Below are 72,089 nucleotides of genomic sequence, written 5' to 3'. Positions count from 1 at the left end.
AGGATAGAATGACAGGAAGAAAAAAAATGTGAACGCTATTGATGAGTATATATGGATTCATAGTCAACTCCAAATGTGAGGATTAAGTACTAACTTTGGTTTGGTAATTATCTCATAATAAAAAAAAATTAAAAAAAAGAAGAAGAAGAAGAAGAGAGATCTTGTATCGTTTCTGACTGACCTTGATTAGTGAGTTGTTAAAATAAATACACCAACACTAGGCCCAAATCCATAGCTAACCTCAAATTGTTTTTCTGTAGGGAGGTCTTTATGTGAGGGCTAGGAGCGTTAATGCTTTTACTTGCTCCACTAGTGCACCAGTCTCGTGTTCTACTTACAAATTTTAAGATGCATTTTGGTATTGTTTGTCTCATTGTTAGCCAAGAATCATCTCTTAAGAGAAATTAGCCTATGCCTTAAAGACGGATACTATATGCACAACACCAAGCAATCTATCGGATCCATGTATTGTTCAGCACATAAAAGGAAGTAATTTGTTGATGCATGTCTTCCGATCATGCATAAATGTTTCTATTAACAATAGATTTTATTGGCTATAGATACAGAACAGAGCTAGTCAATAAGGAGCTAGTTGTGGTAAGCTAGACAAGTTTCTCTTCGAATTTGAATACACAGATCGTTACTCTTCTAACGTGAACAGGTGGGTTCGCTTCACAACAACCCACAAAGTCGAAAACCTCTATTTAGAATTTTATGGCACAGAGGCCAATACGTCTTGTCCTAGTTATTTGTTGCCTCGACTTCTATGCACTAATTCGACGTTAAAGTTGCTGTCTCTAAGGTTTTGCGACTTTGCAACAAAACCCACTATTTGTTGGACTTCGCTTGCAGTACTATGGATTAGTTGTGCAAGTTTGACCCATGATATGATGCAGAATATTTTGTTGGCTAGTCCTGCTCTTCAGAGTTGAGATTGTATAACTTTGTACTTCAAGGTGAGAACGACTTTGCGTTTCAAGGTCAGAACGTGGTCATAAATTCTATAAGCCTGAAAAAACTAGAGCTAGGTGGAGATAAAGATCGTGCCAAAAATTATGATTATGCTACAGTAGAGATTTCAGCTCCTAATCTTCTGTCGCTAAGCATTTCCGGATTTATGTATAAAAGGAAATTCCAGTTGACGAATGTATTGTCTTTGGTCGAAGCTAAACTTAGTTTTGAATGTAAAAGTGATGATTATGGAAGAAAGTCCAGTTATTTAATCTATCAAAATGATTCAAGGGAACTTCTTTTGAAGCTTCTTCATGTTCCTAAACTTACCCTATCAACTTGGTGTCTTCAGGTAAGGTTTCTTTCAAGGCAAAAACTTAGGTACAATGCACAAAAATTGACTGTATCTTAGATTCCTCAATTAAATTTAATAATGTGGTTATATTGACTAATGAACAATTTGATTGATTTTAATTGTTATTATAAAAGATAACATTGTTTGGTTGCATCAGTTAATACAACTAAGTTTTGCCATTCTTTTAATATATTTGAAGAAAAGAGAGTCGATGAAGAGCTCCTTATTCTTTGCACATTCTACTTTTATAGTTGTTCCCTTATTCTATGTATTTAGGCATGTTACTAATTAGTGAGATAGGAATTGTAACTCAGCTGTAATGTAGAAAGGAAAACGGTCATGTTGACAGTGACATTGACCGTATGATTCTTGAACTTGGAAAACATATAAAACTATGCTTTAAATTCTTCTGACTGCCTAGCTTGGTGTCCATAGCATTTTTGTTTCCCTTTGGTTGTTTAATTTGGAGAATCTTAGTCATGACTTCTTCCTTTTAGAGGTTGAGCTTTGATACATGACAAGTGTCTTCTACAAAAAATGACAGATTGTAGGTTAAAGTTCGGAAATTATCTTCTCCTATAAATTGGTGATAAAACTGCTACTATGATATCTTTTAATCCTTGTGCAAAAGTGGGAACTTATTTTGGCGTCTAAATTTTTTTCAAAGGTGTGCATCACTTTTTGACAATCCCATCAAGTTGGGTTATTTAATATAAGAGTTGAAAACCAAGTTATGTCACCATGGGAATTTGGGGAAGGTTTAGGCTTGTAAACCCTTCCAAATTTGGTAGCTAGGGAGTATTATATGGATCAATGTGCAAGCTAACTATAAATGGTTCTATTCGTTGATAAGTTGGAAATTTTTTGTAATATACTTACCTTAGTAGTTGAGTCAAACTCCTGTCATAAAAGAAACTAAACTGTGTCAGTCCCACGGTTTAATTAGAAGAAAAAAAAATCATACCATTCTTGTGCAACTAATAATGCCATTGGGTCTTTTCTACTTTCCTTTTGTAAAACTTCATTCTATCAACTAGTAATGAAGTCCATTAGGCCATTATCCCCTCTTTGCTAGGAATGATCAATATTCTCTATACATGATATGAAAACATACTTTCTAAAGTCATTTGAACTTATCAATTCTAAACTGTATTGTTCTCTTGTTTCTCTCTTAACAATATTGGAAGTGAAAACTTGGCTATCTCCATGGGCAAATCCCAAATCTTTGGTTTTGGACACGGAGCTTGACAAATGAGACCTTTCTTGGAGTAAGGATAAAGTTTAGCTACAAAATTAGTTGTAGTCTAAGACTATAACTTTACTCAATAAGATAAATATTATTACATATTTTGAAAATTTAACCGTTGAATTGCATGTTCTTTATATTCTTAATACACATGTCAAATTTTGTGTTAATTGGATATTTTTTACTATATGTTCTATAAGTTTATATTTTATACATAATTTTAAACTACAAAAACTTACAATTTAAATAATTTATTGATGACATGGCTATTATTCTTTAATTCTTTAGAAATTTTGTAAGTATGGAGGATATAAAAAAAAGGTAATTCAATGATAGATTTATCAAAATTTACCTTCTATAAAAAGATAATAAATAAAATTGTAGTTTAAGATTACAACCAATTTTATAACTAAATTAAATCCTTTAGAATACTTTATAAATATCAATTGAACTTTCAGTTTGAATGGCTTGTTGAACGGGTCAAAAAAATAAAATGACTTCAAATCTCACTCTCTTGTCAAATGCTACTGTTGGGTCCAGCTCACTCTCTTGTCAAATCTCATTAATGAGCTTGTCTCTTATGGTCTGTTTGGAAGTTTAGAGAGGGAGGAGAGTAGAGGAGAGGAGAGTAGTGGAGAGGGGAGTAGAGGGGAATAGTTATTTTTCACCTTGTTTGGATGTTTTTAAAATTAGTAAGGAGGAATGGAGTAATTAGTCCTTCCACTTATTTGAATGTTTTAAAAATTAGGATAGACAGGAGAAGAAATTATTTAAATAGACAAATTTACCCCTATTTGAAAATGCTTAATTTAATTCCCAATTTCCGATGATTTTAATCTTCAATACTTATTTTGCTCAAATAAAAAAAATAAAAAAATAAAACTTATTTTGCTATGTGTTGACTCTTCTCGCTTATGTGGCAGCTACTGACAGGATAGCCTTAAAACAACAATATGAAATATAAAATGAAAAACCTGCAACACAGAATAGGATTATGTGAGAGTTACAGAAAGAAATGAGGAATTGCAATGGAAAATCAAATCAACAATGAGCAAAATCAAAAGAATTACTCAACCTATTGTGAAAATATAAGCTACGCGCACATAAATTTTAGCTAACGTAAAGTAAATTTAAGTTAGAAATTCATTTCTGAGGCATAAAGGCACCATGTTTGGTTACCTAGAAAATGACAAAAAGTAGAGAAAAACCAAACACAAATTAGTCTAGGTAGCAAACATGTTTTCAGTAATCATTACATTAGCGTTAGCAACCAGATGGGCCAAAATTGTGGTTGTTCCTTGAGATAAAGAATATGTTTCTTCAAGTACAAGGATTTTTAAATATGTTTTTCCATTTCTACTTTGTTTGCTTGTTAAATTTGGGTTTTGATAGAGAAATGTGAGTCTGATGTGAATTTATTTTATATAATAGGTTTGTAATTTTGTTAATTTAGAAAGGGTAAATTGGAGAATTCATTTGGTCAATAATTTATCTGTTCTACTCTCCCTTCAAATCTCTCCAATTTTGAGGAATTAAAAATGAGGAGTTAGAGGTAATTGAAACCCCTCCAAACCCCTCCTCCTTCTTCTTTAAAAAACTTCCAAAAAAGGTAATTGAATTACTCTCCCTCCTTCTACTCTACTCCCCCTCCTTTTTTAAACATCCAAATAGACCATTAATTAAATGTCCCCAAAGTCAGACTTCTCTAATAGAGAAGTGGTGCAAGGTGTGTGGAACACGCTGATGTTGGCTAAAGGGAAATTGATAGCCACACAAATTGAGAAATAAAAGCTGCACGTGTGGGTTTTTTAAAGTTTAAGGTCTGTCTGTTTATTTCGTAGAATTTAAAATTTTTTATTGAAAGTATTATAAATAATGGTAAAAGTTAATTAAAATAGTATAAGAGGATTCTTAAAAAAAAAAAAAATAGTATAAGAGGACTTAAAAATAGTACTAAAAAGTACAGTAAAACTCATATATAGTAGCAAAAATAAACTTAAATAGTAAAATAAGATTGCAAATTCCATCCATGTCAAACGCACGATAATTCACGTTGAATAGACAAAAGAGAGGAACAAAGACTATTCGGCCATTTTTGAGAGAAAGAGCTCAAGTAAAAGAGAGACAAGCGGAGAGCGCTAGAGAAGCAATCCAAAAATAAAAGAGAGAAGAAACATAGTGAAACTGAGTTAGTGTATGTTTGGATAGTGTTGAAATGATTTTGTAAGCTGCGTCCAGCGTTTTGGTGTGGGTCAAGTGCACTGTTCACGGGACCTGCAAGTACTGATTTTAGCAAAATCAATTTTAAAACTGGGTCTCACAGCACTATTCACACATTTAAAAATTATTTTACTACATTATTTTCAATTTTCAATAATAAGCAATATCCAAACACATCCTTAGAGTGAAAAAGAAAATGTGACTTTTTTTTTCTTCGCTCAAGCTACACATAAGAAGGAACATAAATTGGTGGAGTTTTCTTTGAGTTATTTTGGATACTACAACCACAGAAAGTTGAAGTAAGTTTTTAAAGGGAAGGTCTTTTCTACTATCTTTGTTGTATCTCCAATTTTGTTGTGAACTCAAGTTTGGCATAGACTTGAGAGTTACAGTCTCTATTTTTTATAGTGGATTTTTTGGAGCTTTTTCCCAGAAGGGTTTTCCATGTAAGATTTGTGTGGCTGTATTTCTATGGTGCATGCCAAAAAATTTTTTATTTCAATAATATTGATATTACTCGTTAGTCATCTATATATATATAATAATAGGTAAAGTTGAGAGAAAATTCAATTATATTTCAAATTTGAATTTAATTAGAGTCTAATTTTGCACCACGTGTCCCACAAGTGAGTTAATTCAATGTAAAAATTGGATTTCAGTTAGAGTTTAATTTTACGACATGTATCCCATGTATCCCATCTAATTTAAATTTTTTAATTTTTGTACCAAATGAGTTAATTTTGTGTAAAAACAAGGAGTCCAATATAAGTAAACTATTAAAAAAAAAAACAACATAACTTTTTAATGATTTTTATATTTATGAGTTTTTTTTTTCTTTGGTAGAACTAAAAACAATTTAAGTTTATAAGCCATCTATATATATATATATATATATATATAAAAGGCTGAGAAAATTCCAATTAGATTTTAAATTGGAATTCAATTACATTCTAATTTTGCGCTACGTGTTCCATCTAATAAAAAAATTTAAAATTTTGAACCAAGTTAGTTAGTTCAGTGTAAAAACTAGATTTCAATTGGAGTTTAATTTTACGGCATGTGTTCCATCTAATTGAGGTTTTTTTTTTTTTTTTTTTTTTTTTTTTTTTAAATTTTTGTACCAAATGAGTTAATTTAGAGTAAAAAACGAGGAGTGTAATATAAATAAATCATAAAAAATATAATCATATATCTAACACTATATATAAAATTAGAGGAAGAGAGAGTTTAAATGATTTTATATTTATGAGCTTTTTATATAAAACAATTCATTTGGCACAAAAATTATATATATATATATATATATATATATATATATGTAAAACTTAAAGAAAATCCAATTAGATTCTACAATTGAAGTCTAATTTTCCACGTGTCCTAAATTATTTATTTTAGAAAGAGTTTTAGTATTTCTTAATTTTGGAATGTGGGACCATATCATAAATAACCATTAAAATGAATTATTGTGTACAAAAACCAAAGAGTCTAAAATTAATGAACATAAAAATATTTAAAAATTGATAATTTACATTTTCTACCTAGTAACATTTTTACAAAACTTTTTAAAAAGTTAAAAAATATATATAAGAATGACTATCAATAATATTTAAATTATATATGTAAGATTATTATACTATGCATCTTAATATATATCTTTTAAATATATTCATGCATATGCATAGGATTACAAGTTAGTTTATTTTAATTCATATATACATACAGTTATTGACATTGACACATATATATTTAGATTAGGCTAGAGTAGAATTTCTATCTTGTAAAAAAAAAAAAAAAAATTGCATGGACTAGTGGTTAATTAGTAGTATGCACTAAGCTTTTTCATACATCCCTTGCTCATACGAATATTTTTCACATAAATTAAAAAAAAGAGTTTAATACCCATTATAAAAATCTACTTTTATATTTTATTTTATTTTTTATCTTACCTATTTTCTCTAAAAAAAATTCATGTTATATTATTTATTTTATAATACATTTTATTAAAATATCAAACTTTCTTGATTATTTTTTTAATTATTTTTCTTTCTTCGTTCAAAACAATCATAATCTATTCTCTTTTTTCATCTTTCGAAGAAAAAAAAGAATAAAAAATTAAATACAAAATAAATAATACTAATATAAATTTATTGTAACAAACCTATGAATTAACACAATTATACATTGATTTGGTTATTTTTGAGCAAAATTGTGTAATTTTACAACTTTTTTCTATTATACCCAAAATGAGTGCTTTACGGCTTATAGGGAGGAAGAATAATTTCAGGGAACTGAGAAGTCTCGGCGTCTCACCATTCACTATTGAACTGAGTGAGAATGGAGGAAGAAAGCTATGGTTCTAGCGAAAGAAGCTCAACTTCCAGCGAGGAGAGCGCTCCCTATTCCACTGATAATTCCAGCCATGCTACAGACCCCATGAATTCTGAAGAAGAAGAAGAAGAGTCAAGCTCAAGCGATGATTATCCAAGCAAGCGCCGCAAACATGGACCAATCGTAGAAGAAGAAGATCGAATCAGCACCTTACCTGACTCCATCCTCCTCACCATTCTCTCCTCTTTGTGCACTAAAGACGCTGTCAGAACAGGCGTTTTATCCAAAAGATGGGCCTATCTCTGGACCTTCGTTCCCTCTCTCCGTTTCACAGATTATTACTTCCGACACGCCGCCGATTACGCCAGTTTTGTGGATAATGTCCTGCTCCTACACAGAGCTTCGAAACTCACAAATTTCTCCGTCGAAGTCGAGTACAATCCAGAGCTAAAGCCTCGTGTCGATCTTTGGGTTCGTTTCGCCACAACTGCCAAGGTAGACCAACTTAGTCTACTTTTATCATCTTGTTTTTACAAATTGCCCCAGCATCTCTACGCCAATGAGTTTGTTTCTGAGTTGGATTTTAGAGCTTGCGAAATTAAGCCTAATGGGTTAGTACGTTGGAGTTCACTCAAGCGCTTGTGTCTTTGGAATGTGGCTTTGCCCAAAGATGTGCTAAATAAAGTGTTATTGGGTAGTCCTAGACTTGAATTCTTGGAATTGCGTAATTGTGATAAGTTTAATCGGTTGGATATTGTGTCCGAGAGTTTAAAAAAATTGGTGATGGATTCTTATTGTGAAGACGGGTTGGAATTGGAAATTGTTGCTCCAAAGATCGAGTCTTTAGAAATTATAGGGGAATTTTATGGTATGAAGAAGTGCCAGATAAAGAACGCTTCGGCATTAGTTGAGGTTAGGGTCGATTTCGAAATAACGATGGAATATGAAGAGGAAGAGCAGGAGGAGGATCATTATAAGAACTGTGAAAACGTTGTGAGGGAACTTTTTGAGAGTCTGCATCAAGTCAAGAAACTTATTGTTGGCAGATGGTGTCTCAAGGTTGGTTTTTCTTGATTACTCTATCAAATTTTTTTTTTCTTTTAATTCTTTCGTTTTTCATATGTAACACTTCATGTTTTTCTTGATTACTACTGTCGATTTCCATTTGCAGAGACATGACTGTATCTAGATTGTTTTGGTTGGTGGTCCCATTGCTTAGCTAGGCTTGAATATAGAATAATGCACAGCGTATAGTGCTCTTTTTAGTGACAAGTTATTAATACCAAAAGGAAAAATCATTTTTTAATTTATAAGAGTATTTGAAAATTACCATACTCTATTGTGAGTTGGGCTTAGCCAACACCTAAAAAATTGAGATTATGGCTTGGTTTTTGTTGCTGTCGGTCTGACTTTTTCTGCCTAACATCTTGATTTTAACATGAGTTGTAGTCAATCAATAATTAAAGGAAATTATAGTATTGGTCCAATTTCATGAGTTGATCTATTGAGTTATATACACTGCTTTTAGTTTCATGATGAGGTGTAGGGCACTTGCTTTAGTGCCAAATAATGATTCTTCATGATGATTTGTCAACTATAAATCAAGGTTCCTAAAAGGCCTCTTTTAGTTTATTGTCATATAGGATATATTGACATTTATTTAAGTTAGTGTTCTGGAAAACATGTTAGCTAAATTGTTCTCTGGCAATGTATATTACAGTTGGTCGTGTGGTTTATTCTATTGTTCACTTTACCTTATTGTGTTCTTCCTTTTACTTTGATGGACGTAGGTTCTGTCTATAATGTCAGTGAAACATCTGTCTTGTCCGGTGTTAAATTGCAAATGTCTAACGATGAAAACAAGCATGGAAAAATGGAATCTTCCTGGCATTGCAAGCCTGCTTCAAAGTTCACCTTATGTGGAGACATTGGTTATAGATATCATATTCTCCAACCACGACTCAGAGGTTTGTTTTTCTTGGTCCAATTTCCTAGATGTCATATCATAGGAACTTTAATGAAGATAATACTAAAATATATATAAAATTTTGTTTAATGTGTCTATTAAGGAAGTAATAAGGACCATGATTTTAAATAGAATAAAATGAAGGAAAAGAATACATGTGACCCTTCAAGATCATGACACACAGCCAAAAGTGGACACGTATCGTAATCCTAACGGGTCCAGTGCATAGAAGCACTACACCCAATCTTTGCCCATTGATTTATCACCCTTTAAACCCCAAGATCCCAAATCACCTATCCATGAAAATAGCCTCAAATATCCCCATGAAAAGGCTAAATACTGTGCATGAGTTACTCTTCGTTGTCCTGGAACAGCAACCCAAGTTTTAGTCATTACCTTTTGTTGGATTTCCAAATCCTACTATTCCTATTCTCATTAGAAACCCTATAATCCTCATTTCTTACTATTTTCCAGCCATTTTCCTTCCAAAGCGGCCTAACCTTAAATCCTCAAGATTGAAATGTCCAAAGCTGACTCCCTTTTCCTGCGCCAACTCCTTTATAACATGACAAGATATCATAATTTAAAAGTCAACTTCAAAATGAGCTAATGTACTTCTATTTTGCAGTTTCTAGACAGAATCTATGATGAAGTGAACCATTGGAAATCAAAAGAGGTCTATTTCAAATCTTTGCTACAATGCCTCAAGACTGTCAAGATTTTTGGTTTTGGACAAAGGTTCCACACAAAGGATGTATTCATTTTAGTTGTAGAATTTCTACTTAAGAATGCAAAGGTACTGGAGAAGATGGTTATCACTGAACCATGGGTCATGCAAAATGGAATACATAATATGCAACTTAAATTTCTACAAGTGTCTCAAAAGTTGTTAAGCTTCCCCAGATCCTCTCCTCATGCAGTGGTTATGTTCCCATTTTAGTAAAATCATTTTAAGTTGTTCGATGCTCTTAAATGATGAAATTCTCATAAATTAATTGTAGTTATGTAGATTAGTCTGGTTCAATGAACTAAAATCTTGCTATGATTTGCTCTAGCTTCCAATTTCATGTACTTATGTTTTCATTGTGATGTTAAACTTGCTTTAAGATGCTAAATATCAATGGTTATGTTGCTTAATTTCCATCTCAATTAAAGGCACTTCAACATGTTTGGTTGTGTTGTTAGAGGAACTGACCAATGCATATCTTTTTGGCTAAATACCAATACATCTCATTATCAATACAAAACGAAACACAACGAATTTAGATTAGCTGGAGGTGCTGCCTGTGCTTGTTGGAAGTCTTGCAGTAGCTGCATTTTCTTTTTTCACTGCTAAGGTAGACCGACTTAGTCTATGTTTATCAGCTCCTCATTTAAACCCTTATGGAAATGATGGATACACATTGCCGCAGCATCTCTACGCTGATGATTTTGTTTCTGAATTGGATTTTCATTTCTGCGAAATTAAGCCTAAAGGGCTAGTGGGTTGGAGTTCACTAAAGTGCTTGTGTATCGGGTACATGGCCTTGTCTGAAGATGTGACAAATAAAGCGTTAATGGGCAGTCCTAGACTTGAATTCTTGAAATTGCAAAATTTTGTTGACTTTAATCGGTTTGATATATTGTCGGAGAGTTTGAGAAAACTGGTGATAGATTCTTGTTATTAGAAATGCCATGAGCCGATAGAATTGGAAATTGTGGCTCCAAAGATCGAGTCTTTGGAAATTCTGGGGAATTTTTATGGTAAGAAGAAGTGTGAGATAAAAGGACGGGTCTGCATTGGTTGAGGTTAAGCTTGATTTCGAAATATCGATAGATTATGAACTTGACGAGGAGGAGGAAGTTCGTAAAGACAGCATAGAAGTTGTGAGTGAACTTTTTGAGAATCTGCATCAAGTGAAGAAACTTATTGTTGGCAAATGGTGTCTAAAGGTTGGTTTTTCTTGATTGCTCTTTTCTCTCTATCATTTTTTTTTTCCGCAATACTTCATGTTTTTCTTGAATGCTAATGTTGATTACCATTTGCAGAGACATGAATGTATCAACATTATATGATTTGTATCTTTTTATTGTTGGTAGTCTCATTACTTTGCTAGGCCTGAATATAGAATAAAACACAGCATCTGGTTCTCTTTTTAGAGACAAATTACTGTACAATTTGATTTCGCTTAATATTGTTTGGTTGCATTAGTTAATACAAACTATATAGGTAGTTAAATTCACCTCACTATACTTAAATTTTTCCATTCTTTTAATATATTTCAAGAAGAGAGCGAGTTGATGAAGAGGACCTTCTTTGCATATTCTACTTTTATAGTTGTTCTCTTTTTCCATGTATTTAGGCATGTTTCTAATTAGTGAGATAAGAATTGTATCTCAGCCTGTAATGTATAAAAGAAAAATGGTCATGGTGACATTGACAGTATGATTCTTGAAATGGGAATATATATAAAACTTCACTTTAAATTCTTCTCTAATAGTGAACTGCCTAGAAGAGCTTGGTATCCATGGCATTTTTGTTTTCTTGTGGTTGTTTGATTTGGAGAATTTTTAGTAACTTATTCTTTTTAGAAGTAGAGCTTTGATTTGATGGGAAGTGTTTTCCACAAAAAGGGTATTGGGTTTGATTTCGGGAGTCATCCTCTTCTATGAATAGGTATAATGGTTGTTACCTTAACCTTTCTTAAACCTGCGCAAAAGTGGAAACTTTGTTTATTGAGTAAGACCTTTTTAGTGACTAAATTTTTTTAAGGTGTGTATCACTTTTGGACAACTCCATCTAGTTGGATTATTTGATATAAGATCTGATACCTCTAGTTATGTTACAGTGGGAATTTGGTGATGGTTTAGGCTTGGAACCTTCCAAATTTGGTAGCCAGTGAGTATATATAGAGCAATGTGCAAGCTAACTATAAATGATTCTCTTCGTTGATAAGTTGAAAATATTTTTTAATATACTTGTCTTAGTAGTTGAGTCACACCTTGTCATAGAAGAAACTAAACTGCATCAGCCCCATGGTTTAATTAGAAAGTTAAAAACAAAATTTCATACCACGTACGCTCTTGTGGCAACTAATAATTAATGGTACAAATCATGCCATTAGGTCTTTTCTATTTTTCTTTTGTGGCAGCCTGGGAGGACGAGTGTCAAGGAAATTCAAAACATCCATTCTCTCAATTATTAATGAAGGAAAATTATTGTATACTTTAGGAATACCATAAATGCATATTCCTCTCTTGCTTACATGAATTGTGTCTCACCATTATGTGAGAGAGAGAGAGAGAGAGTTGAGTATGCATTTATGGTATTTCGGAAGTATTCTATAATTACTCATTAATGAAGCCCATTTGGCCATTATCCCACCCTTTGCTATGAACTATCAATATCGTCTATACATGATATGAAAATATACTTTCTCAATCATTTGAACTTATCAATGCTAAACTGTCTTGCTCTCTTGCTTCTCTCTCTTAATGCTGTAAGGTATTAACAATATCAGAAGTGGAACTTGGCCATCTCCATTGGCAAAGTTCGTATAAACTTTAGTATCTTTCCACTTCTATTTGATCTATCTCACCTTTAAAATACCCATTTTCAAATGGAAATGATTTTTTTTTTTCTTTCTTTCTTGTCAAGCCTTATTTCCACTTGCTTTAAGATATACCCATTTATATTTTACAAAGGAAATTATGTTGCAAATTCAAATATGTATCCCGACTTAATGTTTATCTGTAGCTGGAGTTTCCCCTAGACTTTACCATTGACAATAACTTTGATCACGACAAGTAATGGAAATCGCAGAATAGGGCATTTGGGTGTTTGGCTCGGCATCTCAAGACTGTTGAGATTGTTGGCTTTGAAGCAAAGTTTTTTGGGTTGAAATATTTAACTGGACTTGTACAATTTCCGCTTAAGCATGCAAGGGTGCTTGAGAAGGTAGTCATATATGGAAAAGCTGAGGCTAGTAATCAAACCCCAACTCTTTTGGAGGCATGCAGATTACTTGAGGTAATTTACTATTTTTATCATACCAATTAAAGATCCTCTCCAAATGTTGTGGTTGTGTTCTCCTGGGGCTCTATCAGAACTCTCATAAACAACAGTTTCATAATTACTATTGCTTCAATTCATGCTTAGAAATTTTCCTTCTTTTAAGAGGACTTTATGACCAAGCTTTTCAATAGCCTACGCTCAAAATGTTGTAATGTCATCTTCTTGGTATTAAATTATTAATACAGCATCCAATTCGTGGATATATGTTACAGTGATGCCATTTTCTCTTGTCTAATCTCTTTGCTTTTGAATTTGGAGTAGTTTGATTCAAAGTTCTCTGAACTAAATATCAATCGAACTTTTGGTTTGAAACTTTGAATGGCTTGTGCCTTGTTGAACGGATCAAACAATAAAATGACTTCAACATACTAGAAAACGTTTGTTATAGACTTATAATCAAATGCTATTGTTATTCGTGTAAATGCTTTGATTGGATGATATGAAAAGCTTTAGGAAGAGGGAAATAGGGAATCATTTCTCATCTCAAGGATCCAATTTGGCATTATCACTCAGTTCCATTCTGATTTCTGTCCCTTTTTTCAATATGAATGACTACTCAACTTATGTAAACAGTTCACTAATAGTATTAGAGATTGGTTTTATTTTTTTGGTCAACTGGTAACATGACATGCTATTCTCCAATTTTTTTTTTTAAAAAAAAAAAAAAAAAAAATCTTCTACATGTTATAAAATTGTTTGTTAAAGTATTCTGCATCGTGCTATTTGATTGAAGCATGATTAAGTCTTTAGAACATGAATTTCAGGACCAAAACAAATCACCTAAATGCAATTTTTTTTTTTCTCTTTTTGAGAAGAACCTGAATGCAAACTTGGTTATTCACTGAGTATTTGATTATTTGGTACTAAACAAAAAGTGAATTAAGAAGACGCTTGTCTTGATTGTTTAAAGAAAAAGAAATAAAGGAAGAAAACAAATCTTCTTATTTTGGTTTTTGTAAGTATACAAGTCATTTGATGATTGATATTAGAGACAGAGATGAACTAGTAATTGATATTTGACACATACAGAGTGTAATCTTGGTATCACATATAAAATTTTATCAATTGCTTTGCATGTATTCTTAATTCAAAGATATTCCTCTATTACTAATTTTTTTTCTTTCTGTATACGATATTGTTTGAACTTTTAGTATTTTCTCCATTATATATGATTTTTTTTTTACCCTTAGACTAAGATTTTTTTTTACCATTAAAGTCAAAACAAAATATTTTTCTTTTCATTAGAACCAAATTGTTTACTAATCTTACTCCTTTGCTTACTATAAATATCATATTTTACTTGTAAATCTTCATTCATTAATGTTAAGCAAAATTCTTAGTCAATTCTTATCTTTTTTTTTTTTTTTCCTCATTTCTCCACTTCCTTCTTGGAGGTTTGCTACCCCAATTAGCATATACTTCTTCTCAAAAAATAAATATAATAAAAAAAAAAAAAAAAAAAAAAAAAAAAAACAAAAACAAAAACAAAAACAAACAAACAAACAAACAAATTAGCCATATGCTTCACAATCCCAGGAAAGGATCCCCTCCCATTCTAAATCCTCCAATTTTTTTTTAAAATTTTATTCATTAATAAGACATGTAATATTAAAAAAAAAAAAAAATCTATGCAAACCATATAAAATCAAATAAATACTACATGTCTTACTTCTATCTAATAATTGGAGCTAATCCCCTAGAACCCCAAGCAATCTAGTCCTGAACACTCTCTTGTCTCCTATAGGACAGGTTGACCTCATCTCCCCTCTTCTCCTCCCCCCCCCCCCCAAACAAAACCCCATCCACCAAAAAAAAAAAAAAAAGGTGTTAAAGACAACTTCAAACTCATGTTGGATAAAGTGAGGCCAACTTGATATTGGAAACCAACTCATGAAATCATCAAAGTGGATGAGGCTTGGTGGAGATATTAGCTAGCTAATCATGTGAGTAGGCAGCTCATAGCTGTAAATTAAGTACCTTGAAGCAAATGATCATGAAAGAAGTGGTAATCAATCTCAATAAGTTTAGTATGCATATGAAAGATATTATTGTGGGTATCTTAACAACATTTCAATGGTCACGGTGGATTGAAGTCTCTATGAGACAATAAACTCCAAGATCGAGTAGGAACCAACGCAACCAAAGAGCTTGGTTGTGGACTTGTGGTGCTAGCAAGTGCATGATATTTTGCCTCAATACTAGAGAGAGTAATGCCAATTTGTTTCTTGTTGTGCTAAGAGATGAGGGAATCACCAAGAAATAAGCAATACCCTGTAGTGACCAATGGTCAGTGGGATTGCCTATCCAATCTGCATTTTAGTAAGCTGGAAAGTCAATGGAGAACAACAGGAAAAGAGAAATCTATGGAACATGGTGTCTTTCAGATACTGGAGGACTCTAGGAACATCAGTGTACTGAGAGGACCGTGTTGCAACCATGAATTAACTGACATTGTGGATTACATAGGAAATATCTAGGCAATGAGGTAGACTAGACTCCCAATTTGCTATCTACAAAGGGTAGCATGAAGAAGAGGTTCTCCATTAAGTATACTGTGTTAAAAGATTGATTTTCTTATCGTATAAAATAGCCTAAAATATTATACAAGGGACTATTTTATAAAGAAAAAGGTTCTCCAATATGAGTGTAATAAAAGTAAATGTAGTACAATAATACAAAAATCTTAAAGCCCGTTGAGATTGTATTGTAACAAAATGTATCTTATTTATCCGTTTGTCACTCTTTTATTTTCCTTTTAAGAGCTTAGAGGTTAGAGTAAATAATTCCACTATCATCTCTAGAATCCCTATTAAAGATCAAGGAACCCAATAATAATAACTTAAAAGTGCATATACACATACATATAATTGTATGTATATTGTTATCAATATTTATTCATATCAATAAAGAGTATTTAGCTTTTAAGATAATTGATTACATTAAGGGGAAGATGAGATGATGAAGGTGGTGCCTACAAATTGAAACTATGGCTGTTGAAATGGAAGATTGGATGACGGCATTGTCTCCTAATATTCTGTGACCTGATTTCTTTAGCAACGCTTGTCTGAAGAGTTGGAGGACCCCACACACAACAACACCAACATCAATGTAGCCCCATTTCTCTGATATATCCCCAAAGATATCTGCAACATGACAAAGGAAAGGCAATCAAGAAAGCTTTTGGTGTAGTACAACTAAAGAGGTTAAACTTTGTTATCAAGATTTTTTTTTTCCTGTTTCTTTTAGTTTTATTCCATCCATTTATGTCAAATATTTTGTTCACAGCTTGTCCTAAGCTTGGTAAATAGAGGAGGGTTGTGGTAGATTGATGGCTTATGTGAAATTTAGTTACTATAGACATGTACACAATAAGGTGTCCCTGACAAGTAAAAATACACGTGGCCATCCTTGACTAGTCTATTGTTATTGTTGGGACTAAATTTGGTTGTCGTCATCATCATTGTCATTCTTGTTGTTATATTATTCTTTTAATTTATGTTTTGAACAAAAGTTGAGATGTTATACCTTTGAAGTCTGGTCTCGAACCATAATAAGTATTGATTGAACTTGCAAGTTTTTGCTGACATGAATCCGTGTGAGCTAAAATTTCATTATGCTGCATCTTCTCAACCATTATCCTCTTATCCTTGCATGCCTCCCTTGCTGTATTTCGTCTTTCCCAAAGATGCCACAAACCAACCACAACACCCCCAAAGATAAAGACACTTGCAAGCATGCAGATTAGAAGGAGAAGCCCTTTGTACCACCATGGAGATATGTCATAAGGGTTTATGTAGAGAGTATCCAGTAAATACAGTAAGATAACAAAGCCTAGTGTAGACAAGATAACATATAGTCTAGACCATATATTATTTCCTGTACCAACCAAAACTGACATGCTGCAGTTGTTAGACACAGGAGGAGAAGAGTTTGTAGCCTCATGTACTTGACCCTCTTCCTGCAAATAAATAACAACTATTAAATGTCACAATATGAACATGATAACTTTAAATACAAAACGAAATAATAAGGGTTTGAGAGCATTACTAAGCATACTAATGGAGGTTGTGATTCTTGAGTGACAAAAATGTGAATCTCAAGATTTAGTTTATACAAAAAAAATGCACAGATTGATTCCATATCATTGGTAGAAAGAAGAGGAAGCTCGGTGATCTTTTCACAGCCCAAACAATCAAGATGTTTCGAGGCAAACAAGATTTTCCTTCCCTAGTACAATGGAGAATGTCACTCAAGATAGCCAGAAATGGTGATACTCCAACGCCTCCTGCTACTAAAATAAGGTTTTCATACTTAAAGAATCAAATGGTGAAGTTAGTTCATAAAATAGAAGATAATATGAAACTTAAAATTAAGCTTAATATCTAGAAAATTCTAGTGAAATTGACTATTTGGGTGCATACATCAAGTGATATGGTAATTCATGCCCATAAGGCCCCTCAACAGAAGTTGTTATCTTTGTTTGAGGCCGGAGATGTAGGTCAACTTCAGAACTATTCAAGATATTTCCTCTGAGCTTTTCTGTCCATTCCCCAATAACTTTAATGAGAATGGATAGATGATATTTACCATCCAAAGGACTAGATGAAACACTGAAAGGATGCCACTGCAGCCAAGATAATTCCCGAACTTGAAGGAAAATAAAACTGAGGGCATTGTACCGTAGATCTACATCGTTGAAGAAAAGTGTCATAGCTATGGTAACAACATAAAAACAAGGAAACTACAAATTTGTGGGGAACTAGTACTACTTGCATGTTTTGAAAGCACCAATTCCACAATTCCACAAGAAAGGCACTTGATTGAAATGATATCAACAGTCTTTCATGATTGGCAGAATCTCAAAAAACGATATAGAATGAAAAGAAATATTCCTCCAGCAGATACACAGAACAAGAAATGCCCAACATGCAAAGCTTAAAAGACAATAAAGATTACATATAGTTGATGAGTGTAAAAGAATAACTCAAACTTCTTCTTTCTCACTAGATGAAGTGATGTCATCCACATTAGTAGACCAGCTGCCAGACTTATAACACCTGGAAAATGAGAAACACTGAGATCTACCCACTGAAACATCTGCATCAATCAATTAGAGATATAAGCAGTGTCATCTTCATATGCCCTTATATTTCTTTCCATGAAGGTATTCTTAGATACATTCTATGAAGGAAGAAAAAGCATATGGTTTAGGACATTAACAAGGGTTACAAAAGGAGATGGGTTGCTCGTCTTTCTTTTATTATGCTGCTCGATGACTTAACTTACCTCTCAATTAAGTCTTGAAGAAGAGGATGAAATTAGTTACAGCCTAGTTCTACACAATTTAAAAATGGCTTGAACGGAAATTGGAACAAATTTTGTGTGATGAGCATCAAATTAATTAGAGATACATATAAACCCATATCAGCTTGGCTTCTTCCAAAACCAAGGAAGCATTCTAACCCATGCATGCATACAAAAATACCAAGCACTACATAAGCTAAAAGATTATGACTACAAGCCAAGACTAAAGGGACTCACTTCTATGCTCATGTTTTTATTTATTTATTTTTATCATGAACTAGTTAGAATCATGAATGTTTTGTCATGTGAATAAGACAACATGGACAGGAGCCAAAGGTCATTAAACAAGTTAGGTCAATGACTTGTAAATTAGCACCATGCTTTCATAGTTTGTGTGTGCTAAGCAATTATTAGCGACCAAATGATTGAATCAAGAAGAAGATATATTAAAAAGAAAAAAATGAAGAAGATATTTGTAGCAACAATCAGTATACAATCACCAAACAGCCTTAGCAAGAATATCAATATGATCTATCCAATGATCAAGAGTTGTTGAAGTAGAAGAATTTGCATCATAACATAAAAGGTTGTCAACAGGTATTTTAACCACAAAACAATCACAAAATCCCATTCTAGAATTGTTTATAGTGTCGTGCTTGTGTCTTTGAACAATCACTATATTATCTATGTCTATATATATTTAAAAGTTGAAATGTAGTATTTATTGTTATTATACTCCAATTAAGCCACATCAACAGTCATGTCATTAACATTTTTCTCCCAATTTTTATATGATTTTTTAACATTTAAAGTGAATTAAAAACTCTATTAAATACAATCAAAATATCATATTTATCTTATTTTTAACTATTCTTATTTATTATTAAATTTTCAATTCCATTTTAACTTTTCATATCCCCACTGCTCTCTACCTTCTTCAAACTTTGTTATTCCATTTTAAATTTTCATATCCCTACTACTCTCTACTTTAATATCACTATTTTTCTATCCCTTTATCTTCCTTAATTTTGAATCTTCTTATTTTTATTCTTATCCTCATACTATACATTTGTCATTCTCTATTTTTTCCACAAACAAAAGGCTCTCTCTCTCTCTCTCTCTCTCTCTCTCTCTCTCTCTCTCTCTCTCTCTCTCTCTCCTTTAGGTTGATGAACATTTGTATTCTTTAGAATTCTCCTTTGGGTTGATATGATTTAGTTTAGTGTTTTATATTGTTATCTTTTTTATTCTCATTGATTGCTAAATGTGATCATATTGAATTATGAAGATAGTATATAAAAATATAATGTTATTTTATTGCATAGCATAACTAAAATAATTTGGTTTTATTTCTATACATTTCATTTTTACTATTTTTCTTCTCATCTTATTTTATTCAAACATTTAAATTCAGCAACATCCTCCATATCATTAAATTATTTATATTTTTTCTTATTTTTGTAAAATTAAACATATAATATTTTATTTAAATTCAAAAAATAAAAATTTTTCTTCTAAAGTCTTCCCATGAAATGTTACAATGCATCAATGGAAAAATGAAATACAAAACAAATACCAATTTTGAAACACTAAATTAAAATATATATATATATATATATATATGAAACCAAACATAATATGAAAAAACTAATAGTTATGGATATACTAACTTAATGGAAGCAAAATAGAGTGAAAAAAAAAAAAAAAAAAAAACCGTTATAGTACATATTTAGTACAAATAGAGTTATCATCAAATTTGGAAAAACAATAAGATGCCAATGGAGAGAGAGAGAGAGAGATTTACGGGTAATAAAGTGTAGATGGAGAAAGAAAAAAAAAATCAAGTGTCAATTTGTAACTGTTAATTAGAAAACAAAGAGACCGACGGGAGGAGTAGAGAATAAAATAGAGACAACCTTATGGAGGACATCAAAAACTTTACTTTTACTTTTATTTTGGCCGATTTTTTTTTTCTTGCATCTCTTCTTTAGGTTAATGAATTTTTGTATTCTTCATAATTCTACTTTGGATTGATACGATTTATTGTGTTTTAAGTTGTTATCTTTTTTATTATCTTTGATTGTTAAATGTTATTCTATTACATTATAAATATAGTATATAAGAATATAATGTTATTCTATTACATAGCATAACTAAAATAATTGAGTGTTTATTGCTATACATTTCATTTTTACTTTTTTTCTTTTCATCTTATTTTATTCAAAATTTAAATTCAGCCACATTCTCCACATTATTAAAAAAATTTATCATTTAAAAAAATATATATAATATTTTACTTAAATTCAAAAAAGAAAAATATTTCTCATAAAGTCTTCCCATAAAACATTACAATGCATCAATAGAAAAATAGAATCCAAAACACATGCTATTTTAGAAATACTAAATTTATAATAGTAGTATTAGTAGTAGTAAACATATCATACAACAAACTAATAGTTCTATAAAAAAAAAAATAATAATAATAACAAAAAAAAAAAAAACTAATAGTTATGGATATACTAACTTCATGGCAGCAAATTAGTAGTAGTAGTAGTAGAATATCAAACCAAACATATCATACAACGAACTAATAGTTATGGTCCTAAAAAAAAAAAAAAAAACTAATAGTTATGGATATACTAACTTCATGGCACAAAATCGAATGAAAAAAAATAGAGGTTATAGTGAATATTTAGTACATTAGAATTATCATCAAATTTGAGAAAATAATAGGATGTTAACGAGAGAGAGAGAGAGAGAGAGAGAGAGAGAGAGAGAGAGAGAGAGAGAGAGAGAGAGAGAGAGAGAGAGAGAGAGAGAGAGAGAGAGAGAGAGAGAGAGAGAGAGAGAGAGAGAGAGAGAGAGAGTCAAATTTTTTTTTTTTTGAGAAACAAGTGTCAATTGAATAAATTAATTAGTAACCGTTAACTAGAAAACAAAGAGGCTGATATTTGAAGAAGTAAAAAATTAATTAAAGATGACCTTACAAATGTCATTAAAAACTTTATAGTGCAAATAAATAAATCTTTAAATTCACTTAATTAAATCATATAATCAACAATTAAATAAAATCATACAAAATTTAAACCTAAAACTAATCAAACTTTAATCTAGAAAACCATATTTATTATCAAACCCAGAAGGAAGATGTTCTTCCGTAATAATAGAAATATATAAGAAATAAAGATGAAAAATTTCAAAATTCCTTTTTTTGACATTTCATTTAACATTATTTATATATAATAAAAATATTTTTTTTTTAAATCCTTAAATGGTTATGTACTTCACACACCATAACTTTTTATTTTTATTTTTTTATTATACAAGATAGAAATTCTATTTTAGCCTAATCTAAGTATATAAGTGTACGAAGCTCTTTCATAGGAACTTAACCCCCGCCCTTGCCCTCCACACACCATGACTTTTAATAACCTAATGAAATGTTCTAAGATTTTACCTCTCATTTAAAGCATTTGTTATGCAAATCATCAACCAGTAAAATATAATAATGGTAAAAAATGTTACAAATGAGATCATGAAAAAACTAATTAGTCACTATTATTATGGAATACATGTCTTAGTTTCTTATGCATCTAAGGAAATGAAATATATAGAGTTTACTTATTAAGGTATATGTAAAGATTCACATCAAAAAAATATGTAAAGGTTTTTTTGAAAAAAAAATATATGTAAGGTTTTTATTAACTTAAAAGACAATAACCAATTGTTAACAACTACAAAAGTTGCTACTCTATAAATCACACACAACACTATATTTAATACCCTAAACAACTTATGAATTACAACCCCTGAAAGAGAATCGCCAAATTTTTTAGACAACATCAAAATAAGGTATAAGAATTTTATTTTTTAACTTCCATAGAAAAAAAATATTACCCACATTATTTCAACCTTTATGGAAAAGAAGGTTGTAGAATGCAAAATGTGTTTAATTAATTGACTTAGAGATATAAAAATTAGTCAACTGGCTGTGGTAAATTCAAGGTTTCAAAATTTAAATAAAATAATTCTACAATAATAATAAAATTATTTTACAATGAATATGATTATGAAATGCATTACTCTTCATTAAATTAGTTCAAATGACAAAATAATAACAATAATAATGAGACCATGACTTGTTTGTATAATACGAATGAATAAAGGCAGCCTCCACATAACCATATTTTATAAGCCTGCTTTAGTTCCACTCAAAAACCTTAACTCTCCAGGTTGCATAGCTATATTTCACCCCAAAACGAACATGTTGCACCATCTCTGACCTCAAGCAGAACTGCTCAAGAATAAATCTATTTTTAAATTGCAACTCCCACCTAGTCCATCTTCCGTCAGGCTTCTGATCGAGCTACCGCTCCAACAAGAGCAACATGAAGGCCCAAGGCCGTTCTGTGAAACTACAGCCAATCTTTATGGAAGTCAAATAGCTGTCTCTTCATTCCCATTATTTCTGTCCATAACTTAAAATTTTATTTCAGTACTCTTGCATTGGAAACTGGCAATTCATGGTAATTTGTGCGTATGAATAATAAATAAAATTTTTTAACCCAAGAATTATGAATAAAACAGCCAAACCAGAAGGTAGCGGCATAAAGGATACCAATTTCAAAGAGGGTCAAATCAAATTAACAAAAATAACAGTTATACTGATACACAGCACCTCCCCACCTGTAAGTCTTGAAACTCTTTGCTTTATTAAATAATTTCTCTAGTCTTCTTGTCATTCCCATTTTTCCATTTTCAATTGTTGTTTCCCTTTCCTTTGCATTCTTTTTGCGTGTATGTGTGTGTGTGTATATATATATATATATATTTGTTTGTTTGCCAAAAGAAGAATATATTATATATATATATATATATATAAGGAAAAGAGAACACATATGTATAAATATGGCCATGCACAAAAAAAAAAAAAAAAAAAAAAAAAAAAAAAGAATTACACCATTAGCACTCACCTCGTCTAGGATGTGTCCCTCAATTGTCCATGCAATTGCATAGAATAGTCCGTGGAGAGAAAAACAATAGCATAGTGAGATGTCCAAGCCACACATGATATCTTGTTGCTTGCTCGAAAGGGATATCTATAAGGCGGAGAAGAACTGATCCCCTTGCAACCGGAAGAAACAAAAAAGCCAAGCAATCTAATCCGATAGTACCAAAGCGAAGTCCCAGTCTTAACATGATGAAACAACTGAAAATTTCAAAAAAAACTAGGAATCTCAACCAATGAAACCAATCTTCATGTACTGAAGATAAGGAGCTCTAAAAATTTTAAAGGGAAAATGCACACTCTGAAGAATTTAAATTTCTCACTTTACCCACTTGAGATAAGCTCCGTTTGTTTCTTATAATCCACCTCCATTAAAAAAACAAGTGTAAATATGTACTTTTAATTTGCACCTCTTTTGTGTCTCTCTCCTCACAACACAAAAAATAAAAATAAAAATAAAAACACAAAAAATAGATCTATCAAGGAATTTTGTAAATAAACAAGCTATGTGTCAAAACACTATCATTGAGTCTCTCTTAAACTTCCATCGTCTCTATAACTTCAATACTAAAGGTTAATTTTGAAAAGAAAAGAAATGTAGAGAAAAAATGGAAATGGAACAGAGAGTGATGGGCTTTGGGTTCTCTATAACTTTTATCTTAGTTTCTTCAATACCTCATACGATCTGGAGACTTTATGAATAGGCCAAGTTTTGGATTTAATTCCTTTTGTTCTTCTTTCACTTTTTATTTATTTATTTTATAAATATATACCACCTTTTGATTTTTTTTTATTTTATGTTTTTTATGTTTTTAATTGTGAAAATAGAGAGGTGGATTAGAGCATTTGCAATAGGCTCTCTAAAGCCTTTTTTGGAGAGCAAACACACCAAAAACACCCTCTAACAGCCTCTCTAACTCTAATTTTTTTTTTTTTTTTTTTTTTTGAGTTGCTATAGTAGCTTTCTTGAAGAAGAGAGCACCGTAGCAAATACTGTAGCAACTCCAAACATTTTTTTCCCTCACTCTCTCTTTTGCTTCTCATTAGAAAACAAAGTTAGATGAATGCCAACTCTCTCTCTCTCTCTCTGCCAAGCTGTGTGTGTGTGAAGTGAGCAAAGAGGAAAGAAAATAAAAACAAAAATGTAGACACAAAGGAGAAGTCAGAGAGTGGCCAGCTGTGTGTGTGTGTGAAGTGAGATGAAGAGGAAAGAAAATAAAAACAAAAATTTAGACACAAAGGAGAAGTTAGAAGATGTGTGGAAGAGAAACAAAAATGTAGATACATAGGAGAAGAGTGGGGTACGTGTGTGGATAGAAAAATGTATTTGAAAAAGTAGGTAGGTATGAGATAATTGTAATTGTTCACTTTCCAAATAATACAAAATTTTGGAGAAACTGCTAGAGATGCTCTTATGGAAGTTTAATGGAGATTATCTCAAGTGAGCAAGGCAAGGGAGTCAATTTCGTACTCAAGATCGTTTCGGTTTAGCCTAAAAAACGATATATTTCGGTACCAGTCAATACCAGTGTACCGTTTTAGAATTACCGCTACATATTATTTATATATTTATTAGTTAAATTTTATATAATTTATTAACAAAACTTAATAGTTTTTAAAAATGTATGAAGATCTAATTACTACTACATTAGAGCATTCCCATCAGATGTGCCAAATGCCAAATATTTGACATTTGACATTTGACATACCAAACACTAAAAATAGACCATCATGAGGTGTGTTAAATGCCAAAAAATTTTGAGACATGCTACAATACAATCTCATCTTTGGCATGGTACGGATGAAAATAACATTTGATTTTTATTATTTTTTATTCAGTTTCTTTCTCATTTCACATAAAATATCTCTTCATCTATACTTTCAACCACAACCACACATTTTGTATTTTTTTATATTGTTAGTTTTTTTAATGTTATTTTAATATTTGTATATATTATTTTAATGTATAGAATTAAAGAATAAAAGATGTAATGTACAGTGAATTGTAAAATATTATACTAAAATTAAAAAAAAAAAAAAAGTCTTTTTAGTATGTTAAAATGGCATATTTATAGAACATCTAATGATAATACTCTAACTAGTTTGCTACTAATAACAATAATAATCTCTTATATTAATTAAAATATTTGTACTATGAAGGATTGGGATCCAGTGCAATTCACCTAAGTCCCTCACTTTTTTTTAATTTTTTTATCTTCACCTTTTCATCTTTTTTTTTTTTCATTTTTTATATTTAATGGTTGAGATTTAAAATTATTTTTTACAATTTTAAATTTCAACCATCAATACCAACTGAATCAGGTGTACTGTCTCGGTACTAGGAATATATTCAGTTTACATCTCATAAATGTCTCTATCCTTTTAATATAACGATGATAAATATAATAATAATAAAAGTACCAAGCCGTGTGATGTCAAAAAGACAAAATTTGAAAAGTTAACTTCAGTGAGCCCATTGAAACGTCATTCATTCACATTGATTTGTCTATCCTAGGCGGACAAAACAAGAAAAGTATACAGAGAAGAGAAAGCATTTATGCTGGGTCAAGGTGAAGAAGAAGCGGCTTTTATGCTGGGACACAGGTGAATAAGAAGCGGTGGCAGCAGCAACTGGGAGTGGGTGATCGGCGCTGGGTTAGTGACTGGAGATATAACAGTGAGCTGTGAGGATGACAGTGCAGGTTATTAATATTTTTTTTGGTGTTAAACTTTTGAATCATAGATAAACAAGATAAAAAAAATGAGGGAAAGTGTTAACTTTTGAATTGAGGGTAGGAAAGATGAAAACGGATCTAATTTTAGGTGAGCTTACTGTGATTTCTCTAAAAGTTTTGTAAAGATGACACAAAACTACAAAAAAAATTACTGAAGTAGAATGATCAACAGAAAACTAGGCAATATAAATGTAGTACATGGTTTCTATTTAAAAGCAATACAATAAAGTCATAAACAAAGTAACACCCATTCAGCAAAAAAAACCAAAGTAACACCCAACCCAACAAAATATCGTATCACAGATCTAAGAGGTCCATGTCATCGGTTAACGTTCCTAAGATCACTGCAGTATAGACATAAACATCCCAGATAACAAACACGACAAAGAGGATTATGCCAATCAATTCAACAGCGGAAACTACCCCAAGTGGTCCATCCACAAAACGGGAAAAGTCCACAATCGGAATCTTGGAGTCTTCTTCCTGAAATAGACGAAGTTTTTATGTGACTCCAATTTAAGCAAATACATTATGGGCAATATTATATTATTCCTTTTGCAGCTAGCTATCTTATATCGTAAAAACAAAATGAAAACATGTAAAAGGAGTGCATAGATTAAAAAAATACATACTCTTGTAGTTGTAGTTGGTCTTCCCCAGAGATGAGAAAATATGGAATAGCAAGAAAAGCAACAATGATAATTGGGCCACTGTATAGCAGCAAATAACTCCCTGAAAATGCACATTTTTAAGTCGAACTATTTTGAATGCGACAACGAGTTTGAATTAAGAAGTGGCTACCTATTTCCTTGCATGGGTTGCTCCCTTTTTTGTAATTCCTACAGGCTTTCGTTGCACCAATCCGGTCAGCATAGAGTTCACTCCCGAAGTCTGTAGGAATGACAAAAAAGAGAGCAACCCATGCAAGGAATACAATCCACATGGTAAATTTAAGAACCCATTTAGCCAATGATACAAATTTGATGTTTTTCTTGTTGTTGTTGTTGGCATGAGCTACATTGGAATGAAGAAGAGGGTGAGAAGTATGTAAAATGTCATCGACGGCCATGACTATGAGAACGAGGAAAAGGAATCTGCAGCGCGCAAGAAGCACGGTGATGTTGTTATTGGAGATGATGGTGGCCATTTTCATATGGAACTGTACATACATACATATATATATATATATATAGGCGAATTCAATTATAATTTTTAGGGTAACTTGCAAATTATATCTTTAATATTTCGGGTTACTTGGATTTTACACCTTAAAATTTGAAAAATTGGATTTTATATCATAAATTTACTTCCGATGACAAAATCAATCCTTCCGTTAGTGGGTTGCTGACATGTCCATTAAGTGCCACATATTTAGCTGGAAGTATACTAATTGATCCAATTAAAATATGACATATGGATAAAATAAATCCGCATAAGATAAATAATTTAACGGGCACATCAGCAAACCATTAATGGAGGGTTTGCTTTTGCTAACAGAAGTAAACTTCAAGGTGTAAACTTTAATTTTTCAAACTTCGGGGTGTAAAATCCAAGTAACCCCAAATGTTAGGGGTGTATTTTGCAATTTATCCTAATTTTTAAAGAATAGTACATATTTTCTTAGCAAAAAAAAAAAAAAGAATAGTATGAGCCCGTTTAGTTGGAGATTTCTAATATCGTTGTTTAAAATTGTGTGAAAACTATGGTTTAAAAAATATTGTGGAAATACGTATTTTCAATTATATGAAAACTGTAATTTAAAAAGTGTTGTGAAAACACGTGTTTTCATTGTGTGAAAAAACATAATTGTATGTTTGGTATGTGTGTATTTTATTTTTAAAAAGCTAACAAGTGGGCCCTATGGTTAGAGAGAGAAGTCAGTTTTTGTTTTGTCTAATTGAGTGGACTCCATGGTTTTTAACATATTTACAAAAGTACTATTGAATAACGTTGTTTGAAAACTGAAAACTAGTTAGAAGAGTTTTTTAAATTCAGTGTTTAAACACCCTAAAATGAACAATGTTACTCAACCACTCTAGTAAAAAACACCCTTACTAAACGCATTATTTTTTTTGGAATCCATAATTTTCAGTGTTTATACACTAAAAACTGTTGTTCAGCACCCTAACCAAATTGATCTATATATTTGTTTTGCCTTTTGTGTGTACTTATGCGCATTAACAATTTCTCTAGAAGAAAAGTTTTTTGGGTCCGGTTATAACCATCTATTTTGAGAAAAATTTTATGAAAAATTAAAAAAATTATGAATTACTTTTTTATTTTTCTATAAAAAAATTCTAAAATAGTTTATTAATATATACTCTAAAATCATAAAATAATAAATCCCAATTTTTGTTAGCTGTCAACAAAAGGTCTTTGTTAACAAAAGTTCTTAATATTTAGCTGTCAACAAAAGGTCTTACCAGCACACTTTTTTTTCTTTTTTGGTAAAAGGGAAATATTATTAAACACAAAAGGAAACACTACACGGCAACAGAAGCCATACTGGCAGCAACACTAACCAGCACTCTTTCCGCACATAGTACAGCACCTTTTTTGCACAGTTTCACAGGCTGCACAGCCCACATAGGTAAAATAATATTTCCATCCCATTTTTTCAAAAGAAGTACCAAAATAAAAAGACCAAGAAAACCTTAAGTTTATGCAACTTATAAATGCTTTAAAGGGTAAAAAAGTGACTTCCTAACCTATAGCATCACACACTTTTATTGGTATTGACCAAGCAACAAAATTAGAAGACTCTACAAAACCACACAAACTCTTTTTCTTTTTTTTTCTTTTTTAATTTCTTAATGGATTTTGCTAACGAGTGTCCTTAAGACACTTATTAATAATCCACTTTAGGAAAGTTTTAATACCACTTTTATGAAAAATGAAAAAAATTGTTAAAATATTAATTACTTTTTTTTCATTTCCCAATTTCCATAAAAACTTTCTTTATATGGATTATTAACCAGTGCCCTAAGAACACTCATTAGTATTTTTCTTTCTTAATATATAGTACACATAAAATAAGATATGGGTCAAAATAATAAGTAGAGACAAAATAAACATTAGTTTCCCATAAAAAAAAAATAAATAAATAAACATTAGTTCAACGCCTTCTTGTGTTGTAGAGTTTTTCAGGCCTACCAGGAGTGTTCATAAAAAGGAGAGATGGTTCGCATCTCCCCGATTGGGACGGGACGTTGGGAACGGCTTTCGAGCTTCCCTGTTATATGTACTTTCAAGCCCACTACGTGACTTTTCTTCCGTCAAGGGCGGGGCAACTAGTTTATGAAGAGGAGATGATACGTTCATAACATTTTTATAATATTTTCATAATAAATCATAGGTGTTTAGCTGTTGTGGGGATCATTCGGTTGATAGGCCCACAGGATTTAGAATTGGTTGAGGATCGTTAGGCCGTTGGCCCATCCGAGGTCGTGCACCCGTCCGTGGACGCCATGCTCCTCGGCAGTATGCGTCCGAGGACGATCGCGTCCGAAGACGATCAGGACGTGGTCTCACCACGATCAGATCTCAGAAGTAGGTCATCTCAAGGGGTAGAGTAGCCGACTAAAGATGAAAGAGATAAGGCAAACAAATATCTGAAACTATAGCTGCCTCCGCATTAATGACCTCTCAACCAACTCTCTGGCCGCATTAATGTGGAGGTGATACCTGAGCAGTAGGGAAGCAGCCTTACAGCTGCCCATAGGAAGTTCCAGGAGGTGCCAGATGGGACAGAAAGAAATCCCCCGGACACAATCTACACGTGTTCGGCGAGGATGGATCGCGAAGGGGAGTATATAAACTAAACGAAGAACATGGAGAAGGGGATCGAGGAAAAAAAGAAGAACACATATAAAAACTGGAGAGAAAGAAGTAAGAAGGGGGAGAGAGTAACACTAGGGACTGAAGAAAAAAAACGTTGATTATACCAACAAAAAAGAAGGAAAACCTTGGATGGGCTTGAGATAAAATCTTGAAAGAAGGAAAACCTTGGATGGGCTTGAGATAAAATCTTGGAGGTAGATACCACAGTTAACCTAGTTCTTTACACCCACGCTCTACAAGTGATATTGTTAGGGGCCTTTTTACGTGCGAACCCGACACGGTTACGGTCCGCCACGAATCGCGTCCTTACAGCTGTTATTAGTTCAAATTTGAACCTAATATTAAGATTACTTTTTTGCTCCAATAATAACAATCAATAACAACATGCCACTTAAAATTTATTGTGAAAATATTGTAAAAATATTGTGAATGTATTATTTCTTTTATGGTTTACTCAATTCAACATTTAAAAATCGTGCCCGTTCTAGTAGTTGAAAACAGTCACACACCATTACTGTTATTAACTGCCATGGTATACCTAACATTAATAAGTAGGGACAATTGCTCAAAAAAAAAAAAAAAAAGTAGGGACAAAATAAACATTAGCTTCCCATAAAATAAAAATAAATAAATAATTTAATAATAATAAACGTTAGTACAACGCCTCTTCTTGTGTTTTTCAGGCCCACTAGGCCACTAGTGTTTTTGGACTTCTTGAAACGCTTTCGTGTTGTACAGCGCCTTCTTGCGTTTGGATATCGTTTATTTTGTTGAAAACTGAAAACAATTAAAAAAATAATTTTTGATTACTATTCATACAAAAAAATACTGTTCATTTGCCTATTTGCACTGTTCATGAACATGAATAGTGCAAGAGGCGTTGGTCCTTAAAAAAAAAAAAAAACACAAACGCAGCTCAAATAATCTGAATCCAAACGCATACTTCAAGTATTTTGGTTGTTGGTTTTGCTCATTAATTATTGTGTTGGGTTTCTTGGGAAAATTTTCCGTTTGGTTACCCAGAAAATGCAAGGATTTTTTTTTTTTTTGTCTGTTTGTTTATGGTTGGATTCATTTGGATTTTTGCATCGCGTTGTTAGTTTTTAGTGTTTCTTTGGAAAGAGATTCTTGATTTTCCTAGGGAAATTTCGAATAACCTGAAAATAAAAAATGCTATAAAAATATATATATAGATTTATTTTAATTTTAGTTAAAAGACATTAAATAGTTAATAGCACATGTCACTATATAATTGGTCCAACTAGCAAATGTCACAATATGATGTGGCACTTAACGGACACATCAACAAACCACTAACGGAGGGTTTAATTTTGCTAACGGAAGTAAACTTCAAGGTGTAAAATCCAATTTTTCAAACTTCGAAAAAAATACACCCCAAACGTTAGGGGTGTATTTTGTAATTTACCCTAATTTTTAAGAATAGTACATATTTTCTTAGCAAAAAAGAAAAAGAAAAAATGAATAGTATGAGCCCGTTTAGTTTGAGATTTCTAATATCGTTGTTTAAAATTATGTGAAAATTGTGGTTTAAAAAGTATTTATAAAGACATGTATTTTCAATTATATGAAAACTATGGTTTAAAAAGTGTGGTGGAAACACATGTTTTCAGTATTTATAAAGTAAAAAATGTGTTTGGTACTATGTTTCAGTGTGTGAAAAAACATAATTGTATGTTTGGTATGTATGTGTTTTATTTTTAAAAAGTTGACAAGTGGGCCCTATGGTTAGAGAGAGAAGTCAGTTTCTGTTTTGTCTAATTGAGTGGGCCCCATGGTTTTTAACATATTTACAAAAGTGCTATTGAACAATGTTGTTTGAAAACTGAAAACTGAAAACTAGTTAGAAGAGTTTTCTAAATTCAGTGTTTAAACACCCTAAAATGAGCAATGTTACTTAACCACTCCAGTAAAAAACACCCTTACTAAACGCATTATTTTTTTTGGAATCCACAATTTTCAGTGTTTATACACTAAAAATTGTTGTTCAGACACCCTAACTTGGCCTATATATTTGTTTCGCCTTTTGTGTGTACTTACACGCACATTAATTTTTTTTTTTTTTAGTTGTCAACAAATGTGAAAATAGTCAAATCCAATGTTTTGGCAAAGTTTATGGCAAGTTAGCACTATTTCGAAAATATTTAACAATTTATCACTTTTTTAGTACTCGAATTTCACAAAATTGAATTCTAAATAGTACTCGAGTTCCTAGTGAGTATGCCAGTATGACACTGTGTTCTTAACTCAAGTTTTGTGAACTCGAGTACTGTAATAGTGTAATAACTAGTTTATTCCAAAGGAAAAAGAGAAACTTACAGATTTGTCAAACTTGAGAAATCTAGAACAGTTTGGAAGTGAAGTGGATAATTTGAAAGTTTGTTGGTGGCTTAATTGGGTGACGTTGTAATAAATAAAAAAAAAAGTATTCAACCATATGTCTTTATGTCATTGAATTGTAATGTAAAGGGAATCTGTCGTAGAATATGTAGTATTAATTAGGTGATGACTTTTTTTTTCTTTTTCTTTTTTTTCTTTTTGGCTGAGAAATTAGGTGATGACTTTAATTGTGGCTAATACAATACTCGAGTTCACAGAGGTGGAGTTCAGAAAACACAGTAGTTGAGGTCTCAAACTCAAGTACCAGGCAGCATTTTTTTCCAAAATCTAGCTTAGCTAGTGGCAGACTCGTTATGAAGTCGAATTCACTAAAATCGAGTACTACTTAGAATTTGATTTTGTAAGAGCACTAAAAGTTGTATATTGTTAAATATTTTTGAAACAATGCTAAATTATCACAAATTTTACCAAAATGTGGTATTTGGTTATTTTTACATGTGAACAGAAGGTCTTTGTCAACAAAAAAACTTAATATTTAGCTATCATCTTTATATTTAGAATAAGTCTAGTGCCACATATTTTGGCATAGTAAATGTCACAACTTGATACATGACAAATGATGATTAATAGAAGAATGATGATAGGTTCATGTAGAGACACATTTTTACCAACTATAACTTGCCATATGATGAATCATGGCATTTGTTATGCCAAAATTTATGGCACCTGACTTATTCTTATATTTAGCTGTCAACAAAGGTCTTGCCAGACGAAAATTGTATGTTGTACCCGGCATGTATGCCGGGTCTCTCACCCCACAATATGTGTGAGTGACCCGGAATATATGCCGGGTACACCATGTGCCAGCTTGCCAGCACTCTCTCCGCACATAGTACAGCACCTTTTTTTGCACAATTTCACAGGCTGCATAGCCCTCGTATAATAATATTTCCATCCCATTTTTTCATAGGAAGTACCAGTTCCCCACACCCACTATCTCTCTCTCTCTCTCTCACACTCATTCAATCCATAGCGCAAATCCAGGAAAATTTTTCAACAGGACCAAAAACTACAAACCGAAACCCAAACCCAAACCCAAGGCACACAACCCCAAACTTAATAATTTTTTTTTTTTGTGGTTAAACCCAAACTTAATAATTAAACGCACCCAAACACCACCCATTCCCCCATTCCCATACCCACCCTCTCTCTTTCTCTCTCTAATTCAACTCATAGCGCAAATCTAGGAAAATTTCTCAACAGGTTCGGAAATTATGATTTTCTTTTTCTTTTTTTGATTCGTTGTTTGAGCTGTTTTTTTGTTTGAGATTTTTTAGTGTATTTTGTTTTGTTGTGTTTCTAGGGTTTGTTATGTGATTGTGATCTTGAATCCGAGTAGAGCTTGTTGTGGAGATTTTTAATTTTGGTTTTCTTTTGACAAATCTTGCTTTATCCTCTGTTTGGTTGCTGAGATAATGAAATGAAATCATTGAATCTTATGTATTTTCTTGCATTTTTCCCAGCGATTAAAGTCAAGCTGAAAGATTTGCTTTTAAAATTAAAAAATAATAATAATAATAATTTTGACCTTTAGATCGTTGGACTATTAATTTTTTCTCTATTGGGTTTTTGTGATTTGCAGTAGAAGCTTGACGAGGAGGATGATGGGCGAGAGATTGAGAGAGAGGTGAGAGATTTGTTTTTGAAAAAGAGAGAATGAGTGAAACGGAGCAGGAAAAAAGAAATAGAAAAAAGAAAGAAATATTATTTTAATGAAAGTTGGGAATAAAAAATATTAAAAGAGAGAATGAGTGAAACGGAGCAGGTGAAAAGAAATAGAAAAAAGAAAGAAATATTATTTTAATGGAAGTTGGGAGTAAAAAATATTATTTACTTTTAGTTTTGAATTACTGTATACAGTCATAAATAGCTGTATTTTAGGTATTAGTGACGTTAAAAATAATAATATAGCTATTTAGGTGTGTATCACTTTTTGACAATTCCATCTAGTTGTGTTATTTGATATAAGATCTGATACCCCAAGTTATGTTACAGTAGGAATTTGGTGATGGTTTTGGCTTGTAACCTTCCAAATTTGGTAGCCAGCGAGTATATATAGATCAATGTGCAAGTTAACTATAATGGTTCTCTTTGTTGATAAGTTGAAAATATTTTTTAATGTACTTGTCTTAGTAGTTGAGTCACACTCTGTCATAGAAGAAACTAAACTGTATTAGCCTCATGGTTTAATTAGAAAGTAAAAAACAAAATTTCATACCAGGTACGCTCTTGTGGCAACTAATAATTAATGGTACAAATCATGCCATCAGGTCTTTTCCATTTTTCTTTTGTAGCAGTCTCAGAGGACGAGTGTCAAGGAAATTCAAAAAATCCATTATCTCAACTATTGATGAAGGAAAATTATTGAATACTTTAGAAGTACCATAAATGCGTACTCCTCTCTCTTTCACATGAATTATGTCTCATTATTATGTGAGAGAGGGAGTTGTGGTATTCCGGAAGTATTTTGTAATTACTCATTAATGAAGCCCATTTGGCCATTATCCCACCCTTTGCTCTGAACTATCAATATCATCTGTACATGATATGAAAACATACTTTCTCAATCATTTGAACTTATCAATGCTAAACTGTCTTGCTCTCTTGCTTCTCTCTCTTGATGTTGTAAGGTATTAACAATATCAGAAGTGAGAACTTGGCCATCTCCATTGGCAAAGTTCGTATAAACTTCAGTATCTTTCCACTTCTATTTGATCAATCTCACCTTTAAAATACCCAATTTCAAATGGAAATGACTTTTTTTTTCTTGTCAAGCCTTATTTCCACTTGCTTTTAAGATATACCCATTTATATTTTACAAAGGAAATTATGTTGTAAATTCAAATATGTATCCCCTGACTTAATGTTTATCTGTAGCTGGAGTTCCCCCTAGACTTTACCATTGACAATAACTTTGATCACGAGAAGTAATGGAAATTGTAGAATAGGGCATTTGGGTGTTTCTCTCGGCATCTCAAGACTGTTGAGATTGTTGGCTTTGAAGCAAAGTGTTTTGGGTTGAAATATTTAACTGGACTTGTACAATTTCCGCTTAAGCATGCAAGGGTGCTTGAGAAGGTAGTTATATATGGAAAAGCTGAGGCTAGTAATCAAACCCCAACTCTTTTGGAGGCATGCAGATTACTTGAGGTCATTTACTGTTTTTATCATACCAATTAAAGATCCTCTCCAAATGCTGTGGTTGTGTTCTCCTGGGGCTCTATCAGAACTCTCATAAACAACAGTTTCATAATTACTATTGCTTTAATTCATGCTTAGAAATTTTCCTTCTTTTAAGAGGACTCTATGACCAAGCTTTTCAATAGCCTACGCTCAAAATGTTGTAATGTCATCTTCTTGGTATTAAATTATTAATACAACATCCAATTTGTGGATATATGTTACAGTGATGCCATTTTCTCTTGTCTAATCTCTTTGCTTTTAAATTTGGAGTAGTTTGATTCAAAGTTCTCTGAACTAAATATCAAACGAACTTTTGGTTTGAAACTTTGAATGGCTTGTGCCTTGTTGAACAGATCAAACAATAAAATGACTTCAACATACTAGAAAACGTTTGCTATAGACTTATAATCAAATGCTATTGTTATTCGTGTAAATGCTTTGATTGGATGATATGAAAAGCTTTAGGAAGAGGGAAATAGGGAATCATTTCTCATCTCAAGGATCCAATTTGGCATTATCACTCAGTTCCATTTTGATTTCTGTCCCTTTTTTCAATATGAATGACTATTTAACTTATGTAAACAGTTCACTAATAGTATTAGAGATTGGTTTTATTTTTTTGGTCAACTGGTAACATGACATGCTGTTCTCCAACTTTTTCAAAAAAAAAAAAAAAATCTTTTACATGTTATAAAATTGTTTGTTAAAAGTATTCTGCATCGTGCTATTTGATTGAAGCATGATTAAGTCTTTAGAACATGAATTTCAGGACCAAAACAGATCACCTAAATGCAATTTTTTTTCCTCTTTTTGAGAAGAACCTGAATGCAAACTTGGTTATTCACTGAGTATTTGATTATTTGGTACTAAACAAAAAGAGAATTAAGAAGGCACTTGTCTTGATTGTTTAAAGAAAAAGAAATAAAGGAAGAAAACAAATCTTCTTATTTTGGTTCCTGTAAGTATACAAGTCATTTGATGATTGATATTAGAGACAGAGATGAACTAGTAATTGATATTTGACACATAAAGAGTGTAATCTCGGTATCACATATAAAATTTTATCAATTGCTTTGCATGTATTCTTAATTCAAAGATATTCCTCAATTGTTAATTTTTTTTCTTTCTGTATATGATACTGTTTGAACTTTTAGTATTTTCTCCATTATTTATGGTTTTTTTTTTTTTACCCTTAGACTAAGATTGTTTTTTACCATTAAAGTCAAAACAAAATATTTTTCTTTTCATTAGAACCAAATTGTTTACTAATCTTACTCCTTTGCTTACTATAAATACCATCTTTTACTTGTAAATCTTTATTCATTAATGTTAAGCAAAATTCTTAGTCTATTCTTATCTTTTTTTTCTTCATTTCTCCCTTCCTTCTCTTGGAGGTTTGGCAACCCCAAATTAGCATATACTTCCTCTCAAAAAAAAAAAAGAAAAAAAAAAAAGACAAACAAACAAACAAACAAATTAGCCATATGCTTCACAATCCCAGGAAAGGATCCCCTCCCATTCTAAATCCTCCAATTTTTTTTTTTAAAAAAATTTATTCATTAATAAGACATGTAATATTAAAAAAAAAAAAAAAATCTATGCAAACCATATAAAATCAAATAAATACTACATGTCTTACTTCTATCTAAAAATTGGAGCTAATCCCCTAAAACCCCAAGCAATCTAGTTCTAAACACTCTCTTGTCTACTATAGGACAGGTTGACCTCATCTCCCCTCTTCTCTCCTCTCCCCCCACCCCCCAACAAAACCCCATCCACCAAAAAATAAAAAAGTGTTAAAGACAACTTAAAACTCATGTTGGATAAAGTGAGGCCAACTTGATATTGGAAACCAACTCATGAAATCATTAAAGTGGATGAGCCTTGGTGGAGATATTAGCTAGCTAATCCTGTGAGTAGGCAGCTCATAGTTGTAAATTAAGTACCTTGAAGCAAATGATCATGAAAGAAGTGGTAATCAATCTCAATATGTTTAGTATGCATATGAAAGATATTATTGTGGGTATCTTAACAGCATTTCAATGGTCACGGTGGATTGAAGTCTCTGTGAGACAATCAACTCCAAGATCTAGTAGGAACCAACGCAACCAAAGAGCTTGGTTGTGGGCTTGTGGTGCTAGAAAGTGCATGATATTTTGCCTCAATACTAGAGATAGTAATGCCAATTTGTTTCTTGTTGTGCTAAGAGATAAGGGAATCACCAAGAAATAAGCAATACCTTGTAGTGACCAATGGTCAATGAGATTGCCTATCCAATCTGCAATTTAGTAAGCTGGAGAGTCAATGGAGAACGACAGGAAAAGAGAAATCTATGGAACATGGTGTCTTTCAGATACTGGAGGACTTTGGGAGCATTAGCATACTGAGAGGACCGTGTTACAACCATGAATTGACTGACATTGTGAATTACATAGGAAATATCTAGGCAATGAGATAGACTAGAGTCCCAACTTGTTATCTATAGAGGGTTGCATGAAGAAGAGGTTCTCCACTAAGTATACCATGTTAAAAGTTTGATTTTCTTATCGTATAAAATAGCCTAAAGTATTATACAAGGGACTATTTTATAAAGAAAGAGGTTCTCCAATATGAGTGTAATAAAAGTAAATGTAGTACAATAATACAAAAATCTTAAACCCCGTTGAGACTGTATTGTAACAAAATGTATCTTATTTATCTGTTTGTCACTCTTTTATTTTCCTTTTAAGAGCTTAGAGGTTAGAATAAATAATTCCACTATCATCTCTAGAATCCCTATTAAAGATCAAGGAACCCAATAATAATAACTTAAAAGTGCATATACACATACATATAATTGTATGTATATTGTTATCAATATTTATTCATATAAATAGAGAGTATTTAGCTTTTAAGATAATTGATTACATTAAGGGGAAGATGAGATGATGAAGGTGGTGCCTACAGATCAAAACTATGGCTGTTGAAATGGAAGATTGGATGACGGCGTTGTCTCATAATATTCTGTGACCTGATTTCTTTAGCAACGCTTGTCTAAAGACCTAGAGGACCACACACAATAACACCAACATCAACGTAGCCCCATTTCTCTGATATATCCCCAAAGATATCTGCAACATGACAAAGGAAAGGCAATCAAGAAAGCCTTTGGTGTAATACAACTAAAGAGGTTAAACTTTGTTATAAAGATTTTTTTCTTCCTGTTTCTTTTAGTTTTACTCCATCCATTTATGTCAAATATTTTGGTCACAACTTGTCCTAAGCTTGGTAAATAGAGGAGGGTTGTGGTAGATTGATGGCTTATGTGAAATTTAGTCACTATAGACATGTACACATTAAGGTGCCCCTTACAAGTAAAAATACACGTGGCCAACCTTGACTAGTCTATTGTTATTGTTGGGACTAAATTTGGTTGTCGTCATCATCATTGTCATTCTTGTTGTTATATTATTCTTTTAATTTATGTTTTGAACAAAAGTTGAGATGCTATACCTTTGAAGTTTGGTCTTGAACCATAATAAGTATTGACTGAACTTGCAAGTTTTTGCTGACATGACTCCATGTGAGCTAAAATTTCATTATGTTGCATCTTCTCAACCATTATCCTATTATCCTTGCATGTCTCCCTTGCTGCATTTCGTCTTTCCCAAAGATGCCACAAACCAACCACAACACCCCCAAAGATAAAGACACTTGCAAGCATGCAGATTAGAAGGAGAAGCCCTTTGTACCACCATGGAGATATGTCATAAGGGTTTATGTAGAAAGTATCCAGTAAATACAGTAAGATAACAAAGCCTAGTGTAGACGAGATAACATATAGTCCAGACCATATATTATTTCCTATACCAACCAAAACTGACATGCTGCAACTGTTAGACACAGGAGGAGAAGAGTTTGTAGCCTCGTGTACTTGACCCTCTTCCTGCAAATAAGTAACAACTATTAAATGTCACAACAAGAACATGATAACTTTAAATACAAAACAAAATAATAAGGGTTTGAGAGCATTACTAAGCATACCAGTGGAGGTTGTGATTCTTGAGTGACAAAAATGTCAATCTCAAGATTTAGTTTATCCAAAAAAAATGGATAGATTGATTCCAAATCATTGGTATAAAGAAGAGGAAGCTCGTTTGATCTTTTCACAGCCCAAACAATCAAAATGTTTCGAGGCAAACAAGATTTTCCTTCCCTAGTACGATGGAGAATGTCACTCAAGATAGCCAGAAATGGTGAAATTCCTACGCCTCCTGCTACTAAAATAAGGTTTTCATACCTAGAGAATCAAATGGTGAAGTCAGTTCATAAAATAAAAGATAATATGAAACTTAAAATTAAGCCTGATATCTAGTAAATTCTAGTAAAATTGATTGTTTGGGTGCATACATCAAGTGATATGGTAATTCATGCCCATAAGGCCCCTCAACAGAAGCTGTTATCTTTGTTTGAGGTTGGAGATGTAGGTCAGCTTCAAAACTATTCAGGATATTTCCTCTGAGCTTTTCTGTCCATTCCCCAATAACCTTAATGAGAACGGATAGATGATATTTACCATCCAGAGGACTAGATGAAACACTGAAAGGATGCCACTGCAGCCAAGATAATTCCCGAACTTGAAGGAAAATAAAACTGAGGGCATTGTACTGCAGATCTACATCGTTGAAGAAAAGTGTCATAGCTATGGTAACAACATAAAAACAAGGAATCTACAAATTTGTGGGGAATTAGTATTACTTGCAGGTTTTGAAAGCAGCAATTCCACAGTTCCACAAGAAAGGCACTTGATTGAAATGATATCAAAGGTCTTTCGTGATTGGCAGAATCTTAGAAAGCGATTTAGAATGAAAAGAAATATTCCTCCAGCAGATACACAGAACAAGAAATGCCCAACATGCAAAGCTAAAAAGACAATAAAGATTACATATAGTTGATGAGTGTAAAAGAATAACTCAAACTTCTTCTTTCTCACTGGATGAAGTGATGTCATCCACATCAATAGACCAACTGCCAGACTTATAATGCCTGGAAAATGAGAAACACCGAGATCTACCCACTGAAACATCTGCATCAAACAATTAGAGATATAAGCAGCGTCATCTTCATATGACCCTATATTTCTTTCCATGAAGGTATTCTTAGATACATTCTATGAAGGAAGAAAAAGCATATGGTTTAGGACATTGACAAGGGTTACAAAAGGAGATGGGTTGCTCGTCTTTCTTTTGTGATGCTACTCGATGACTTAACTTACCTCTCAATTAAGTCTTGAAGAAGAGGATGAAATTAGTTACAGCCTACTTCTACATAATTTAAAAATTGCTTGAATGGAAATTGGAACAGATTTTGAGTAATAAGCATCAAATTAATTAGAGATACATATAAACCCATATCAGCTTGGCTTCTTCCAAAACCAAGGAAGCATTCTGACCTATGCATGCATACAGAAATACCAAGCACTACATAAGCTAAAAGATTATGACTACAAACCAAGACTAAAGGGACTCACTTCTATGCTCATGTTTTTATTATCATGAACTAGTTAGAATCATGAATGTTTTGTCATGTGAATAAGACAACATGGACAGGAGCCAAAGTTCATCAAACAAGTCAGGTCAATGACTTGTAAATTAGCACCATGCTTTCATAGTTTGTGTGTGCTAAGCAATTATTAGCGACCACATGATTGAATCAAGAAGAAGATATATTAAAAAGTAAAAAAGGAAGAAGATATTTGTAGCAACAATCATTATACAATCACCAAACGGCCTTAGCAAGAATATCAATATGATCTATCCAATGATCAAGAGTTGTTGAAGTAGAAGAATTTGCATCATAACATAAAAGGTTGTCAATAGGTATTTTAACCACAAAACATTCACAAAATCCCATTCTAGAACTGTTTATAGTGTCGTGCTTGTGTCTTTGAGCAATCACTATGTTATCTATATCTATATATATCAAAAAGTTGAAACATAGTATTTATTGTTATTATGCTCCAATTAAGCCACATCAGCAGTTATATCATTAACATTTTTTTCCCAAATTTTATATGATTTTTTAACATTTAAAGTGAATTAAAAACTCTATTAAATACAATCAAAATTTCATATTTATCTTGTTTTTAACTATTCTTATTTATTATTAAATTTTCAATTCCATTTTAACTTTTCATATCCCCACTACTCTCTACTTTAACTTTCTTCAAACTTTCTCATTCCATTTTAAATTTTCATATCCCTATTACTTTCTACTTTAATATCTATATTTTTCTATCCCTTTATCTTCCTTAATTTTGAATCTTCTTATTTTTATTCTTATCCTCATACTATACATTTGTCATTCTTTCTCTCATATATTCCATGCATAATTTTCTATTTTTTCCACAAACAAAAGGCTCTCTCTCTCTCTCTCTCTCTCTACTTTAGGTTGATGAACATTTGTATTCTTTAGAATCCTCCTTTGAGTTGATATGATTTTTTTTTTTTTTGAGAAAGGAATGAATCCACTTTTATTAAGAAAACCAACTTTAAGTCGTTACATCAACATATACCAAATAAGAAATGTCTGGCGGAACCGATTCCATCCAAACGGACAAAGGTGAAGAATTTCTTGCTCTCCTAGCTAAAGCATGAGCAACTCCGTTGCCTTGCCGCCTCACGTGAGAGAAAGAACAGGATTGAAACCAACCCCTAAGCGACATGCAGTCTTTAACAATATGTCCAATACTGGACCTGTCTGGGCAGCCCCCTGTGAGGGCCTTAACAACATTCTCTGAATCCCCTTCAAAAATAACCCTTCCCAAACCCAATTCCTCCATGAAGATCATAGCCCTTCTAGCTGCCAACGCCTCAAGAATCTCCACCGTTTGAGGCATGACGATTTTTTCTGTTAGGGACGCCATCACCTGTCCCAGTTCATTCTGCACAACGACGCCAATTCCAGCTGCATCTTCCTCTGCAAAATAAGCCCCGTCGAAGTTCGCTTTGTACATCCCAGGTTCCGGTGGTGTCCAACGCTGTGACTGAGGTTGTGATCTCACTGGCATGTTCTTTGGTTTTGCCTGAAACTCATATAGAATAGTTTCTGCCGTGTCCACAATCTTCTCAGGTGGTAAACACTGCTCCTTGAAGTGGCATTTGTTTCTTCTGCACCAGACCAGCCATGCGACCACTATGAACAGCTCTACATCCTCATCGCCTTGTTTTACAGCAGTCAAAAGATCACTAAAAGACCCCAGGTGCACTTGAGTTTGTTTGAAACTATTAAAGCCACGAGTCCAGCAGCATTGACTTTGGGCACAGTCCCAAAGTGCATGTAGCACGGTCTCCCTGCTTACTCCGCATCTGTTACACACAGGTGAGTTTACCACATTCCGTCGATGGAGGTTCGCCATGGTTGGTAAGGACTCGGTACAAGCTCTCCAACAGAAATTTTTGATTTTGTTTGGAATCCTCATCTTCCAAAGTCCCTTCCAGAAACTTCGTAGATTGCTACTGCTTGACCCCGACGCATCTCCCCTGTTTTCCCACTCTTCCAATAACTGATATCCCGTCTTCACCGAGTAGTTTCCGTCCCTAGTTCGTGGCCACACTAAGCAGTCCCTCTGCACCGATTTACATAAAGGAATGGCTTTGATTTGCTGAGCCAAGAAAGGTGCAACTGTTAAGTCAATTTGCTCCTCATTCCACTCCATTGTGACCGGATTTATAAGTGAGGAAACAGTAGAATCATCCTCTGATCCTGGTGTGCGTGGAACAGCTCCATTCGGGAAGCATCCAGGAATCCAATTGTCATGGAACACCCTAATCTGCATGCCATCACCCACTCTCCACAACATTCCTTTTTCAATAACATGTCTAGCTTTGAGCAAGCTCTGCCAAGCAAAGGAACCTGTGGAACATTTAGCTTCAAAAACCGATCCTGAAGGGAAGAATTTGGTGCTAAAAACCTTGTACAGAAGGGACTCCTTTTCAGTTTGTAATCTCCAAATTTGTTTAGCGAGCATGGCTTCATTAAATCTAACCAAATCTTTGAATCCCATTCCCCCCTCCGCTTTTGATTTGCACAAGATTTTCCAATTTTTCCAATGGATTTTCCGCTGCCCCCCTCGCTCTCCCCACCAAAATTTTCTAATTAGCATTTCAATCTCTTTGCATAAGCCCACCGGTAATTTAAAGCAAGTCATTGCAAAAGTAGGGATCGCTTGGACCACTGCTTTAAGCAAGACCTCTTTCCCTGCTTGAGATAAAAGCTTCTCCTTCCACCCTTGAAGCTTCGCCCACACCCTTTCCTTAATATAGTTTAAGCTCTCCTTTTTATTTTTCCCCACAACTGCAGGCAGCCCAAGGTACTTCTCATACTCCTTTATTTCGGCAACCCCTAAAAGGTCCATGATTTCCTTCCTCATGTCAATGGACACAGCTTTACTAAAGAAAAGCGTTGTCTTCTCCCGGTTTATTTTCTGGCCGGATGCATGCTCATAGCTAGTTAGGATTTTTTGGATGGCTTGTAGATCTTCCTTCCTTGCACGGCAGAATAATAAGCTGTCATCTGCAAAAAATAGGTGAGTAATTTTTGGCCCATTTTTGCATAATGAAAAGCCTCTGATACTGTCTTCCCTTGCAGCCTTCTGAATCATTCGGTTTAACCCTTCCGAGCATAATAAGAACAAGTATGGTGACAATGGGTCCCCTTGGCGAATTCCCCTAGAAGGGAAAATTTCACCCTTAGGTTCCCCATTGACCAATATTGAGTAGGACACCGTGCTAATACACTCATGAATGAGCTTCAGCCACCTATCACAAAACCCCATCTTCCTCATAATTTCCACCAGAAAAAGCCATTCCACCCTGTCGTACGCCTTGCTCATGTCCAATTTGAGGGACATAAAACCTGCCTTCTTAGACTTGTGATTCTTCATATGGTGGAGCAACTCAAACGCCACCAGAATGTTATCTGAAATAGTTTTATTAGACTGGAAAGCACTCTGTGAGTCAGAGATAATAAAAGGCAGGACTTTTTTGAGCCTATTTGCAGCAACCTTAGATACAATTTTATAAATAACATTACAAAGAGAAATAGGGCGGAATTCGGATACTACAGATGGACTTTTAACTTTTGGGATTAAAGTTATAAAAGTACGATTAATGGAAGAAGGGATTGAACCTGAGTTTAGGCAATTGAGGACTGCCTTTGATACATCCTCACCAATAGTTGGCCAAAATTTTTGGTAGAACAACGGAGGTAATCCATCTGGTCCAGGTGCCTTGAGTGGTGCCATTTGTTGAAGAGCTTCCTCCACCTCTACCTGGACAAACTCTGCTGCTAACATTGCATTTTGGTCCTCCGTAATAACAGTGGGGACTGTCATCAGAACTTCTTCCAAGTTTGATGGAGAGGCTGAGGTAAAAAGGTTCTGGTAGTATTCTATCAAAATCCTTGATATCTCCTCCTCATCTGTGCATACCACTCCCGCCTCATTCTTCAATTCTTCAATTCTATTTCTCTTATATCTATGTGAGGCCTTATTATGGAAGAATTTTGTGTTTTGATCCCCTTCTTGTAACCACAAAGCCCTTGACCTTTGTTTCCACATCTTTTCCTCCTTTATCAACAAGCCATTTATCTCCCATTTCAACCGATTCACCGTTTCCAATGTACCCTCCCTAATTGCTCTCATTTCGGCCTGCCTTAGCTGCTGCTTTTTTTCTTTTAGTGCACTGGTAACATTGCCAAAGGATGTCCGGCTCCACTGTTTAAGCTTTGCCTGACACACCTTTATTTTACCTTCCACTTGGGCCATTGGGTTACCTGGACAAACCCTCCTCCAAGCATAATCCACAACCTCACCACACCTCCCATCCTCCAACCACATATTCTCAAATCTCCAAGGTTTCTTATACTTCATTTGGACCCCTTTTAGAAGGATGAGCAGTGGCTTATGATTCGAGGAACCACATTCTAGATGCACAACCTTTGTTGCCGGAAACTTTTCTATCCAATCAATAGTAGCAACTGCACGATCAAGCCTTTCCCATATAGAATTACCCCCTCTAGAACCTCTATACCACGTGTACTTTCCTCCCACATAACCCAAGTCCTTAAACTCGCAATCATCAAGAACTTCCCTAAAAGCTTCCATCTGTCTAGTTGGCCTAAGCCTTCCCCCCAATTTTTCATCTGCCTTCAATATTTCATTAAAGTCACCTGCACACAACCATGGAAGGGTGAATTTATTTTTTAATCTCCTCAATTTATCCCATGACTCATTGCGAATTCTAGTATCTGGTTCTCCATAAAACCCAGTAAACCTCCATTCATCTTCCAACCCTTTATTCAAGATCACATCAATGTGGTTGGGGGAATATGTGTCTAGGGAGATATTACATTCCTCTTTCCAAAAAATAGCCACCCCTCCCCCTCGGCTTATTCTTGAGACTTCTATCAACCCTTTAAATCTGTAACGCATTTTAATTTCCTCCAGCCTAACTTTGTCAAGCCATGTTTCGGCTAGGAACACGACTAAGGGATCTTGTGCCCGGATTAAGTCACCAGGCTCCTGATCTGTCTGTGGGTTCCCAAGCCCACGACAGTTCCAACATAAGATGCTCATTGCCTCTGGCAGGGCTGAACATCAGACCCCGCCAATTCAATTGTAGTAACTTGATCCTCATGAGAAACCTGCTTCTTCTTTTTTGGTAACTCAAGATTCACCAATTCAGTACCCGGACGTTTGAGAGAATTCAATGGAGGACACGTAGGTAGGCTGTTTATTTTCTTGCGCACTACCCTCTTCCAAGTAGAGTTTACATTCACGGCCACCCCAACCAAACTTTTCTGCTCCTTATTTTGTTCATCTATCACGTTAGGTTCAAGACTATTAGGGTTATCTTCATTAAGTGCCACGTATTGCTGAGTTTCCATTTGTTTTCCACACGCCTCCTTGTCATGCAACCCATTATCTGTCATAATCCCACAATAATTGGAGTTTCCCTTAAATGCACCCTCCGTTTCCTCAATTTGCACTGAACCAGCTTTGGAATCTTTCTCCAAGTCAAACTTATTTAATTCCAAATCAATCTCACGTAATTTTGCATTAAACAGCTCCCCTTGAAAACCGGCACCCTTCCCCACCTGAATTAATTCTGCCTCATCACTCCTTGACCCTTCAGCAATCTCACAGAATTCCTCATTTAATAATTTCCCTTGAAACCCGGCAACCTTCCCTAACTGACGTGATTCTGCCTTATCATCCGTTGAGCCTTCTTTATGAGTAACGTCCATAACGTTTTCTTCCATAATATTTGCATTAACTGCCTTCATCCTGCTCCCCAGCGCCTCTTCCACCGGACTTCTACCATGCACCACCGCATCTGCCTTGCCACAAGCTTCACCGAGATTGCCAATGGAAAGAAACTCCTTCGTTTTCTTGTTACTGTCTAATTCCTTTTTCTTTGCATCGTAAAACCCCGGGACTACTAGCACAGAATTGTTGAATGCCGGTAAAGACGATGCACGCAGCCATGAGCCATACTTCTGGTCTTCTTTCGTTAGAGTACCACTGCTCTGTATCCAGCGCTCGCAGTCTCTATCGACATGATTCAACCGACCACACCAATAGCAAATATTTGGCAACCGCTCATACTTGAAGGTTACCCAGCCCCTCGATCCATTGCCAAGTTTAAAGACTCTCCCACGACAGAGAGGAAGGGTTACATCAACCTTCACTCGCACCCGCATAATTGTACCACGATCCACCTCACGTAGGCTAGTCACCTTGTCTACTACCCCCACTGCTTCACAGAGTTTCTCAGCCACCTCTCTACTTAGATATCTTGCTGGAATATCATGAACTTGCACCCACAAAGAGACATGATCAAAAACCAAGTCCTGTATTGGGATGCTGTAATCGTATCTTTTTAGCATCACTAGATGCTTGTCGAAACTCCACGGTTCACCCTCTATAATTTTCTCCACCTCCTCTTCATTGTCAAAAATAAACAGGATGATATGGTCTCCTACCCTCCTTACCTTAAATCCGTTCTTTGGTCTCCAGATAGGATTGAAAGTTCTCACAACAGATTCTGTGTTCAAAGCTCGTTTTGTCAAGAATTTGCTGCAATGGTTACATTATTCGAACTCTCATTGTCGTCAAGTTGGACCTCTCCGCCTTCCCTTTCATCCAAGGATAAATTCCCCCATTTTGTAACCAGATTTTCCATAGCTCTCCTCTTAACCTCTGCAGTCCCCTACTCACACTGTGTTTCCCCAAAACCCCCGAAAAAATAACCCACTAACTAAGCCTTCAGCAACAGTATTGCTGGAGGTACTCTCTGCCTTACACGAAAGGAACAGCAATTCTACAGTATCTAAGTCTGGCAAGTAAGGTCCTCACTAGGATACAGAGAAACTTCTAAAAGAATGCTCTAAAAGAATAAAGAAAAGACAGTTAGATGATCATTTTTCACTTTGTTATATCTTCTATAAGAGGCACTAATCTATTTGATATGATTTAGTTTTGTGTTTTATGTTGTTATCTTTTTTATTCTCATTGATTGTTAAATGTGATCATATTGAATTATAAAGATAGTATATAAAAATTTAATGTTATTTTATTGCATAGCATAACTAAAATAATTTGGTTTTATTTCTATACATTTCATTTTTCTATTTTTCTTCTCATCTTATTTTATTCAAACATTTAAATTCAGCAACATCCTCCATATCATTAAATTATTTATATATTTTTTTTCTCATTTTTGTAAAATTAAACATATAATATTTTATTTAAATTCAAAAAATTAAAAATTTTCTTATAAAGTCTTCCCATGAAATGTTACAATGCATCAATGGAAAAAATGAAATACAAAACAAATACCAATTTTGAAACACTAAATTAAATATATATATATATATATATATGAAACCAAACATAATATGAAAAAACTAATAGTTATGGATATACTAACTTAATGGAAGCAAAATAGAGTGAAAAAAAAAAAAAACCATTATAGTACATATTTAGTACATTAGAGTTATCATCAAATTTGGAAAAACAATAAGATGCCAGTGGAGAGAGAGAGAGAGAGAGAGAGAGAGAGAGAGAGAGAGAGAGAGAGAGAGAGAGAGAGAGAGAGAGAGAGAGAGAGAGAGAGAGAGAGAGAGAGAGAGAGAGAGAGAGAGAGATTTATGGGTAATAAAGTGCAGATGGAGAAAGAAAAAAAAAATCAAGTGTTAATTTGTAACCGTTAATTAGAAAACAAAGAGATTGACGGGAGGAGTAGAGAATGAAATAAAGACAACCTTATGGAGGACATCAAAAACTTTACTTTTACTTTTATTTTGGTCGATTTTTTTTTTTTCTTGCATCTCTTCTTTAGGTTAATGAATTTTTGTATTCTTTATAATTCTATTTTGGGTTGATACGATTTATTGTGTTTTAAGTTGTTATCTTTTTTATTATCTTTGATTGTTAAATGTTATTCTATTACATTATAAATATAGTATATAAGAATATAATGTTATTCTATTACATAGCATAACTAAAATAATTTAGTGTTTATTGCTATACATTTCATTTTTACTATTTTTCTTTTCATCTTATTTTATTCAAAATTTAAATTCAGCCACATTCTCCATATTATTAAAAATTTTTATCATTTAAAAAAATAAAAATATATAATATTTTACTTAAATTCAAAAAATAAAAATATTTCTCATAAAGTCTTCCCATAAAATGTTACAATGCATCAATAGAAAAATAGAATCCAAAACACATGCTATTTTAGAAATACTAAATTTATAATAATAATAGTAGTAGTAGTAATAGTAGCAGTAGTAGTAAACATATCATACAACAAACTAATAGTTCTATAAAAAAATTTAAAAAAAAAACAAAAAACAAAAAAAAAAACTAATAGTTATGGATATACTAACTTCATGGCAACAAAATCGAATGAAAAAAAATAAAGGTTATAGTGAATATTTAGTATATTAGAATTATCATCAAATTTGAGAAAATAATAGGATGTTAACGGAGAGAGAGAGAGAGAAGAGAGAAGAGAGAGAGAGAGAGAGAGAGAGAGAAGGAGAGAGAGAGAGAGAGAGAGAGAGAGAGAGAGAGAGAGAGAGAGAGCATCAATTTTTTTTTTTTTTTTGAGAAACAAGTGTCAATTGAATAAATCAATTTGTAACCATTAATTAGAAAACAAAGAGGCTGATAGTTGAAGGAGCAAAAAATTAATTAAAGATGACCTTACGAATGTCATTAAAAACTGTACAGTGCAAATAAATAAATCTTTAAATTCACTTAATTAAATCATATAATCAAAAATTAAATACAATCATACAAAATTTAAACCTAAAACTAATCAAACTCTAATCTAGAAAACCATATTTATTATCAAACCTAGAAGGAAGATGTTCTTCAGTAATAATAGAAATATATAAGAAATATAGATGGAAATTTTCAAAATCCCTTTTTTTGACATTTCATTTAACATTATTTATATATAATTTTTTTTTTTTTTAATCCTTAAATGGTTATGTCCTTCACACACCATGACTTTTTATTTTTTATTTTTTTATTATACAAGATAAAAATTCTACTCTAGCCTAATCTAAGTATATATGTATGCAAAACTCTCTCCTAGAAACTTAACCCCTGCCCTTGCCCTCCACACACCATGACTTTCAATAACCTAATGAAATGTTCTAAGATTTTACCTCACTTAATGCCTTTTTTATGCAAATCATCAGCCAATAAAATATACTAATGGTAAAAAATGTTGCAAATGAGATCATAAAAAAACTAATTAGTCACTATTATTATGGAATACATGTCTTAGTTTCTTATGCATCTAAGGAAATGAAATGTATAGAGTTTACTTATTAAGGTATGTGTAAAAATTCACATTAAAAAAATATGTAAAGGTTTTTATTAACTTAAAAGACAATAACCAATTGTTAATAACTACAATAGTTGCTACTCTATAAATTACACATAACACTATATTTAATACCCTAAACAATTTATAAATTACAACCCCTGAAAGAGAATCGCCAAAATTTTTAGACAACATCAAAATAAGGTAAAAGAATTTTAATTTTTAACTTCCATAGAAAAAAATATTACCCACATTATTTCAACCTTTATGGAAAAGAAGGTTTACATGTAGAATGCAAAATATGTTTAATTGACTTAGAGATGTAAAAATTAGTCAACCGGCTATGGTAAATTCAAGGTTTCAAAATTTAAATAAAACAATTCTACAATAATAAAAATATTATTTTGCAATGAATATGATTATGAAATGGATTACTCTTCATTAAATTAGTTCAAATGACAAAATAATAATAATAATAATAATAATAATAATAATAATAATAATGAGACCATGACTAGTTTGTATAATAAGAATGAATAAAGGCAGCCACCACATAACCATATTTTATAAGCCTGCTTTAGTTCCACTCAAAAACCTTAACTCTCTAGGTTGCATAGCTATATTCCACCCCGAAACCAACATGTTGCACCATCTCTGACCTCAAGCAGAACTGCTCAAGAATAAATCTATTTTTAAAACTCCCACCTAGTCCATCTTCCGTCAGGCTTCTGATCGAACTACCGCTCCAAGAAGAGCAACATGAAGGCCCAAGGCCGTTCTGTGAAACTACAGCCAATCTTTATGGAAGTCAAATAGCTATCTCTTCATTCCCATTATTTCTGTCCATAACTTAAAATTTTATTTCACTTCTCTTGCATTGAATAATAAATAAAATTTTTTAACCAAAGAATTATGAATAAAACAGCCAAACCAGAAGGTAGCGGCATAAAGGATACCAATTTCAAAGAGGGTCAAATCAAATTAACAAAAATAACTGTTATGCTGATACACAGCACCTCCCCATCTGTAAGTCTTGAAACTGTTTGCTTTATTAAATAATTTCTCTAGACTTCTTGTCATTCCCATTTTTCCATTTTCAATTGCTGTTTCCCTTTCCTTTGCATTCTTTTTGCATGTATGTGTGTATGTATATGTGTATAAATATATTTGTTTGTTTGTTTGCGAAAAGAAGAATATCTTATATATAAAAAGCGCCAATGCCTGTTACTGTGTTTCGGTACTGTACATTCAGTGTATTTACATTATGCAAGCACTGTAGCGGTAAAAATACTTTGGTGAGGCACTTTTTTTTTTTTTTTTTGAACATTAGCTACAGTTCCAGGTGACACTGTAGCTACAGTAGTTACAGTTTTTTTTTTCTTCTGTTTGTATTTTTTTTTCCTTTTATATATATATATATATATATATATATTGTTTTACTACACAACAAATTTCACAATATTTTTATAATTATTGAAGTGTCAATTTTTTATAAGTCAAAATAAAATAATAAAATATGAAACTGTGATCAATCACAACTGAAAATAAATGTTTTGTGAAAATGTTGTGACACTTGTTAGGTGAATGTGTAAAAGTTACCGTACTTTTGATTTGTTCAAGTGGCACAGTAGCTACAGTAGCTACAGAGTTTTTTTTTTTTTTTTTTTTTTTTTTTTTTTTTTTTTTTTCTTTAGTCTTCCGTTTGTACTTTTTTTTATAAAATATATATAAGAACCTGCATATATATTGTTATACTGACACAACAAATTTCACAATATTTTCACAATTATTGAGGTGTCAATTTCTTATAAGTCAAAATAAAATAATAAAATATGAAACTGTGACCAACTACAGCTGAAAATAAATGTTTTGTGAAAATATTGTGACACTTGTTAGTATAGTATTTTTGCACTGTAGCTACAGTACCAAGCGGCACTATAGCTACAGAGCCTTTTTTTTTTTTTTTTTTTAAGTAATTTGTTTGATTTTTTTTCCTTTTAAATATTTATGTAAGCTGGTTTATATATTGTTATACTGACACAACAAATTTTACAATATTTTCATAATTATTGACGTGTTAATTTCGTATAGATTGAAATAAAATAATAAAATATAAGAATGTGACCAACCACAACTAAAAATAAATATTTATAATAAAAGTGTGAATGCGCACATAGTGTCTTGGCACTGTACATCCAGTGTTTTTGCACTGTGCAGCACTGTAACTACAACAGTGCTTTGGTTTAGTTAGTCATCTTTTTTTTCCAGTAATCGGTTTGTATTTTTTTTTTCTTTTAAATATTGATGTAAATTGATATTTATATTGTTATACTGACACAACAAATTTCATAATATTTTCACAATTATTGACATGTCAATTTCTTACAAATCGAAATAAAATAATAAAATATGAGGCTGTAGCTAACCACAACTGAAAATAAATATTTTAAAAAAATGTTACAACATTTATTGTTATCACAATATTTTCACAATTGTTGAAATCTTAGTTTCTTATATATATATATATAAAAAATGCTAAATCCACAACATTTTAATATTAATTTCATAACAAATCATAGGTAGGTTATTATTGATGGATAGCACTAAAGTTACAGTGCTTTTGGTTTAATCAACTGGCACTGTAGCTACAATGTCTAAAGTTTTCAGTGACCAACCATAACTGAAAATAAATGTTTTGAGAAAAACAATAACAATGTTATTAGTTTAAAACCAATAATAAATTGTCATTTAGAATTTGTTCTAAAAATGTTATGAATGTAGCATTTCTCTCAAATAAAATAAAAAAATATCTATTTAGATCCTAAAAATGAAAATATTGTGATATTTTGTTGTATTCTTAATTTCTTTTTTAATATAATCAAATTAGGTGAGCCAAAATTCACGATTTCACACAAAATTTATATTAATTTTCTCACTACTGGGGCAGCACATGCCTTGCACATGCAGCCAACACTAGTATTATATATAAGGAAAAGAGAAACACATATGTATAAATATGGCTATGCACAAGAAAAAGAATTACACCATTAGCACTCACCTCGTCTAGGATGTGTCCCTCAATTGTCCATGCAATTGCATAGAATAGTCCATGGAGAGTAAACAATAGCATAGTGAGATGTCCAAGCCACACATGATATCTTGTTGCTTGCTCGAAAGGGATATCTATTAGGCGGAGAAGAACCGATCCCCTTGCAACGGGAAGAAACAAAAAAGCCAAGCAATCTAATCCGATAGTACCAAAGCGAAGTCCCAGTCTTAACATGATGAAACAACTGAAAATTTAAAAAAAAAACTAGGAATCTCAACCAGTGAAACCAATCTTCATGTATTGAAGAAAAAGAGCTCTAAAAATTTAAAGGGAAAATGCACACGGAAAAATTTTAAATTTCTCACTTTGCCCACTTGAGATGAGCTCCGTTTGTCTCTTATAACCCATCTCCATTAAAAAAATAAGGGTAAATATGTACTTTTAATTTGCACCTCTTTTATGTCTCTCTCCTCACAACACAAAAAATAAAAATAAAAATAAAAACACAAAAAATAGATCAAACAAGGAATTTTGTAAATAAACAAGCTATGTGTCAAAACACTCTCATCGACTCTCTCTTAAACTTCTATCATCTCTATAACTTCAATGCCAAAGATGAATTTTGCAAAGAAAAGAAATGTAGAGAAAAAAATGGAAAAGGAAGAGAGAGTAATGGGCTTTGGGTTCTCTATAACTTTTATCTTAGTTTCTTCAATACCTCATATGATCTGGAGACTTTATGAGTAGGCCAGGTTTTGGATTTAATTCCTTTTGTTCTTCTTTCACATTTTTTTTTTTTTAAATTTTTTATATATACCACTTTTTGATTTCTTTTTTTATTTTTTATTTTTATGTTTTTTATGTTTTTAATTGTGAAAATAGAGAGGTGGGTTAGAGAATCTGCAATAGGCTCTCTAAAGCCTTTTTTGGAGAGCAAACACACCAAAAACACCCTCTCTAACTCTAATTTTTTTTTAGAGTTGCTATAGTAGCTTTCTTGAAGAAAAGAGCACCGTAGCAAGAACTGTAGCAACTCCAAACATTTCTCCCCTCACTCTCTCTTTCGCTTCTCATTAGAAAACAAAGTTAGATGAATGCCAACTCTCTCTCTCTGACAGGCTTTGTGTGTGTGTGAAGTGAGCAAAGAGGAAAGAAAATAAAAACAGAAATGTAGTCATAGAGGAGAAGTCAGAGAGTGGCCAATTGTGTGTGTGTGTGAAGTGAGATGAAGAGGAAAGAAAATAAAAACAAAAATTTAGACACAAAGGAGAAGTAAGAAGATGTGTGGAGGAGAAACAAAAATGTAGATACATAGGAGAAGAGTGGAATACGTGTGTGGAGGGGAAAAATGTACTTGAAAAAATAGATAGGTATAAGATAATTGTAACTGTTCATTCTCCAAATAGTATAGAATTTTGGAGAAACTGCTAGAGATGCTCTTATGGAAGTTTAATGGAGATTATCTCAGGTGGGCAAAGCAAGGGAGTCAATTTTGTACTCAATGCCATTTCAGTTTGGCCTAAAAAACGATATACTACGATACCGGTCAATACCAATGTACTGTTTTAGAATTACCGCTACATATTATTTATATATTTATTATTCAAATTTTATATAATTTATTAACAAAACTTAATAGTTTTTTAAAATGTATGAAGATCTAATAACTAGTACTAAGAGCATTCTCATCAGGTGTGCTAAATGCGAAATATTTGGCATTTGGCACACCAAACACTAAAAATAGACTATCATGAGGTATGTTAAATGCCAAAAAATTTTGAGACATGCTACAATACAATCTCATCTTTGGCATGGTACAAATGAAAATGACATTTGATTTTTATTATTTTTTATTCATCTTTCTCTCTCATCTTAAATAAAATATCTCTTCGTCTACACTTTCGGCCACACATTCACTGCCACACATTTTGTATTTTTTTTTATTGTTAGTTTTTTAATATTATTTTAATATTTGTATATATTATTTTAATGTATAAAATAAAAGAATAGAAAATATGATGTATGATGAATTGTAAAATATTGTGTTAAAATAATAAAATAACTTTTTTGGTATGTTAAAATGGCATATTTATAAACCATCTAATGATAATACTCCTAGTTTGCTACTAATAACAATAATAAATTTTCTTCTCAAAAAAAAAAAAAAATAACAATAATAATTTCTTACATTAATTACAATATTTGTACTAAGAAGAATTGGGATCCGTGCAATTCATCAAAGTATCTCACATTTTTTTTTTTTTTCATTTTTTATATTTAATGATTGAGATTTATAGTTACTTTTTATAATTTTAAATCACAACCATTCATACCGAATGAATCGGTGGACTGTCTCAATCAGTACTTGGGATATATTCAGATCGCATCTCGTAAATGTCTCTATCCTTTTAATAAAATGATGATAAATATAATAATAATAAAAGTACCAAGTCGTGTGATGTCAAAAAGACAATTTGAAAAGTTAACTTCAGTGAGCCCATTTAAACGTCATTCATTCACATTGATTAGACTATCCTACGCGGACAAAACAAGAAAAGTATACAGAGAAGAGAAAACATTTATGCTGGGAGTGGGTGATCGGCGCTGGGTTAGTGACTGGATATATAACAGTGAGCTGTGAGGATGACAGTGCAGGTGATTAATATTTTTTTTGGTCTCAACTTTTGAAATCATGGATAAACAAGGTATAAATTAGGGAAAGTGTTATCTTTTGAATCAAAGGTAGGGAAGATAAAAAGGGGCTTAATTTTAGGTGAGTTTATTATAATTTCTCAAAAAGTTTTGTAAAGATGACACAAAACTACAAAAACCACTGAAGTAGAATGATCAACAGAAAACTAAGCAATATAAAAATAGTATATGGTTTCTATTTAAAAGCTATACAATGAAGTCATAAACAAGGTAACACCCATTCAGCAAAAAAAACCAAAGTAACACCTAACCCAACAAAATATCGTACCACAGATCTAAGGGGTCCATGTCATCGGTTAACGTTCCTAAGATCACTGCAGTATAGACATAAATATCCCAGAAAACAAACACGATAAAGAGGATTATGCCAATCAATTCAGCAGCAGAAACAGCCCCTAGTGGTCCATCCACAAGAACAGGAAAAGTCCAAAGTCGGAATCTTGGAGTCTTCTTCCTGAAATAGATGAAGTTTTTATGTGACTCCAATTTAAACAAATGCATTATGGGCAATATTATATTATTCCTTTTGCAGCTAGCTATCATATATCGTAAAATCAAAATGAAAACATGTAAAAGGGGTGCATAGATTAAAAAAATACGTACTCTTGTAGTTCTAGTTATTGTTCCTCAGAGATGAGAAGATATGGAACAGCAAGAAAAGCAATAATGATAATTGGGCCACTGTATAACAGCAAATAACTCCCTGAAAATGCACATTTTTAAGTCGAACTCTTTTGAATGCGACAACGAGGTTGAATTAAGAAGTAGCTACCTGTGTATCCAAATAGGCTTTCATTGGTTGCACCAATCCAGTCAGCATAGAGTTCACTTCCGAAATCTGTAGGAATGACAAAAAACAGAGCAACCCATGCAAGGAATACAATCCACATGGTAAATTTGAGAACCCATTTAGCCAATGACACAAAGTTGTTGTTTTTCTTGTTGTTGTTGGCATGAGCTCCATTGGAATGAAGAAGAGGGTGAGAAGTGTGTAAAATGTCATCGACGGCCATGACTATGAGAACAAGGAAAAGGAATCAGCAGCGCGCAAGAAGCAAGGTGATGTTGTTATTGGAGATGATGATGGCAATTTTCATATGGAATTGTACATATATATATATATATATATATAGTGAGCTTTTGGGGTGGGTGTTTGGGCATTTGCGTTTTCAGATTTTTTTTTTTCCTGCGTGTGAACAGTAACATCATATGGGTTTACTGTGCAGAGACAAAAATCACTGTTCATCACTGCAGCACTGTTCATACATTAAAAAATATTAAAAATGAGTCCACGGCACTATTCACACATTTAAAAATTATTTTGTTATAGTGTTTTCAGTTTCAGTAACAATAAGTCCAATCCAAACAAACTCATAGGCGATTTCAGTTATAATTATTAAGAATAGTACATGTTTTCTCGGGAAAAAAGAAAAAGAAAAAGAATAGTACATATTTGTTTGGCCTCTTATGTGTACTTTAGCGCATTAACAATTTCTCTGGAAGAAAATTTTTTAAGTTGTCAACAGAAGGTCTTACTAGTTTTTTATTTTATTTTATTTTATTTTTTATATACAAAATAGAAATTTTATTCTAATCTAATCTAAGTATATATGTGTAAGAAATTCCCTCCTAAAGACTTGACCCAAACCCTTGCTCCCCATACCCCACAAGCACTTATACTTGTAGTGTGACTATTGCACCAAGGGTATGCAGTGGTGGTCTTACTAGTTTTAGGTAGAGGTTGAAAGCTCTATGTAATAAATACTAGAGTGATCTACTCAATTTTTTGGTTATGGCTAGATTGCTTTTAATCTACTCAATTAAATGCGGAAAGAGAGCAATTGATGCACAATCAATGATGCGGGAATACGGAAACATCAAGAAAAGAAGCAAAACACGTTTGCTTTAGAAAATAACCTCGAATCCACAAAGGTTCCTTGAATCTACAAGGAGAAAGAGTCTGGAATCTACTAAAGAATAGAAAGACAAAAGTCTGAATTTTATTGATTGAATAATTGTTAAAAAAAACGTGTATAGACTTAGGAGTCTATTTAAGGGTGTTAAGATTTAGGGAATAAGGGAATTGAATGGTAGATCACTTCGAGGGGATCTAAGCCTGTAAGAACATAGTGTGAGAAGAAATGCAAGAGAGAGAGAGAGAGAGAGAGACAGATTCAATCTGATGTTATTATTCAATGAATCTATCTGTAACCACCCATACTTCAAGTCCTTAACTAACTAACCAACTATATCCAACAGACAGTAACTAACTAACTACCTTCAGATGCAGTGCACACTCACACACAGACACTTGCACACTTACATGCACAACATTGCAGCAATAGATGCACCCTCCATCGTCAGTACACGCACACCCCTACATCAGTACATGCATACCCCTGCACTAACACACACATTCTTGTACCCAAATACACTTACACAATAGAGATGCCTAACATTACCCCCTCCCATTTGAAGCACCTTGCCCACATGGTGAGGGAATGACAACTGAAGCTGATGCAGAGACTCCCACATGGCATCTTCTGAAGAACAACCAGACCACTGAACTAGAACTTCAGTAATCTCTCTAGACCTATGTGACCTAGACCTGGTTTGCATCACCTTGATAGGTTCAACACACACCTGACCCTCAGCATCCACATGTGGCAGAGTAGGAATAGGATGAACCTGCAGGCCAAGCTTCAATTTCAAACGTGATACATGAAAGACAGGATTGAGTTTGGCTTCAGGAGGCAAATCTAGCTTGTAAGATATTGTCCCCACCTTTTGTAGCACTTGGGAAGGTCCAAAATACCTAGGTGACAGCTTCCACTTACCCTTATAGTTCTCTGTCTATAAGGCTGCAACTTCAAATAGACCTAATCACTAACCTCAAAAGATCTTTCCTGTCTATGCCTATCAGCTTGGACCTTCATTCTCTCCTGGGTAGCGGCCAAATTAGCTCAAAGAGTAGCTAAGACAGCTTCCCTTTAACACAATAAAGCATTCAAAGCAGCCACCCTTGTAGTTCATTGCACATAGGATTGCAATGTAGGAGGTGGGAAACCATTCAAAGCTTCAAAAGGGGTTAACGTCAAACTAGTATGGAAATTGAGTTAAACCAAAACTCTGCTAAAGGCAACCATTCAGCCCATCTGTGTGGTTTGTCACTAGTGAAGGTCCTTAGGTATTGCTTCAAGCTTTTATTAACAATTTCTGTTTGACCATCAGTTTGAGGATGGTAAGCAGTTGACATGGCCAAATTAGTTCCCTGCAGCCTAAATAATTCAGACCAGAACAATGAAGTAAATGTGGCATCTCTATCACTCACAATAGATGTGGGCATGCCATGCAATTTGAAGATATAGTGCATGTACAAGGAAGCTACCTTGGCTACAGAATAAGGATGAGAGATAGGTACAAAATGGGAATATTTTGTTAACCTATCTACCATAACCAGAATTACCTCATACCCTTGGGACTTAGGTAGACCTTCAACAAAATCCAAACTCACATTTGTCGAAGGAGTGGTAAGAATCTCCAAAGGTTAAAGCAAACCAGTTGGAATGGAAGTCTTAGACTTGATACTTTGGCACACATCACACTCCCTCACAAAAGCTTTTAGATTTGCCTTCATCCTTTGCCAGAAAAATTCCCTCTTAGCCCTCTGGTATGACTTGAGAAAACCTGAGTGACCAGCCACAGGGCTGCTGTGAACCAGCTGCAACACTTGATTCTTCAAAGGGCATTGAGGACCCAAGAAGAATCTGCCCTTGTAGAAAACTAGATTATTTTGCCAAGTGAACCCAATGGGAGCAATACCAGCTTGAATGGATTGAATAAGTTGCTACATAAATTGGTCTTGAGAGTAGCTATCTCTGAGGATATGCAATCAGGTAGGATCAGGAACTGAGAGAAGCAGCAGACAACTAGCCTTAGCAGACTCATCTTGCTGACTTGACATAGAAATGTAATTAGACCTACTTAAAATTGCATCTGCCACTTTGTTTTCAACCCCCTTTTGTATTCAACTAAAAAGGCATACCCCAACAACTTAGCCAACCACTTTTGCTGAGCTGGTGTGGCAATTCTTTGCTCCAATAGAAACTTCAAACTCTGATGGTATGTCCTCACAATGAAGGGTCTGCTCAACAAATAAGGCCTCCATTTCTTGACAGCAGTGGCCAAAGCAAGCAGCTCAGTCTCATAAGCAGACAAATGGAGGTGTTTTCCCCTCAAGGCCTGACTGTGATAAGCAATGGGCCTATGCTCTTGAAAGCAATAAGAGCTTTATCTAATCGTTGGAACCCATCTTTCTTGAGGAGGTCAGTCAAAGGCTGAGCAATAGCCCCATAACCTTGGATAAATTTTCTATAGTAACCTGTAAGACCTAAAAACTCTCTCAAAGCCTTAGCATTTTGGGGAATTGGCCATTGTTGCATAGCCAAAGTCTTCTTAGGATCAGCTTTCACCCCTTCCTAGAGATGATATGGCCCAAATATTCAACCTTAGCACAACCAAACACACATTTAGATTGCTTAGCATACAATTGATGAGACTGCAGAACCTCTAACACAATTTTCAAGTGAGAAAGGTGATCAGAAAAATTTGAACTGAAAACCAAAATATCATCAAAGAAGACCAACATAAATTTCCACAAATAAGGCCTAAAAATAGCATTCATGAGAGCCTGAAATGTTGAAGGAGCATTTGTCAAGCCAAATGGCATCACAAGGAACTCATAGTGTCCCTCATGAGTCCTTAAGGTTGTTTTAGGAACATCCTCAGGTTTCATACGAATTTGATGATACCCTGACCTCAAATCCAACTTAGAAAAAATGGTGGAACCTGCAAGTTCATCTAGCAACTCATCCACCACAGGAATTGGAAATTTATCCTTAATGGTGGCCTTGTTGAGTGCTCTATAATCAATGCACATCCTCCAACTTCCATAAACCTTTCTAACAAGTAAAAAAAGTGAGGAAAAAGGACTTTGGCTAGGCTGGATTGAACCAAGTTCTAGTAATTCATTTACAATTTTCTCAATTTCTGACTTTTGGAAATAGGGGTACTTGTAGGGCCTTTCATAGACTGGTGGTATGCCTTCTTTGAGAACAATCTGATGTCCATGCCCTCGGATTGGAGGTAAGCCTGTAGGAACTTCAAACACCTTGGAAAACTGAGCCAGCAAGTCTGACATAGCAGCAAATAACAAGGGCTGGACAGTAGGACCAAAATTGGTGACAACTGAAATATGGAGGACCAAGCCTTTTTTTCTCTATTAGAAAACAGATTATCTGCCTCTGAAAAGGTTGAAGCTAACATATGCAAGCCCTGCAAGAAAACTTCTTTACCTAAATAACAAAATCTCATGATCAAAAGCTTGAATCCCATACAATTTCACCCAATGTACATAGCCACTGAGTGCCAAGGACCACTGCACACCCCCCCTCCCCCTCCCCCCCAAAATGCAACACATTGAAATCCACTACAAATTTATACCCTTGGATAATGACTGTCACTCCATGACACCCCCAAAGTCTTGATAATATTGCCATTAGCCACCTTGACTTCTAAAATTTGAGAAGTATCTAATGGTAAGTTTAGAGTATGCAGCTCAGCAACATCCAAGAAGTTATGTGTGCTCCCAGAATCAATGAGAGACACTATCTCATGATTCTTGATCCTGCCCTTCACCCTCATGGTTTGAGTAGATGGATTGCCCACCAAAGCATATAAGGTGATCTCAGCAAATGCGCCAACATTGTCAGCTAAATGCACATTCTCTTGAGGTCCCAACACCACCCCATCTTCCTCCAACTCCACTAATTGAGCACTAGAACAAGGCTCAACATCCACATTTCAACCCTCCAGTAAAAACAGCTTTGCCCCTTTACACTTGTGTCCTAAATGCCATTTCTCATCATAATTATAACACAAGCCTTGTTTTCTTCTCTCCTCCATTTGAGCATTAGTTAGCTTTTGCAATGGAAGCTTAACCTTTGAATCATTTTTGCCTTCCAACTTAGGTAATCCTAAAATAGAAGGTTTATTGATATCTGATATAGGTTTGAAAGACTTCCAATTACTTATCAAGAAATCTTCTTGAATCTTAGCTAACCCAAAGGCATCATTAAAGGACTTAGGAACTAACATCCTTACTGGCAATCTAATTTCAACTTTTATACCACTCTAAAGCAACTTAGTTTGTGAGATTCAGACAACCCCTTGATTCTGTTAAAAAGGATTTTGAAGTTACCTTTATAGGAAACCACAGTGGTAGTCTGCTTTAGCCTAGTGAGTTCTTCCATTGGATCATCATAGGCTAAGGTACCAAAATGGGTCTGCAAAGCTTTGATAAAGACCTCCCAGCTAGCAAAACCCCCTACTTGTTCAACATCCATGAAACCAAAACAGAGCTTCCCCATCAAGGTGATAAGAAGCCATGATTACATTCTGATGTTCAAGTGTACTATGGTATGAAAAGAACTGATTGGTCTTATAGATCCAACTAGTTGGATCTTCACCATGGAACTAGGAAATTCCAACTTCAAGTTCTTGATGGTACATCCTGAAGAAGACTCTAAGTTGTTGACATTCCCAATTTGAAGAGCTCATGATTTATTCATGGGAGAATTAAGACGCTTTTCTTCATTTTCAGCTATCCTTTGCATAAAAGAGTGGAGGGTTTGCAATTGTTTCTGAATTTCTTGTAAGGTCGGCAATCAAGGACCTTAGATATCGTTGTAATTTTCTCAATATTTAGGGAATTAGATCTGGTTTCAGTCATGGTGGTGAATTGGGATCAACAAAGCTCTGATACCAATGTTAAGATTTAGGGAATAAGGGAATTGAATGGTAGATCACTTCGAGGGGATCTAAGCCTCCATGAACAGAGTATGAGAAGAAATGAGAGAGAGAGATATTCAATCTGATGTTATTATTCAATGAATCCATCTGTAACCACCCATACTCATCTTATACATCAAGTCCCTAACTAACTAACCAACTATATCCAACTGACAGTAACTAACTAACTACCTTTAGATGCAGTGCACACTAACATGTAGACACTTGCACACTTACATGCACAGCCTTGCAGCAATACACGCACCCCCCATCGTTAGTACACGCACACCCCTGCATCAGTACATGCATACACCTGCACTTACACACACATACTCTTGTACCCAAATACACTTACACAATAGAGATGCCTAACAAAGGGTTTCGTAAAACTTGACAAACAAGAAAATATATTCTAAAATAACTCCTTATTAATGCCTAACCATAACAGGAACCAAATTTGACCTAAAAAACATTAAAAACACCTAAAAACAAGGAAATAATAACCCTAAAACTAAAATAACGTTTTTTACATAAAAATACCAAAATTAAATAATTATAAAAATTAATTGTAGATTCTGTCCTACATTAGACCCCTCCACTTGAAACAAACTCGTCCTCAAGTTCATTTTTGAAATTTGAAATCTTCCATGCCAAGAGAACAAATACTTTAAATACTCCATCTTCTTTGTACTCTTACCAAACTTGAAAGTCATCAACTGGGTAACTTGAACTTATTGTCCCTTGATCTTCATGCAATTGAAAATATTCACCAAATAAGAGTCAATGATCAAATCAAATCTTTCCATCCCAATAAAATCAATAAAATTTTTTTTGATGTCTCCCACCAAAATTATAGGAGCTTGAATGTTACAATCATCTAATTTGACTTCGTCGAGATCGTTGACAACTTCCTCTATAATTTCTTCTTTAATGGTATTTATTATCTTGACCTCAAGATTATTCTCTATTATAGGGTCTTCATTAATCTCCTCTACAATCTTGATTTTAGGTTCTTCTTCTATAATAAGATCTTTATGAACTTCCTCATAAAGTTCTGTATTTTCTTCAAGAAAAATGTGTTGTTCAACAAACAAACAATTCTTCTCTTAATGGTAGAATATATGGTTCTCCAAAATAATTCAAGTGAACTTCTTGGCCAAAAAAACAATCTTGTATTGTATAAACAGAAGTTTATCACAATCCAAAGGATAAAATTTGATAACAAGTATCTTTTTCATCCTTGACCATGAACGAATTTTGTCTTTACCTTGTCGGATTCTATCAGTTTGTATTCGTTCCCACCAATGTAATGCATACTCTCAAGTTTATACAAAGCAATTTTAACTTTTTTCTCATCACAAATATTCTCATAGTCAAATAAATCCTCTAAATCAAGTAACCAATCAAGAAAATCTTCTTTATAAAAATAACCATTAAAACTTTCAGTTCTCTTATAAGGCCTATATGAAATTTGCTTACCAATAAGTTGCCCGTGAGTTATGTTTCTACGACAGTTATCCCTATTATTTCCATACTCCAATGACGGCATCCTAGCAAAGATATTTGTGAGTGCTAGCTGTACGTCACGTAATTCTTGCTAAGTTTTCTGTCACCGAAATTGCTACCGTCTTATACTTAGCCACTAGACTAAAATAAATCAAGGCTCTGATACCAACTGATGCAGGAATGAGGAAGCAGAACACGTCTACTTCTAGAAAATAAGAAACGAAACATGTTTGTTTCATAAAATAACCTCAAATCCACAAGGCTTCCTTGAGAGAAGCAAACACAAGATAACACCACGATGTATTATCGAAGAGGAAAACTAAAGTGATTGGCGTAAAAACCTCTCTGCGGCACTCCAAGCTGAATTAATCCTCTAGTAAATAAGTTAGAGTAAAAGGATTACAATATAGACCCTTCAAGTCTAGACTACCCTCTGTACTTAAACCCTCCAAGTCTCTATTACCAACGGGCTTCACCGAGCCTTGTCTTTATTAGTTTTCCATATCACGCAATTATTCACCAATTGCATCCACCATAGAATGGCACAACCCAATGTTTCCCAAAAGCTCTAAAGCAACTCACAACACTTAGAATAGGTGTGATTTTTCTTTGGGCTAAGAACCTCTCAAATGATATGAAACTAGAGAGGGAAGAGAGTGAAGAAAACTAGGAGAAATGCATAGAGAATTGTAGGTATGCAATTTCTAAATTTCCAATGTATTTTTAGGGTTTTCTCTCTGATACTCTTCTTTAAATTTCATGGATAATGTGGGCTTTTATAATGTGGGTAAAGAAATGAGGAAAACACACAAAAAAGCCTGTCAATGCATCTTACGAGTCATCTCGTGGGTTGGCCAAGTCGCGAGACACTCGCAAAATACACCTGACACTTGAGTCATTTGAATTTCCACATGTGCTCCTCATGTGACCTTTCGAGGGTCGTACGAGTCACTAGTCAGTCACGAAATGCTTTGTGAAAATTCAATAAGTGTATAAAACACTATGCACTTTAGACCCCCAATTAACAAATTACCAATTCGAGCTTAATATCAAACAATTAATGTGCGGAATAAGAACATAAGCTTAATACAGAATTGATAAACAATTTAAACCAAATAAAATCATATCCACAGTAGAAATTAAATGACAAAGATTAAGGGAAGAGAGATGCAAACACAAGGACAACACAACAATGTGTTATCGAAGAGGAAACCGAAGCCCTCTTCGCCGCCCTCCAAGCGGTAAATAATCCACTAAAGAATGTAGTTGGGATACATGAACAGCAGAAGACCCTCCAAGCCTAATCTACCTAGTGTACCTAAGCCCTCCAAGCTCCTACTCCAACGAGATTACGCCGAATCTATTTCTTCTTTAGCTTACTGGATTCCCCTACTTGACCATATTATCAACCAATATGAAATTGGTCCCTTCTTAACTGCTTCCCAAAGCACCAAATAGCCTTCTCACAAATATGGGTATGATGAGAAAAGGTTTTGGTAATGTACCTCTCAAGGATGTAACAATGGAGAGGAAGAGAGTAGAGGAATATGAAAAGTCTCTATATGAAGATTTTGGATAAATCAATCTTGTTTTTTTCTAGGGTTTCTCTCTCAAAATTCTCTCTGGAAGCTCTCTATATTTCGTGGGTATAAGGGTCTATATATAGTGGGGTGAGAAAGGAATGCGGAGAGTCAGTTTTTCCCAAACAGGGTGGTTTGGCGACTTGGCCTCGTGACTGGATTGAGTCGCGAGTTCAAGTCGCAAGCTAACGGTCTGGCCAGCTTGGGACTTTTGTCCTGTAGTGCAACAGCTGGCATGACTCTTCAGCTCCCCTGCATGCTTCACACGTGTGCCAGCTTTGGCGGCTTGCCAGTCGCGAGTCAGCCGCGAGTTCCAACCGCGAGTCTTTGCATCCTTGCACAATCTTGAGCATTTCTTCACTCTCTCACTCACTACCCTTACATGATTTCCACCTAAATACAGGGTTACTAATTGCTAAAATACAAGCAAATTTGGTAAGGAATAAAGCTAACAAGATGGTTGATAAAATTTAATCTTACACTTTGTTCTTCATAGTTCTTCACCAATTTCCACACTGAACCCATTACATTTAATCCTACAAAGATATAGGGAAATGATTGAAGAATTACAATTAAATTTAACACAAAATTAAAGTTAACAAAACAGAATTGAAAATTACAACTTTATAGAGGTTTTTTTTTTTTAATCCTCTATATATTTTTTTTTTATTTGCACTTGCCTCAAATATGAAATATCATAATAGTAATTCTATGTCCAATTCTTCAAAAAACTTTCACAACAAATCTTGTATTGTAAACTGTTATTGGTTCTAATATGAACTCAACATTGATATCACTTTTATTACCAACCAATAACAGCTTGCTACCTATGATTTGTTGTGAAAATATCTCTCTCTCTCTCTCTCTCTCTCTCTCTCTCTCTCTCTCTCTCTCTCTCTCTCTCTCTCTCTCTCTCTCTCTCTCTCGTTACAAACGCAACTTAAACAAATTAAAGGTTCAAAACCTGAACAAACCCAATGATCAAAACCATAAAAACATAGAACAACATGTGGCCAACCCAATCCACACTTCTAAAAACTGTCACTAACAAATTGGCAAGATTAATATAAGAATCCAACTGGATAAGAACCAACACCATATTTTATGAGTAAGGTTATACGTGCATACTTTATGATTAAGGTTGTGGTACTTATATTGTTCAATTTCAAGGACAAGATACGGTGCTAGTTTGAGGAAGCAAATTAAGAAGATGGAAGTTAACCAGCATAGCAGATTAATCTGATGAGAGAGAAAGTTAGGGATTTGATTTTTTCCTCCAAACTTTAACTCACATGAAAATTTCATTCCCCTTTTTTTCTTTTTCTTTTTTCATAAAAAAATATGATGTGGCTATACAGTCGATAGTTGATGGACAGGTAAATCATTTTTTAATTTTTCCATTTGACACATTAGATTTGTCTATCCAAGGGATAATGACAGAAACTAAATTGATACATCACTGAAAGTTAGGGATCAAATTGACACAATTGAAAGGTTAGGAACAAAATTAAAATATGGTGTAAAGGATAGGGAATATTTATGTAGTTTACCTATGAATTTTTGTTATTATGGGTTCTAATTAATATTTTTTTTGTTGCATTAATCATAGTTAGTGGGATTATAAGTCAACAATTAAGTAAATTGGAAAAATTAAATGGAACTAATTAAATTTGAAAAATTAAATAGAGTAAGTTATTGAGTTTGGCATTCCAGCTCAATAACTAGAGCTCATTGGCCTTCAGAAATGCTACATACAGCTGCTAACAACTTTATATTTTCTCTGTTTATGACTAAAATGATTGTAAGTTCTACTTATAGCTCCCCAGTATATATGTGTTCAAACTTCAAAAACCCCGTTAACTCCTTAAACTTATTAAGTTTTGTTGAACTCAAGATGCATCACTCTTTCAAAATTTCAATTGGGGCTCGTAGGTTAGGAGTGGTTAGTGGAGTAGTTTTTTCTTTTTGAAACCAGAGGAGGGGTATTGACCAAGCAACAAAACCAGAAGGCTACAAAACCGCCATCTAAATTAATGCAAAACAAAACCACTCAAATTTTTTTATTTTTTAAATATATAGTACACATAAAATAAGAAATAGTACAAACTCTTTCACGTCCCTTTAGTACGGGAACAAAATAAACATTAGTTTCCCATAAAAAAATAAATAAATAAACATTGGTTCAACTGCCTTCTTTTTTTTTTTTTTTTATAGAAGTTCAACTGCCATCTTGTGTTGTTACTGTTGTAGTGTTTTTCAGGCGCACTAGGCCACTAGTGTTTTTGGACTTTTTTTGCGTCAAATTGTGCCCGCACGCCATTAATAATTATTACAGTACTGGCATGTTAAACGTGCAATGAAATTTTTTTTTTAATATACCTATTTTATAGAAAAAAAAATGTGTTTTTTTATTTTATATATATAATTTTTAATCTGAAAATTTAATTTATAAGTGGATTAAGTAATTTGAAAATTTATAGAAAAATTGTCCTATTTTTTAGGCAATATTTTAGTGGGAGTTAAAATTGCATTCTTATCAGAGTGTCCTTTAGTTTTACTTCTACTTAAACATAAGAATATAAGAACATTTTTGAACTAAAAAGAAGTCCTTTAAATGATAGTATAAATTAGAATTGAGAGTAAATATACAGTACACATAAAATAAGAAACAGTACAAACTCTTTCACGGCCCTTTAGTACGGGAACAAAATAAACATTAGTTTCCCATAAAAAATAAAAATAAATAAACATTGGTTTCAACTGCCTTCCTTTTTTTCTTTTTCTTTTTTTTTTTATTTGATAGAAGTTCAACTGCCTTCTTGTGTTGTAGTGTTTTTCAGGCCCACTAGGCCACTAGTGTTTTTGGACTTTTTTTGCGTCAAATTGTGCCCGCACACCATTAATAATTATTACAGTACTAGCATGTTAAACGTGCAATGAGATTTTTTTTTTAATATACCTATTTTATAGAAAAAAAAATGTGTTTTTTTATTTTATATATATAATTTTTAATCTGAAAATTTAATTTATAAGTGGATAAAGTAATTTGAAAATTTACAGAAAAATTGTCATATTTTTTAGGTAATATTTTAGTGGGAGTTAGAGTTGCATTCTTATTAGAGTGTCCTTTAGTTTTACTTTTACTTAAACATAAGAATATAAGAGCATTTTTAAACTAAAAAATGAGGAATCCAAATAAGAAAAGTTCTTTAAACAATAGTATAGATTAGAATTAGGATAAATATACAGTACACATAAAATAAGAAATAGTACAAACTCTTTCACGGCCCTTTAGTACGGGAACAAAATAAACATTGGTTTTCCATAAAAAAAAATAAATAAATAAACATTGGTTCAACTGCCTTCTTTTTTTTTTTTGGATAGAAGTTCAACTGCCTTCTTGTGTTGTAGTGTTTTTCAGGCCCACTAGGCCACTAGTGTTTTTGGACTCTTTTCTGCGTCAAATCGTGCCCGTTCTGGTAGTTGAAAACAGTCGCACACCTTTACTATTATTACATTATTAGTATTGGGGTTGTAAAACTCCCTCATACGGTAAATGCAAAATATTTTATAATTTTGCCATCTATTCTATATCTAAGTTGGCATTGTAGTAGGATTGTATAATAAAATATTATAGATTATCACTACTTCATAAGTATAAGTGCTTGTAAAATGTAGATGATTAAGGTTGGAGTTCAAGTTTCTAAGAGAGAGTTTCACACATATATATACTTAGATTAGGTTAGAGTGGAATTTCTATCTTGTATAAAAAAAAATATATTGAAGGTTTATTCTCTCTCTCTCTCAGATCGGCATGGAGATGATGCTATGGAGATTGGTCTGTGGTCTATGGGTTTGGGTGTTGTGTGTGTGGGGGTTTATTGGTTTGGGCATTGTGTGTGGGTATGGGTGTTGTGTGTGTGTGATGGCTGATGCGGGTTGTGGTGTTGAGATCGGTGTTGGTTGTAGAGGAGATCCGTGTGTGGTGTTGAGATTCTATGTTGAGATTGGTATGATATAATAAATATAACTTTTGAAATAGTAAAATTAGATATTTTGTAGAAACCGAATACTAATGCTCTTAGCTGCCATGGTATAGGTAACATTAATTTTGCATTATTGTTATTAGCGACCCATGGTATACATGACATTAATTATTTTGAAATAAGTGCTAAATTCACAATATTCTCAATATTTCTATAATAAATTTTAGATGATAAATTGTTATTAGTTCTAATTTAAACTTTTTTTTACTCACTAATAACAGCTAACAATAATTTATCACTTAGAATTTGTTGTGAAAGTACAGTAAAAACATATAATTTTTCTAGCAGATCTAGGCTCTCCTCTCAAATCTAGAAATTTCCGGTAGATGTAGTTCAGTTCTGAGATGAAATGGCTTTCTTCAAATAGTGTTGCATACAATCTCATTATAATAACATTCCAGAGAAGGGTTTCTTTTGTTTTGCACAAAAGATAAATACAACTGGTTTTTTTTTTCTAACTAACTCGGCAGCATGACAAATGCAGGTCTTTTCTGAAGAAATCATAAACAATAACTGAGGTGTACTTTCATAACATTAATTTCCTCTTTAAGTTCCTTAATTTTTCTATCTTTTTATTTATTATTTATCTTACCGATATCATCTCTTTTTATTACCCTAGCAGACTTACTGAGTTAGGTACAGCTAGTTCACCTCTATCTAGATCCTGCAACAAGAACATGATAGGCGTGTACTGACAATTTTTTTTTTTTTTAGAAAAAAAAAAAGGGACTCGCGTGTGGTAGTTATTGTCTCACGCCCCATGGTACAGTTGGGTAAGCCCATGGGTACCACCAGCTCGAACTGGAGCTCGGAAACTCCGAACCCACACACACCCCAGGCTCTATTGGTTTCTGGGACTTCCAGAAATTGCAATTACAGTCCTCGTGAGAACTCGAACCTAGGATGTGGTGAAAACCTCAATAGTCACCTACCAGTTGTACCACATCCGCTGATGGTGACAAATTTAATTTAACTTACCTGTAATAGTTTCCTTTTGCCTTGAAACAAAGTCCTCTTGTATTGAGGATATGATTTAAAATTAGTATATTGGAAGCAGTGGTTAAATTAATGTCTTTTTCATATGTACCTATTTAAGGTTAGTTAAATTAAATTTGCTTTTGAAAGTTAGTGCCCCTTTGCTTTGTAACAAAGTCCTCTTGCATTGTTTCTCAAAAAAGAAAAAAAAGTCCTCTTGCATTGAAGATATGATTTAAAATTAGTATATTGGAAGCAGTGGTTACATTAATGCCTTTTTCATATGTACCTATTTAAGGTTAGTTAAATTAAATTTGCTTTTGAAAGTTAGTGCCCCTTTGCTTTGAAACAAAGTCCTCTTGCATTGTTTCTCAAAAAAGAAAAAAAAGTCCTCTTGCATTGAAGATATAATTTAAAATTAGTATATTGCAAGCTGTGATTTAATTATCGTTATTTTCATACCTACCTATTATAGGTAAGGTAAATTAAATTTATCTAGGCCAACATGCAAGCTGTGGTCTGGTGATGGGACTTACATTGTGAACTGAAATAATGGTTTGCTTTTGAAAGTTAGTGCCCCTTTGCTTTGAAACAAAGTCCTCTTGCATTGTTTCTCAAAAAAGAAAAAAAGTCCTCTTGCATTGAAGATATAATTTAAAATTAGTATATTGCAAGTTGTGATTTAATTATCGTTATTTTCATACCTACCTATTATAGGTAAGGTAAATTAAATTTATCTAGGCCAACATGCAAGCTGTGGTCTGGTGATGGGACTTGCATTGTGAACTGAAATAATGGCCCTGTAACAATTAGTGCATACTGAAATAATGGCCTTAACATAAAGATAAGACCATTGTTTTGCTATCAAAATAATAA

The 72,089-nt window shown here is 33.3% G+C and overlaps 1 protein-coding gene and 3 pseudogenes across 2 annotated transcripts; 2 read left to right on the top strand and 2 right to left on the bottom strand.

The window, feature by feature from the left end:
• Positions 1-7,017: 7,017 nt before the first annotated feature.
• Positions 7,018-13,020, top strand: LOC115983623 (putative F-box protein At1g49610). Of its 2 annotated transcripts, XR_004090127.1 has the most exons (4): positions 7,019-8,159; positions 8,891-9,067; positions 9,695-10,998; positions 12,869-13,020. XR_004090127.1 is itself a non-coding variant. In XM_031106352.1 (3 exons), exons 1-3 carry the CDS (start codon positions 7,107-7,109, stop codon positions 10,004-10,006), a joined length of 1,542 nt encoding a protein of 513 aa, XP_030962212.1. In that variant the 5' UTR covers positions 7,018-7,106; the 3' UTR covers positions 10,007-11,214. The 2 variants fall into 2 exon arrangements, 1 of the variants encoding a protein (XP_030962212.1); XM_031106352.1 differs by lacking the exon at positions 12,869-13,020 and having other exon boundaries at positions 7,018-8,159; positions 9,695-11,214.
• Positions 13,021-16,091: 3,071 nt separating this feature from the next.
• Positions 16,092-27,236, bottom strand: LOC115988115 (annotated as a pseudogene).
• A 2,089-nt stretch (positions 27,237-29,325) lies between these two features.
• Positions 29,326-29,410, top strand: LOC115988193 (annotated as a pseudogene).
• A 9,123-nt stretch (positions 29,411-38,533) lies between these two features.
• Positions 38,534-57,335, bottom strand: LOC115987730 (annotated as a pseudogene).
• Between the last annotated feature and the right edge of the window lie 14,754 nt (positions 57,336-72,089).

Source organism: Quercus lobata, chromosome 4 (assembly GCF_001633185.2).
Source record: "Quercus lobata isolate SW786 chromosome 4, ValleyOak3.0 Primary Assembly, whole genome shotgun sequence".
Lineage (NCBI taxonomy): Eukaryota > Viridiplantae > Streptophyta > Magnoliopsida > Fagales > Fagaceae > Quercus > Quercus lobata.
Note: the sequence above shows the minus strand (reverse complement) of the source record. Positions and strands in the feature narration are given on the sequence as shown.

What these genes read in the sequence shown, in the direction of transcription:
- LOC115983623 (XM_031106352.1), top strand. Translation starts at nt 7,107, where the DNA reads ATGGAGGAAGAAAGCTATGGTTCTAGCGAAAGAAGCTCAACTTCCAGC. An exon ending in TTGGCAGATGGTGTCTCAAG is followed by an intron (nt 8,160 to 8,890) that starts GTTGGTTTTTCT and finishes TGATGGACGTAG; the next exon opens with GTTCTGTCTATAATGTCAGT. An exon ending in TCTCCAACCACGACTCAGAG is followed by an intron (nt 9,068 to 9,694) that starts GTTTGTTTTTCT and finishes TCTATTTTGCAG; the next exon opens with TTTCTAGACAGAATCTATGA.